The 69,098-nt window shown below is 53.8% G+C and overlaps 3 protein-coding genes across 5 annotated transcripts in view; 1 reads left to right on the forward strand and 2 right to left on the reverse strand.

Moving 5' to 3' along the window:
* The first annotated feature begins 1,865 nt into the window (after window positions 1-1,865).
* On the forward strand, window positions 1,866-9,623 carry LOC137157250 (tripartite motif-containing protein 54-like). Its single transcript, XM_067554544.1, has 8 exons — window positions 1,866-2,038; window positions 3,166-3,337; window positions 4,306-4,401; window positions 5,958-6,191; window positions 6,831-6,853; window positions 6,953-7,077; window positions 8,001-8,314; window positions 9,192-9,623. The coding sequence occupies exons 1-8, from the start codon at window positions 1,866-1,868 to the stop codon at window positions 9,621-9,623; spliced, it is 1,569 nt and encodes a 522-aa protein (XP_067410645.1).
* A 6,206-nt stretch (window positions 9,624-15,829) lies between these two features.
* LOC137157306 (corticoliberin-like) lies at window positions 15,830-29,951 on the reverse strand. The gene is made up of 4 exons (XM_067554595.1): window positions 29,892-29,951; window positions 25,040-25,237; window positions 19,855-20,012; window positions 15,830-16,558 (listed from the first exon to the last, which is right to left on the reverse strand). Exons 3-4 carry the CDS (start codon window positions 19,896-19,898, stop codon window positions 16,141-16,143), a joined length of 462 nt encoding a protein of 153 aa, XP_067410696.1. The 5' UTR covers window positions 19,899-20,012; window positions 25,040-25,237; window positions 29,892-29,951; the 3' UTR covers window positions 15,830-16,140.
* Window positions 29,952-40,227: 10,276 nt separating this feature from the next.
* The window catches only part of UCKL1 (uridine-cytidine kinase 1 like 1), a 37,398-nt gene continuing 8,527 nt past the window's right edge, over window positions 40,228-69,098 (reverse strand). For 2 of the 3 annotated variants that reach the window (XM_067554070.1, XM_067554068.1), the window contains exons 2-15: window positions 62,243-62,436; window positions 60,947-61,053; window positions 59,811-59,981; window positions 58,558-58,629; window positions 57,045-57,234; window positions 55,664-55,725; window positions 49,457-49,476; window positions 45,734-45,832; window positions 44,606-44,699; window positions 43,651-43,713; window positions 42,886-43,008; window positions 42,087-42,194; window positions 41,320-41,476; window positions 40,228-40,481 (exon numbers count right to left, since the gene is read on the reverse strand). In XM_067554070.1, coding sequence (XP_067410171.1) covers window positions 40,411-40,481; window positions 41,320-41,476; window positions 42,087-42,194; window positions 42,886-43,008; window positions 43,651-43,713; window positions 44,606-44,699; window positions 45,734-45,832; window positions 49,457-49,476; window positions 55,664-55,725; window positions 57,045-57,234; window positions 58,558-58,629; window positions 59,811-59,981; window positions 60,947-61,053; window positions 62,243-62,436 — 1,531 coding nt within the window. In that variant the 3' untranslated portion in view covers window positions 40,228-40,410. Of the gene's footprint in view, window positions 40,482-41,319; window positions 41,477-42,086; window positions 42,195-42,885; window positions 43,009-43,650; window positions 43,714-44,605; window positions 44,700-45,733; window positions 45,833-49,456; window positions 49,477-53,320; window positions 53,338-55,663; window positions 55,726-57,044; window positions 57,235-58,557; window positions 58,630-59,810; window positions 59,982-60,946; window positions 61,054-62,242; window positions 62,437-69,098 lie in introns of all 3 variants that reach the window. The other variant, XM_067554069.1, reaches the window with a different exon arrangement.

The raw sequence follows: 69,098 nt of genomic DNA on the forward strand, positions 1-69,098 counted from the left end.
TCTATCCAAATGGAATACAACTCCTACCGGAGAGATCACCCCATCGACAGCCTGGAGAGGCAGCTCATATGCCCTATTTGCTTGGAGATGTTCACCAAACCGGTGGTAATCCTGCCTTGTCAGCACAACCTATGCCGGAAATGTGCAAATGACATATTTCAGGTGAGTAATCCCAGTTTCAGCCTCATGCTCCTGGGGAGAGTTTTTATTATTTATTAAAACCAATTGGTACAGCAAGATCCCGCATCTGTGTTTCTAAGTAGGCAGGAAGAGGTCCTGCTGTTGGAGTATGGATTGATCCAACTGGGTAGGAAAGTGCCCCTAATTGTTCTCTTCAGCAACCCTTTCCAGCCTCTACTAAATTTTCACATGCATAAACATACCAGGAAAGGAAATGAACCCACTGAACTCCTTTCCTGCTGGTCCACGTGTCAGGGCCATGCTAGCTACCTCTATTAAGGGATCTGAGAGTCTCAGAGACACTGAAGATTCTAACACTCCAGTCTGCTGTGAGCTAGGCGGGACCTATCGCCAATCTCAGGTGGGGAGCACAGAGAGGTGAAATGAATTGGCCAAGGTCACACAGGGAGCCTGTGTGCAGAGCCAGGACTAGAATGTGGATCATCCGAGTTTCAGTCAAGTGCCGTGATCACAAGACCATCCTTTTGCATCTGTCCCGTGTTTTCCCCTCCCTAATCCCCCCGAGAAAGAATAACCTCTACTTATCAAGTTAATATATAGAAAGCTTGAGCAGAAAGTTGGAACCCAGCTGGCGTTACTCATGCATCTGATTCCCCTGTTGTTAAGGGACAACTGTACCAATGTCCTTTTTAAATATACAAGAAATGCTAAGTGCTCGATATCTGGGGAGGGGAACTCATGGAGAGAGCCTAAAGAGGAGATGTAGGAGGTCCAAGGGTTGTCTGCTCCAGGCGCTGTTATAACACACACCTAGCAGTGTTATGGGGAAATTTGCACTTAACTGGCCTCTAATAAAATGACAAAAGTTTCCCCAAATAGAGAAATGTCAGAACAAGGGTTAGCCTTGTTAGCCTACGTGCGGATGAGCTGTCAATAGGCAGGAGGGGCTCCTGATGCTAAATGTGTTGTGAGAAATGGTTCTCGTGTGTTCAGAAGGAATGGGCTGGCATGTTGGCATTTGCTATGGTGGCAATCTGGGCATTCCTAGTAAGACGTGGCATTTTAGTAAGAAGCATCACTATGCCTGTAACGGGTGTGTGAGTCTTCCGGTCTCCATTTTACAGATGGGGAGATGGAGACACTGATGGGTGAAGGGAAGTGCATAAGGTTATTCTGGGCGTCTGTTTCAGAATACAGATGCTCTTAATCCTGTGGTTGGCCCCATGAGATCAGGCTCTCCCTCGGCACAGTGTCCATGTTATCACAGCATGCAGGAACGTTGGACATGGTGATAACACACCCTGAAGTTTTAATAGCTTTTAACTTCATGGCTCTTTGCTGCTGATCACCTCTGACTTTGAAGGGCTAATTCCTTATCTGACTGAAGTTAACTGAGAAGAACTGAGCGCAATAACTTTACATTTCAAGAACAGGCTTGCTTTCTGGTATCAGGGCCAGAATTATCTCCTGAAGTCGTGTGCAGAGGGCTCAGCATAGCTGCGGGGTGATGCACGTTCTTATTCCAACCCTTCTGTTGTCCTGGGGGATTTTCATCACCTGCCTTTGGGCTGTTGAAGATCTTGTGTTTAAATTTAGCTGCTGCCCTGCAAGGACTCTTCTCATTTTGCTTCCTATGGGGCAAGTTTGCAGAGCCCCCTTCAGGACATGAGATTCCTATCAAATCAGTCCGTGGCCAGCGGAGCAACCCACCTGTAGAGGTCCTAATGGAGATCCTTTTTGTGTTTCAGTCTCGAGGGACAACCCTGGGGTCTGCGGGCAGATTTCGCTGCCCATCCTGTCGCCATGAAGTGGTCCTGGACAGGCATGGTGTTTATGGCCTGCAGAGGAATCTCCTAGTGGAGAACATCATTGATATTTACAAACAGGAGTCGGCAAGGTGTCCCAACAGGTTTGTTTCTCGTGTGTGTGTGTCCATCAATATAGCCATGGCTGCAGACTTCGTAATGTGGCTCCTTGCAAAATACCATTCAGCCATTAGAGGTCTCCGTGTACTGTATAGAGTTCCAGGCAGAGTCCAGTCCCTGGTAAACAAAGAAAGGAAAGCTATAAAAAGACCACCTGTGTGGAAGCCTGGTTGTGTCTGAAGTTGTGTTTTCTTCAATCAGTGTCTCCTGCATAAGAGCTTTGATTCCACAGATTGTCTACTCTGCCTCTGTGTAAAATAGATGGGAACTCCAGATCAAACGTGCCCACTTTGATCACACAGAGTCAACACAGAGTTTTTCTAACTGTTAACTCACCGTGGGATCAGGGGTCTTTCCTTCTCATGCTTCATCACCTTGTACTAAAGGTTTTACAGGCCAAACTCTGTTCTGCAGACCCCTGGCCTCCAGTGGGTTTGCACTTCTGCAAGGAGAACTCAGCAAACCATTCTGTTGATGACTCACAAGCAGGAATAGATCCCTGCTCCCCCACTCCCAGCCGTGTTGGCTCTACGGGACTAACAGAAGTAAGAAGTGGGGGAAGCTTCCTTACTAAAGTCAGCAGCTCTGGGCTGTGACCGGGATAGATGGGTGGAGTAAGAAGTGGTCATTTATGCAAATGCCCTATTGCTGTATGTACCCATCGCTGGAGACAGCCCCTGCCCCAAAGAGCTTACAGCATAACCAGACAAGACAAAGGGCAAGGGGGCACAGAGCAGAGACATGATTGGCCCTCAGTGGCAGGCTGGGAGGAGAACCCTGGTCTCCTGATGTCATTCTTCTATCCACGCTGCTGCCTCCTCTGGTTCATTTCCTGGTCCTGCTATTTTTGGTAGAAACAAGGGAATGAGGTGAGCCTCCCCCGGTCTAACAGCAGCGCAGAATGTCTAGCAGATAGCACTATTCACCTCCTAGTTTGCCAACTGGTTGGTCTCACTTGCCCTGGAGACCAGGTCTCAGTACTGATTTTGCAGCACGTAGCATCTGCCCCAGTTGGGCTTCAGGACCCTGCATTGATGGGAGGAAGAAAAAATAAAAGCCCACCTTGACTTCCCCCCCTTCCATCCCTCTCTCCATTTAGCTCCAGGCCTTTGTTCAAGACAGAACACCCCAGCTGCGAAGAGCATGAGGAAGAAAAGATCAACATCTATTGCATGACGTGTGGGGTGCCCACCTGCTCTCTCTGCAAGGTCTTCGGGGAGCACAAGGAGTGTGAAGTAGCACCCCTGTCAGACATCTACATGAAACGGAAGGTTGGCCTCTCCCTGGCATTTGCTCACATGGGTGTCTGGTCCCTGGATCGTTGCTACCAGGGTGGAGGGGAGAGAGTTGGGTATCTCCTCCTTACAGAGCACAGCCTTTTATCCACTCCAGGGCCTGCTTAGACAAAGTGAAGATTTGAAATGACGCATACCTAGCAGCAACTCTCCCATTGCATCCAGGGTAGGGCCTGTCCTCTGGAGAAGATAATTCAGAAGCTTCAGGTGCCAAGTTCAATGTTACTATTAAATCACTCCACTAGTACATAGGGACTACACAGGACATGCAACAGGATAGAGCAGAGATTCAGGGGGGTGGGGGTAGCTTGCACCTGCTTTCACCTAAGGATCTCATGCGCATTGATTAAGTCTTACAAGGCCCCTGTCAGGCAGGTATTATCTCCTCCTAATGGATGGAGAAACTGAGGCACTGAAGTTAGACAATGACTTGCTCAGGGTCACACAGGCCAGTGGCTGGGATCAGAAAGCTGCAGGTCTCCTGATGCTCAAACTTGCACTTGGGTGAGAGAAATTCAAAGCCAGACTGTATGTTTCGGGGGGGAGGGGGTCTGTGAAGCAGAGGGTGCTGTGATCAGATGGACAGAGACCTAGATGGTTCTTGGGGTGGGGTGGGAAGGCATTGATGCCGATAAAGTTTTATTTACCCCGCTTCCCCCCGGAAGAGGTGCTGGGGGGACCCTACACAAATGGGGACATAATTAAGTCATTCCCTGTTGAATCTGAAAATGTGAAGTTTACTTTCCACCACAGCAGGCACCTATGCTGGGAACAAGGGCTGAGGAAGGGCTGGGGGGGGAGTGAATGAGGTAGTGATATCTCACAGTGGCAGGATCTTTGGAGCATGGACCATCTTCATCTTCTCTGTGGTGTCTTGTGCACTTCTGGACACGTTCTCGGTGCTGGATGGTAAATGAGCTGAGCTCTCTTTCTCTCCCGCGCAGGCCGAGTTGACAGATGGGATTGGAGCCCTGGTTGCCACCAATGACAGAATCCAGGCCTTTCTCGATAACTTGCAAGGCACCTGTAGGACCATCGAGGTACAACATGCAGTCCCTCAGGATCCTTTTGGGGGAGCGGGGAGTCCCATAAAACAGCTCTGAGCTCAGAGATGGGGCAGCTCTTTGGGCCCAGATAGGTTGCTGTTGGCACAGAGGCATTTTCCTTTCGTTTGCTGCATTTGAAGAAGACCTGGAAAGCCAAACTCCATGGCTACTCTACATGGACGCTGACAATCCCATGGCAGGAGTTTGCTGTGATGTCCTAATCTGGTTTTGCGTTGCACTGATATACAGTGAGCGGTGTTTCACTGGCTAGTGGCGGGGGGGCTGCATTACAGTGGCAAAGTGCCTAAGATATCGTTCTAAGGTACCGTCCATATGAGGCCGTCAACAAAGTACTCTGCCGACAATAATGAATTAAACCTCACAAGCTCTCCCCACTTCCCTCCATGAGGTAGAGAAGTTCATTAACCCCTTGTACAGTTGGGGAAGCAGCAGGAATGTGTCTTGATCACACAATGGCAGATCTGGGATTAGAACCATGAAGTCCCGACTCCCCCATCTAAAACTGGTCAGGAATTTTCTATCAAAATGACCCGTGGTTCCAGCAAAGTCAGAGTTTTCTGCTGATGTTTGTTTTTGCTGAAATGTTTTGTTTTTTCCATCGGCAGCAACACTCTGAAATATTTCATTTTTGGTACATTCAACCCAACTTGAAATATTTTGGTTTCGTGAGCTGACCTGAAACATTTCCTTTTGAGTCAGCTCAATATTAAACTGCACTGGCCTACGGTACTGTGGAGTCTTGGGGGAGATGCAGTTTGGTTAGTGTGACCATATTTCCCAAAGGGAAAATGGGACACCGCGTGAGGCTGGCCTGAGCCTCCCTCCTCCTACGGGGCTGGTGTCATCGCTCGCCTGAGCCCTGTCTGTCACCCACCCAAGCCCTGCCTCCCCCCCATGTGGGGTTGGCATCACCACTCCCGCCACCCATTCCTCCGCACCCCACTTTTTTGACAAATGCCCACGTTTCCCCAAAAAAGTCAGAACGGTCAGGCTAGGGCTTAAAAAAGGGATTGTCCCGGTCAAAACAGGATGTCTGGTCACCCTAAATTTGGGAGTTTTGAGCTCCCATTCTCTCATAGAGGGCAGGCTCCTTGTCTGGACTACGTCTCCCATGATGCACTGTGGTCTCCTCTGACTGAGCTGCTCAATGCATTATGGGAGGGAGAACCTTGACTGTGGTACAGGAAATGAACCCCAGAGATGATGATTCCAAACTGAAATGTTTTGAAAGGTTTCATTCGGTAACGATTTTTGTTGTTTCATTTTCATCCCAGCTAAAACAAATGTCAGAAGATCAACGTTTCCCATGGGATTTTTCACTCAGCTCTTCTCAGATCTTTGCTTTAGTTACTAAACCCTGCTGCCTCCTATATAGTGTTGAGGGGCTTTGGAACCCTTTTGTTTTGAAATGCTCAGTACAAATGTCCGATGATCCAATATTATTAATGAAAACGTATATTCAGCCCCTGCCCCCCCATCCCAGGAACTGGCTCTCCAAACCTGTTGTGCTCTTTGCACCCTTTGAGCAGGACAACAGCAAGGCCCAGAAGCAGGCTTTGTGTGAGAAGTTTGACCGCATCTACGCCATCCTGGAGGAGAGGAGGAAGATCATGCTGCAGAGGATCACCTATGAGCAGGAGGAGAAGATTCAGCACCTGAAGTCCCTCACCAGGGCGTACAGTGAACACAGTGAGTCATCCTCCAAGCTGGTGGACACAGCACTGCAGTCCATGGAGGAGCCGCAGATGGCTGTCTTTGTGCAGGTAACGTGGCAGGAGGCTGGGTGGCCGTCTTCATCTTGTTCCACCTCCTGCAAGCCAAGGAGAACCAATGTGCTTTGCTTTTCAGAGCCAAGCGATGAACAGGGGAGGGGGAAGTCATGAGTAGGACAAGCTCAGCTTTAAAATACAAGCAACCCTTGCTTTTCAAGGCAGATTTGCAACTCAGTGCCATGGGAATGGAGTCATGTCTTCCTTCTCCACCAATAGCTGGGAGTCACCCACTTGCCTGAGATCCTTCAAGTCCAGGGGTGTGTGGCTCTGGAATAAGGAGTTGGCACCACTTTTAAGGCAAAGGAAACTAGGGTGTTGGGCAGACAGCTTGGGTGGGAGGGAAACCCTAAGAACAGCCAGGCTTGAGGAGAGAACTTGGACTGGAATTTGTGCTTATTTGTTGTTGTTTGGGTTCACAATAAAGCTACCACCCAAAGGTGTTATATTGGGTTTATACACAGAGTGTATCCTTTATAAGGAGCAGGGTGGGAACTCCACCTCTTCTGTCTCTCTCTCTATCTCTCTCTCGCGCACACACATGTGCACACATTCTCCACACATTTTTATCTTGCTTTTTATTCTGTTCCCATAATCTCACCTCTCTTCTCCTCTCTTTTTCTGGCTACCCAGAATGCCAAGGTTCTCATACAGAAGTAAGTAGAACTCCCTATTTTTCCATTCACATTTTGAACCCTATTTCTCTGAGGCACTGAATCCATCAGCGAGGATCGTGTCTTCCTTTCCCTTCCCAGAATTTCCGAGGCGACGCACAGCTGTGAGGTGGAAGCACTGGAGTCTGGTTATGATAACATGGAGCACTACGCGGTGGATTTCAATGCAGAGGAGCGGGTGCTCTATCAGTTGGACTTCATTAAAGGTCAGAAGAAATGGTTTGGGCTGGTCAGAAATTGGGGCCTCGGAGAGGAGGGTTTGCGGGTCTAACCACATGAATGCACCATTCACCATGGCACTGGGGAATACTTCAACTGGTATAAAAACCTCCCTCCCGTAGTCTTGGTTCTAAATTCACTTGTGTCCCAGTTCTGCTGCCTGGCCCATGTCTCTGGTCACTGCTTTCAGTGGGACAGCGTGTCTCCTCAGAGTGAGTGAGGGTGGCAGAATCCAGCCCTCATTCTGTCTTTATGGCGGGGAGGATCTGAGAGCCTTTTCCCTGGCATGGGAGGCGTGTCCTTGTTACACCTAATGGAGACCTGGGAGCCTCCTCCTGGGAGTTCTCCACTGCAGGCCCTGGGATGGCCTCGTAGGAGGTGCAGTTGTGTGATCATGGGACGGAAACAGATTGAGAGGGAAGGCGGGAGACAGCTGGTGAGCAGAGAGAAAAATGAGATACACAGTATAGGATGCCACAGAAGCGACACCGTTGTGCTGTCGGGGAACCTTTTCCTCCTAACAGAGAAGCACCCAGGGCTTGATTCAGAGTGCACTGAAGTCAATGGAGAGGTTTCCATTTGCCTCAACGGGCTTTGGATCAGGCTCCCAGTCTCTCTTCCATTTTGGATGCAGAAATCCAGCTTGGATTGAAACCGGGGATCCAGCTCAGCTTCTTCCCCCGTAGCAGATTCCCCGTTTGAGTTGTTCCCCTCCAGAGTCCATTCAAGCTGGGGAAGGACAGCTGGGTAGTTTCAATAATAGGCTGAGGGGTTCCCCTGCTCTGAGAGTTGCTTAGCTGACAGTTCTGCAGAGAGTCAGCTGCTATGAAACCTGCATGCCTGGGCCCATCTGGACTAGCAGCTGTCTGCGCCCCTTTCACACTGCAAGGACTATTTGTTAACCTTTTAGTTGACGAGTCTGATGAAGGGGCCGAGGAAGGCGAGGAAGATGCTGTGTGGGGGGATGCTGAAGGTACAGCTGCAGAATCTGTGGCAGACGGGCAAGCGGCAGGCGGTGAGGACAGAGAGGAGTCCCTGAATGTCCCCATGAATGGGAAAGAAGAGGAGGCTGAAAAAAAAGCCCTGATGCTAAAGGAGGCTGCGAGTGAGATTGCTGGAGAAGCTGACGTCACGGTTAAACTACAGGGTTCAGCTCAAGCTGCTGAATCAGATGCCCAGGCTGGCAAAGAGGGAGCTGAGAGAGATCCAGGGACTGCCCTTCAGGTAATGGCATCAGAACTATCCTGATCACTACAACCATGATGCAAAAGGACCCGCTACACACATTTGCTGTGGCAGGATAGTCCTAGAATCATAGAAGACGAGGGTTGGAAGGGATCTCAGGAGCTCATCTAGTCCAACCCGCTGCTCAAAGCAGGACCAGCCCCAGCTAAATCAAAAGCCAAAGATACACACTCATGCATTCCATAGGTGTGAGGAGTGTATGCATGGCCAAGCGTGTGTCAGTGTGCACACGTAATCCCGGTTAGGATGCTCTGTGCCATTGTTTCCATACCAGGACCCCCATTCCCATTTAGCAATAGGGTGGGGGTGACTCTCTTGAGACCTGCTTGCAACCCCTAACTTAAACCCCCTTGGCCCGTGCACTCATGACAGTGCTTCCTCGATGAGCTGTAGATCTGCGGGTGTGGAAGGATGAATTAAATCCTGCCCCCACCCACTCTTGGATCGGAGACAGATGGTGTCATTAAACAAACAGGAACACAGCGCGTGGTCCTATCAGCATTGTGCTGCTTCGCGTTTCCACAGAGGTTTGAGAAGGAGAAACCCAGTCAGGTCATTTGGCCCATCTCCAGGGGGGAGAAATGGTTCACTCTACTGGGTCCTGGAGGCCGCCCAGGCTGCCATCCCCATGGGTATGTCTGTGGGAGGGGGCCCATGTTACAAGTTTGTACTGGGCACGAAAACATTATGCTTGGGCCCTGCCTATCTCCCAGCCACTGCAGGATTCCCCAGGAAGGGCTGCATTGTGAAAAGCCTTCTCTGAGTCAGCAGGTCTGGATTCCTTTCACACCGAGCATTTCACTTCCAGCCTTTCTCACTGCCTCCCCTGCCCCTCTCCCTGATGTTTGCTTTCCAGAAGGCTGCAGCTGTTCCAGATGGGGAGCTGAATGGGGCTGCTTTAGACACGCAGGAGTCCGGGGCAGAAGCTGCGGTGTCTAATAATGCCTGGCCCATAATCGCCCCAAATCTAGGCCTCCAAAATAATTCAAAGGAAAACGCCCTGGAAACCCCAGCTGAATCGACAGCCCAGCAGGGAACCAGTGAGCCAGCAGAAGCCACTTGCTTTGTCCCAGCCGAGACATTCAGCACCTCGGAGAGCTCAGCTGGGACCAGGCCTGATGTTGACTCAAGCGAGAGTCACTGCCTCGCCAGTACCGCCCATGGCAGCAATGAGGGGGAACTGGCAGAGCATGAAATAGCCTCCGTCTCCACCCAGGTCAGTGAGATCCGGAGTTTGAGGCTGTGTGGTGTCGCTCCGAGTTTGCAGCGTGCATGCATTGACCATTAAGCGTGGGTGTGTCCTTGAGCCCTTTTACCTGATTGGAGAGGATCCAGGGAGCCTCCCAGCTGACGAGTAACTTCCAGAGTTAGCCTGGCCCAGACACAGAATGGAAATGGAGCTGGGAATACATTTTCATCCACAACCTCTTTTCCCCTCTTTGAGGGGGGAAGCCTATTGGGCAACCCCAAAACGTTTTGCAAATTTGTCAGTTTCACCTCAATTGTTTTGGTGGAAAAAAAAATTTTTTTTTCCCTAAAATAATCGTAACAGTTTGTTTTGACCTTGAAACAGTTCCATTATTTTGGTTTGAAATGACCTTTTGTTTGGAAATGTCTTTTAAGGTGGTTACAGAAACCATACACAAATGTTTTTAAATCAGCCTGAAATGGAAATGAAACCTTTCATTTTGGGTTGAATAAAAACAGGTAGTTTGACCCGACAGGATCTTTTTATGATGTAGTTTTTGAGTCAATGAAAATGTTGGAATTTTTTCTTGAGTTCAGACCAAAATAATCCCCTAATTTCTGGATAGTCAACCGGGATGGGTGGGATCTTGATTCAATGTCTTACCCAAAGGAAGGCTCTGCTACCAGTTCAGCACCACCCTGCCACCACACTGCAGCAGCTGTGGTGGGGCTAACCCCCCCGGCCGGGTGTAATTTGCGTCCTTTAGATCCAGAGGAGAGAGTGCTGCTATCTACAGCTCCCTGCAGACGGGGGAAAGGCAGAGAACGCTAGCTGGTGGATGACCATCATTCCCCATCCCTGGTCCCCCTCCATATATTAATCTTCCCTGTTTTCACACTTGGCACTTCTGCAGGCAAATTCTCCAAATGCCAGAAACTCCCCTCTGCCTGTCAGAATAATAGAATTATGGAAAAGTCGGGCTTGAAGGGACCTCAAGCAGGCATCCAGTCCAGCCCCTGCACTGAGGCAGGATCACCTCATCCCTGACAAGTGTTTGTCCAACCTGCTCTTAAAAACCTCTGGTGATGGGGATTCCACAACTTCCCTTGGAAGCCTGCTCCAAAGCTCATCGTCCCTTCTAGTTAGGTGAGATATTAGGGAAAGCTTTCGGAGTCTCCCTTGCTGAAGAGGAAGCCCGTCACTTCTTGTCCAACCTTCAGTGGGCACTGAGAACGATTGATCGCTGTCCTCTTGATTATAGCCTGTAACATGTTTGAACACGGTTATCAAATCCTCCCTTAGTCTTCTTTTCTCATGACTAAACGTGCCCAGTTTTTTTAACCTTTCCTTATAGGTCAGGTTTGCTAAACCGTTTATCATGTGTACAGCTCTTCTCTGGACTCTCTCCTATTTATCCACATCTTTCCTAAAGTGTGACGCTCAGATCTGAATACAGTACTCCAGCTGAGGCCGCATCAGTGCCAAATAGAGTGGGACAGTTACCACCTGTATCTGTCTTACAACATTCCTGTTAATACACCCAAGAAGTATATTAGCCTTTTTTTGCAACTACATCTCATGGTTGGTTCATATTCAGTTTCTGATCCACTCTGTCCCCCATTTCCTTTTCAGCAGTACTGCCACGCAGCCAGTTATTCCCCATTTTTAAATTGAGCATTTGATTTTCCCTTCCTAAGTGAATTACTTTGCACTGGTCTTTATTACATTTGATCTTGATGATTTTAAACCAATTCTCGAATTTGTCAAGATCATTTTGAATTCTAATCCTGTCCTCCAAAGTCCTTGTGACGCCTCCTAGCTAGGTGTCATCTGCGGATTTTATAAACATACTCTTCACTCCATTATCCAAATCATTCCTGAAAATATTGAATGGTAACCAGACCCAGACTGACCTCTCTGGGACCGCACTAGATATGCGTTCCCATTTTGTCAGCAACTCTTCGAGTCTGGTCTTTCAATCAGTTATGCACCCACCTTATCGTAATTTCACCCAGACCACATTTCCCTACTTTGTTTATGAGAATGTCATGTCAAAAGCCTTTCTAAAATCAAGATACATCATGTCTACTGCTTCCCCTTCACCCACTAGGCCAATAACCCTGTTAAAGAATGAAATTAAATTGCTTTGGCAAATCCATGCTAGCTCTTCCTTATAACATTATTAAAGGTTCATAGATTCCAAGGTCAGAAGGAAGCACTGTGATCATGTAGTTATAGCACAGCCCACAGAACTCCCCTAAAATAATTCCTGCAGCAGATCTTTTAGAAAAACACCCAATCTTGATTTTAAAATTGTCAGTGATGGAGAATCCACCACGACTACTGGTAAATTGTTTCAATGGTTAATTACTCTCACCATTAAAATATATATACCTTATTTTCAGTCTGAATTTGTCTCACTTCAATTTCCAGCCATTGGATCATGTTATACCTTTCTCTGCTAGATTGAAGGAACCCATTATCAAATATTTGTTCCCCCATGAAGATACTTGGACTGTAATCAAGTCACCCCTTAACTTTTTCTTTTACTGTTATCCTCTAGCTGCCTGCAAATTTATTGTTTAGTGATTTGTTCCGGTATCTTTCCAGGTATTGAGGTTAGGCTGACTGGTTTATAATTCCTTGGGTCCTCTTCGTTCTCCTTTTTTCAAATTAGGTACTAACTGTGCCCTTCTCTGAGCCTCTGGGACCTCCCCTGCACACTGAGTTCTTGACGATAATTGCGAACGGTTCCAAAATTGCTTCAGCTAGATCCTTAAGTATCCAGGATGAATTTCAATAGGCCCTGCCAACCTGAATACATCAAACTTATCCAAGTAGTCCTTAACTTGTTCTTTTCCTGTTTTGGCCTACATTGCTTCCTCCTTGTTAATATTAATTGTGTTGCGTATCTGGTTACTGATAATCTTTTTAGTGAAGACTGAAGTAAAACAGGCATTAATCACCTCAGTCTTGATGTCATCAGTTATTTAGTTTTCCATCCCTATTAAGGAGAGGGCCTATACTTTCCTTCATTTTTGTCTTGCTCCTAATGTATTTAAAGAACCTCTGTTCATCCTGCTATGGTTATTAAAATTCCAGATCTTTCAGCCGTTTCAAAGAGAACCTGTCCAGGATCAGGGGAACACCCTCTGTTTCCCTTTCAGATCCTCTCTCAACTGAGAATCTGGCCCTATCAGGTGAATCTGTAATTCACTGTAACTGTGAATCTGTAACTATTTGCCTACAGCCATTAGGTGAACCTGAGGTGCCCACCTGTGAAGGGTTAGAACCACTGGCAACTTCTTTGCCAGCACAGACTGTGCATAAATGGCCCTGTTTTAACAATGAAACTGTTCTTCCCTTCCCCAGCGGGAATTGCTGCTTTTAGGTATTTCTTGCTTTGTATTTTACAGATGGGAACAATGTGTTTTTAAAAAATATCTCCAAAGAACTCCAATACATTATCCCTGCAAAGTGAGCTTGGTGCCATGTTCATACTCTGCTGCTCCGCAGATGATCAAACTTTATTTCCCTTCTAAGTTGGGGAACCTGAACTGCTCCTGCCTGCTCCAACTAAATGTATTTTTAGACTCTCTCTTCCCTTCCTCTTCTTTCTGAAGGGTGGTTCTGATTTAACAATGCTCTGCATTTGTGCAGTGCCTTTCATCTGAAAGGCTTTTGTGGAGATGGGTGCTAGTTTTTTCTCTTCTGTAGTGGAGATAATGAGGCATCCTGAGGACAGGTTTTCAGACGGCGGTGAGCCTCAGAATGCAGAACAGTTGAGAGGTCTGGGGAATATGGGATGTTATTGATTGATTCATTGACTGTATTTCCTTAGTGTCTAGGAGCCCTAGTTATAGACCAGGTCCTCGGTGTGCTAGGCGCTGTACAAACACAGAACAAAAAGATTGTCCCAGCCCCAAGGAGCCTACAACATTGACAGGAACTTGTGGAATAGCACCTGCCCTGGTTGCGTCTGTTTCATACACAGAGGGAACCACTTGCTGTTTGTTGTACATCCCCATTCCTTTACCTTCATTTCCATCTGATCACAGCACTGCATGCATGTGTGTCTCATTCCCCACCAGGCGGCAGCTTTCTGCCTGTCAGTGCTGGCCTGGGGGATCATCCTGATGCACCTTTGGAGCGCATTGGCCGTGTGCCTTCTCCGTGGATGAGAGAGTGGTGTTTCAACCCAGGTATAAGATACTGAACCACAGATAGTTACTGACCTTAGTAATTCCCTCAAACACTGTTAGAGAGCAGGTTAGAGAGTTGCAAGGTATGAAGTGAGGAGCCAAGCATTTATGTGCTTGACCCTGCCCTCTGATGTGGCATTGAACATATGCTCCTTCCTGCTTTTCCAGGACTTCACTGTTGTGGGTGGGACGAGTGAAGACCCCATTTGGGAGTAACTTCAGTCCTGTTCTGTGATTTCAAGATTAAGAAAAGGTGGGTGCAGGGCTCCTTCTGCTTCCTGAGATGGATGATTCCCCTTTGCCCCCAATCCCCTACCCTTCTTTTTAGTTTTCATGGATAGAGCCGCCCTTCGCTGAGCGTGGGAAGTGAGACACTGAATAATTTCCCTCTCAAATATAGATCCTCCCACTGGTTTCTTACCTCAATAATAATAATAATAATAATGAATACATTAGCAACTTGATATTCAGGGGCACTGAACACCTACAAGTCCCACACAAATTGTAGGTGCTCAGCTAGCACATCTGAAAATCAGGCCTCCGGTTTCTAATTTGTATTGAAATTCTCTGACCTGTTGTGCAAGGAGCTCAGACTTGCTGATCAGAAGGGTCCCTTCTGGCCCCAAACAGCAACGAAATGTGTGCTCTCCATCCAGAGTGTTTGGGGGGAAATGGGCACAAATGTAACTCCTGTTAAAGGTATACTGGAAAAGCCACATCAAATCCTTAGATATTTAGAGTGCGTCTGCATTTGCCATGCACAATCTTCCTCCCTGTATTTCAGAATGCTGCGACAGCAGGAGTGTCTGGGAAAACTACACCTGTGGTTGTTAGACACTCAATAGTGGTGGTCACTTGTTTTTACCATGAAACAAACTCCATTTCAGTGGACTGCTCTCCGGACATTGGTGTTAGTGTATGACTGTCTTTCATTCAGACATTAGAGAAACCAGAACAGGCATCTAACATGCTTGTATTGGTTTTTTCGCCCAGGCCCACCTTCCAAACTCAACAGCTTAAAACCAACTGTTACCGGTTCTTGTTTTCCTGGTGAAATTTTCTGATCTGAAATCGTCCATCCACACAGCTGGATTTTTAGTTGGAAGAAGAAAATACCAGGAGCCCCAGGGCTGCAGATAATGTGCAAAAAAGGTACATGCAAATAAATGAAATCCAAAGCATCTGCTCACTTACATCTTGTCTGCTTGTATCTGTGCCCAGAGGTGAGAAGGGAGTGCGGCAGCTATCTGGATTCTGTACAGACAGGGCGAGGAAAGTGAAGGAGGCTAGTGGTCGCATTTGTTCCTGTGCTGGTATTCTGGACGCCCTTGCTTTGGAGAAATTAGCATGAGGAGAAGTGGAGGAGTGAAGATAACTTGCCCAAGGCGTGGTTGGCAGCCCCTGCTGCCTCAGCAAGGCGTGTTCCCGTGGCAATCCTGGCCAGGATTTGGTCTGAAAGTTCAGGGGGGTCGGACTAGATCAGGTGCTAATTGAAAAGCAAGGTGGCATTTGGAAAGCAGCCAAGACAGCCCCGAGGGAAGGTCTCTGGCGCCTGTCTCTGGCGTTTTCCAGTTCGCTTTCCGGGGGTCAGACCCTGTGTCTGGGAACACGTCTTTCAGAGCAGGACTAGACAAACACCGCCCCACCCCCAAAGACAGACGACACCTCCCTCCCCCCAGTTCGGGTTTGTGTAGGGGGAATGAGACGGTTCCAGGGACCTCGCAGCCAGGGCAGGTGTGTGTCGTGCCTGGGACCCTCCTGCAGGACCCCGGCCCCTTCGGGGACTCGCTTCACTCCGATTCGGAACAAGGGTGGTGTGGAGCCGATGGAACTCCGGGGCCGAGCCCGGTCGGAAACACTAACAAACTGGTCTCCGTGTAAATCCAGCCCCTGTGGCCGGTTGCCTGACACCACCCGCTCTCCCCCTCCCCCCCCGTGCAACGTTCAGCTCCGGATGTCCCCAGCTCACCACGCCTTGCCTGCCCAGCGCTGGCTGGTGACACCACGTGCTGGGGGACCCCCCCCCTCCTCCCTGGTCCATCTCCCTGGTCTAGCGCCCGCGGGCGGGCGAGCGGGCTGGTTAAAAGAGGCGGGGGGCCAGGCTGCAGTGCAGGGCGGCGCTTTAATCCACGGCACATACACACACACAGAGCACACACAGGTACCCGCGCGGCGGCAGAGCGCGAAGCGGAGCAGAGGCGGCCGCCCGGCCCCGTGTGAACGCACGCCTCCGGAGCGCCCTCCCGGCCCGAGGAGCGGGGCGCTGGTGCAACCCCGCCGGCCCCAGCGCTCCGGGGCTGCTTCGTGCCCCTGGACGATCCCTTCCCCGCCCTTGAGACGTGTTACAAGAATAAATTTAAATGTTCAACCTAAAAATACCCCCCCGGTCCGGTTCGGTCCGGCCCGGCCCGGCCTCACTTCCCGATGGTCTGCAGCAGCCATTTATTGCTCAGGGCTTTCTGGGCCAGCCTCTCCTCCCGGGACATCTCCAGGAACTCCCGCAGCAGGTGGAAGGTGAGGTCGAGGGAGCTGGGCCTGCCCTCTTTCCTGCGGGAGGAGGACGGAGACCGGGCCTCTCTGCGCAGCGCCGGCGGGGCCTGGGCCCCCGGGTCTCGGCCGGGCCCCGGCGCTCCGGGGCGGGAGGGGCGGCCCGCCTCCGTGCTGGCGGGAGGCGCCGGTCTCCGGGGCCAGGGCTCGCAGCTGGGATCGGGGCCCAGAGCCAAGGGCGGGGCCCGGGCCGGCGGTGAGCAGTTCTCCGCCGGCAGGACGAGCAGGAGGAAGACGGAGGCCGCTGAAATCATCCTCATCCTCGGCGTCTGGGGCCGGGGGCGCCTGCAAGAGAAGGCGCCGTCGGGGGGGTGACCCAGGCCGGCAGGCGGCAGCGAGCCAGGCCCCGTCCCGTCCCCCAGCCCCCGGGCAAGCGGCCAGAGCTCCCCGGCCCGGCGGGGAGGGGGACGGGGGGGGGGGTGATGGTCCAGGCAGCCGGTGCCCGGCGCTGCATCCTTACGGGCGGGGCAGGGGGGAACCCCGGCCGGGGACTGCCCGGCAGTGCCTTGACCTCAGAGCCGGGAGCCTGGCCCCGGCCCCGGGTCCGGCTGCACCCCGCGCTCCGGCAGGACCGGGCAGCCTGCCCCAGAGACGCTCCGCCGAAAGGAGCTCGCTGCCCGCCCCACAGCCTGCCGCCGGGGGGGTGTGGACCAAGCCACGGCCCGGCTGCCGGCTCGCTCCGCCGGAGGGAGGGTCCCACCTTTCCCGGCCAGCCTAGGGGCGTCGGGCGCAGAGGGCGGCCCCCCACCCCAGGCCGCCTTGCAAGAGGCTGGAAAGTCGCAGCCCGGCCGGAGGAAGGCGCTGTTCTTTGGGGGGTTCGAGGGGTGCAGCCTGGGGCCGGGAAATACCCCGGCAGGGACCCGGCGGGGCGGACACTCACCCTGGGCAGGTCCTCGGGAGAATTCAGCCTCGGGTCCCCAGCGCCGCAGGGGAGGGGACCGCCTGCGGCAGCGCCATCCCCGCCGGTCCTATATATACCGAGCAGCCTTCCCGGCCCCCCCCGCCGCGTGACGGGCTGCCCGTGTGTCTGTGTGTGCGTGTGTCTGTCTGTGTGTGCGTGTGTGTGTGTGTGTGTGTGTGTGCGGGGGGGGGGGGGAGCTGATGGCGCTGGAGCGCTGGAGACCAGCTGGGGCAGGGGAGCTGGGATCCCCCCCCCCCGGGTCAGGGCTGGAGCCAGGAGGGCAGGGCGGGGGGAGGCTGATTGATGTGTGGGGGGGAGGATCATGAACCGGTCCCCACCAGGGCAAGCCGCCCCCCCCCCCCCGGCTGGCGCGGGCCGAAAGGCGCCGGAGCTGCCCACGGTGCTGAAACTCCCTTTGCGCCGCTCGGGGACGGTCCCCGGGACGCCTGGCCCGGGACTTCCCAGCGCGCTGCAGCCGCCGGAGCGGGGCGAGGGGTCCGCGGGAGCTCCCCGGGCTGCGCTCCGCACCGGCCGCGGGCGCAGAGACGCCGGGCTGGCCAGTGCTTTCCCCTCCAGGGCCAGCCCGGCCGGGCCCCTCCACCGGGAATCCCCAGCAGCCGCCCTCTGCCCTCACCAACACACCGGGACCCACGTCGCTCCCCGCCGCCCCCAAGTCTGTCCAAAGCCGGGCTCCGGATTCCCCACCCGGGCAGGGGAACGGGGCCGGCTCTGCCCGGGGCTGGGCGTCTGCGAACCAGCCACGCGGTCTGCAGGGTCCGGCTAAGGATGCCGGGGCTCGGCTTTAGGCATCCCTGAAAGGAAATACACCCGTGCACCGCTCCCGGCACCCCCCGTGTGCACAGGTGTCAGTGCAGGTGTCAGTGCACGGCGGGTGTGTGTGTGTGTGTGTGTGTGTGAGCTGCGATAGGCCGAAAGACCAACGTCCCTTGCCCGTCTCTCTCCGCCCAGGAGCCGGCTCAGTGGGGGAGGCTGCCCCCTAACCCGGGGCGCACCGTGTAACAGGTGAGGCGCGGGGTGTCTCTCCCCGGGACTGGGGAAGGCAGCGCTTCACCTGGCTAACGCGCCGCCCTCCGAGTCCCCTGTTCGCCCGATTCATTCCAGGAGCTCCCGGAGATTAACACTTCCCCGAGCCACGGGAACAGCAGCGCCGGCAGCGATCTGCCTCCTCTGGCTACGTGCAGAGGTAAAGACGGAGCTTTGCCTGTCCCCCCCCCCATATACACATGCCTCTTACTGCAAATCGTGCCTTAAACCCTCCAAATGACAAAGCCACAGACTGCCCCCCCCCCCCCAGCCCCACACTTCCCTTTACTGGGGTTCTTTGGTAGCTGCACCTTCCTTCAGTGTCAGTTATTGCCCGAGGCTGTTATTTTGGGTGCTCAGCTTGAGTCTGGTTTTCAGAAAGAGCTGGACAGCCCCGCTCCCCCCCCCAGAATCAGTGCCCCGTTCAGGTGCCTCAGGCTGGGCACCCGAAATGACCAGCCACTGTCGAAAATCTTGGCCTGGTAGAACCTTGAGTCCAAAGGCAGCTCTGATGACCTGGCCTCTGGCCCACCACAGACAGCTGGGTCTAGCAGGGATTGTCACCCTTTTTTCCCCTGGTGTGGCCGACGGGTCAGAAGATGGAAGCCTCCCTTCCCGTTTGTGGCCATCTCCCCTCTCCCTGGCAACTGAATCGCATCCCTCTGACCACTACAGCAGGTGCTCACGTGACAAAGGAACATTGGGAAAGCATTTAGGGTGAGTTTTCCACTGACACACACAAGGCCCAGAGGGAGCTGGTGCAGAACTGCCCTTTGTGCCTTTGAAATATCTCCTCCTTAATGTCTTTCTAGCTTCTTTATGGCGTGTAGCAGTTAGGAACAAGGAGTGTATAACCAGCCGTCTCTCCGTGGAACACGAGCCAGATTATCAGACAGCGGCTTTCTGATCTGGGCCTGTATATGGATAGCAGCCAGTCATCGGTTCTGGAAGGGACATTAAATCTTGGGCTTCAGTGTTTAAAACAACTATCTCTAACTATCTCTAACTACTGGAGAGCAGATTGAGACCTAGTGTAGCCAGCACGTTAGCTCACGTCTGCTCCTGGGTTTTTCTTAGGTTTTCTGCTCTGAAGAATCTGGTGCTGGTCAGAGAAAGGTTCCTGGGCTAGATGGCCCTGGGGTCTGATCCAATCTCTCAATTCCTATGGTCCTATCCATTTTCCTATCAAGCAATAATTGGATCTGACATAAGTTTAGCCTAAAATTGTGAAGGCCTCCCTTTTCTGTTGGCATGTGAAGCTCAGAGCTCTAGAAATGGGGTGTGTGTTTGTGTGTATGTTGGTGTGTGGGGAAGGCAGGGGGGGAGGGCTGAGTCCCATTTGGGCTGTACTCAGGATTGTAAACGTAAGGCAAAGTTTTGGCGGGTCTCCTGAACCTGGAAAGAGTTAAGAAGAGAACACATTTCACCTGGCTATGGATCTCACCCTGCCGCACTCCGATAATAAAGGCCAATCTACAGTTATTCCACCTTTCTAAATGCAATTCCCCCTAGGTACTGTGATGACAAGGCACAGACACAGATAACAACTGTTCCTGTGTGAAGGCATCATCCATAGTAATTCATATATAATGGAACTGAGCAATCATTCCTAATGGCATCTTGCAGCTATCATTACCTGAAGAAAAGGAAGATCTGGTGATAGAAGCTTTTTATCTTCATTCTCCCTCCTGGTTCAAATGCAGGAAGCGGTTCTGAACAGCTTGCCCGTCTCTTTCATAATGTTCTACCTTTTCTTTCTGTGACATCTGATTCTGCAGCTGGTTCAGCAGAGGTCTGAAAGTTAAATAATAGGGCTCGTTATTCCTGAGGGTGAATGTGCCGGGATGGATTGATGACATTTAACAAGTTCTTAGCGTCATAACTGACTGAAGAGGCCCATAGATAAGATTCACTCGCAGCCAGACAGGGGTTGATTCTGCAATCACGCTTACCCACGTGAGTAACTTTACTCAGCTGAACAGGCCTAGTGAAATCAATGACACCACCTGCGTGTGTAACGTTATTCAGATGCGCAGACGTTTGCAGACTATTTGTCCGCTAGTTACGTTTGCCAAGGGGAGGCCCGTAGTTACACTTGAAGTTCAAGTTTATGTTCTAGGTTTTATTTTGTGTATATGCTCAAAAGCTGTGAAAAAAAAGTATTAAGCTGATTAAACCATCTATTACCCTTAGAAAAAAGTGTCAGAATATCTTCAAAATCTGCAGTTATGGATCATTGGGGTTTTGTTTCATTTTTTGACATTCAAGTTCCTTTTGGGGGGAAGAAATGGCCGTCAATATGAGACCATTTTATAACTGATTCTAAAATGAAATCACTGGATTTTTTTCTCCTTTTAAAAAGAACACACTAGCCTAAGGGCCCAGCAGTGAGCACTGGACAGGCAGACCCCTTGTACCTGCAAACAAAACTCTGGACAGCAATGGACCTGTGTGCAGGATTGGGCCCTAAATTAATTCACTAGCAGATGGTGCTGCTGAAACCATAAACGTGAGCTGGAGGGGACGAATGTTTTGGAGGATTTTCCTATTTTCTGTGATTATCTCTCCCTCCCTCCCTGCCCACGTTATATGAGCACCGCACCTGGAATTAACCCCAGCCGAGAGCTGTCAGGGGGCTCTGCGGCCTACTCTGAGTGGGACAGCAGTTCTCTGCCCTGCTCTAGCTAGCACCTGGCGCTGTTGTGTCCTTTGGCTCTTTGGGGAAATGTGATGGCAAAGAGGGGTGTGAAGCAGTCACCAAACTGCAGGCCTGTTTACAAGAAGGAATGTAGCTCCTGCGAAGTGGGGAGTGGGGAAGTTGAAGAATCTTTTTTTTTTTAAATGCTGGTTCTGGAGACGAATGAATTTCCAGGGCGTCAGGTTGTGGTATCGCTCCAGATTCAAAAGGGAGCCAGCAGGCTGGTGCTGCTCTGTGAATGGATGCAGCTAAATCAGCCTAGATTCTGCTGGAGACACGGAGTGATGGCATGTGGAGTAGTGAATCAGCTTTAAAGTAGCCCTCCGTGATGGCTAATGCATAGAGAAGGCACAGCTTCCTTTTGGACCGGGTGTGCCGGTGAGCAGGCTGTGTCGAATTGCAAAGGTTGTTGACTTAGTGTCAGACTTGCAAAGGAATCCGAGGCCAGGTCTATGCTAGAAAAGATTTGCCGGCTTAGCAATCCTGCCAAACCAACCTGGTGTAAAAACAGCTGATTCCAGGGAAAAGGGCTTTTGCTAGCACCGCTTGTGCCAGTTCAATGAAACTCTACTGGCAAAAGCACTCTCCTGCTGCTAGAAGCGCATCTGTGCTAGGGCTCTTGCCAGTACAAAAGTGTCACACCTCTGTAGAGAAGTGTCACACCCTGCACATGGACATGGCTGTACTGGCAAAAGCCCTCAGGTAAATAAAGCTTCACCAGCAGGTAATGCTTTTGCTGGAATAGTTTATGTCACGTGGGGAACCTGTTTGGGATAGCCTGTCAAACACGCTGACTGTGTAGACCTGACCTAAGAGATTTAGGGACCTGCTATTGGATTTCAATGGGATTTGGGCCCCTTGGTATATATTTTCTGGTGCCTCTGCTTTAGCTAATGAATAGCCTGCACCTTGCAGCATTACACACCTCTGTGATTCCAAGCCTCTGATTTATGGCCTTTTCCTGGGGCTGTGAGGCAGACGCTAGCCGCTCTGGAGTCCAGTGGAGTACAGGACAAGCCGTTCTGGTGGAGTAAACAGCTTCAGCACTGCAAGTGAGTGACACCCTGAGGTTGGTTGGTTGGTTTTTTCCCCTCTGAAGATCCCTGGGTCGCAAATGCCCCAGGCTGTCTCTTGTTAAAGTGTTTGAATGTGTTTGTTTGATCATCTTAACCCAGGCCACAGGGCACCGGACGATATTTACACAAAACAGCTTGTCTGCCTCCAGTCTCCCCTCTGGAAGTCACTGGTGCCTGTGCCTGTCACACCTGCGTAGCTGTGTTATGCACTCACTGTAAAGTGCTCTCCAGACTCATCTGAGTCACTAAAGCTTCCAAAGGCCGGGCGTGGAATTCTGTACTTTGGTGCTGCAGTAAGAACAGCTCTGCACTGTCAGAGAACTTTCCACTTGAGGATCCACCGCATTATACCCCTGTGTTACTGGCCCACATTTTCAGACATGTCCTTTTTCAGGGCCCGGTTTTAGAAACCCACCTTGGGACCTGATTTTCAGCGTGCGGATCACCTGCAAGTGCCCAAAGACTGTCAATGCAACTGTGGGGTATTGCATCTCTGAAAATCAGCAGCAGGTTTGTCCTCTCTATGGTAGGGAAGGGGAAACCGAGTCACAGCCTTTCCCAGACTTGTCTGAAGTCTCCCAGGCAGAAGACTGAAGTCTCTGTGGCAGAACAGAACCCAGTCTCCATCCTATGCCTTAGCTGCAAGATCAGACTCCACTAGCTCCCTCTTACACAGGGACTGACCCTTTGTCACTGGCCTGTGGAATGGTCTGAATGGGTTGGGCTGAATTTGAAAATCAGATGCTAACACAATGAGGAGAGATTGTTTTGCCGATTACATTTATCGTGTTGAGTTGTCTCAGGAGTATAAAGCTGGTTTTGTTCCCCAGTATCTCTCTCCCCCTTATGGAAAATAACATGTGAGGGTGCATTAGAACATTTTTTTTTTTTGGCCCTGGTGTTTTAGGATTAGTCATTTAATCGTATGAGAGACATTTAAAACTTTACCGACAACTGAGTCTAATAAGTGCTTATTGGTGGTGTGTGCAGTGTTTAGAGATCTCATCTCAGGGTTTTTTTTTTGTTCTATCACAACATCAATGACACATTCATAGCTGAAAAGCACATGCACCCATGCTGCCTGGGGATTAATTATTGTTTTATTTTTTTAAGTATGTCATTTTGTTTTCCACTAGTAAAAACGGAAGGCAGCTAAGTGTTAATGAAGCGTTCAGAGATGTCAAACTCATCAATCAGTTCCATTCATTGACTCAGCCAAGCGGTCCCACGGCTCTTGGAAGTCAAAGAGTCTTCCAATTAGGGATGTCTCATCATGGGAGCTTTCCCTATCTTGAAAGGCTGGATGTGGATCTGGCAGTTCTGAACTAGGGACCATGACAAGTTCCAGTCCAGCAAAGCCTGGATAACTTTCAGTTGCTTCTCCTGACAAACGGGTGCACCCTAACAGCATTGCAAACTTTTCTCCACTTGGAATTCTCTTCCTTGGTCATGACTACTACCACCTAGAGACCGGAGGCTCTGAATGCTTCGATTCTTACGGGGGCAGACCTGATCCATATGGCCAAATGAGACGCACCACTTCGTCTTGCAGAAAGGGCTTTATTAAAACTATTGGCTGTGTAATGTTCGGGGCAACGGGACTAGCCGGAAATAGAGTCTCAGGAATTCTTAGTGCCCATTGCCCAGCAAACTCACGGGGGTGTGTCATACAGGTTCGCCTCTGTCCCGGAGGCAGGCATCAGCTCACTGTGCAAGGGCATTTACTTCAGTGGGGCTGGCCGATGGGCGGCTGGCGGGGCAGTCTGTGTGCTCGCTGGGCGTGGAGCATTCCATGTGTGCGTGAGGGGAGCAGGGCAGGGCACTGGCACGCGTGTTTTGTAGTGAGTGCGGACGCTGTCGCTGAGAAGCAGCTGTGCATTCACTGGAACTGGAAGAGTTTCCTGCTCCTACACAGCACCTTCCACTGGAGCTGTTCCGACGGTACGCCTCAGAACAGCACAGGGACAGAGGTGATCTCATCCTTATTTTACTATGGGGAAACTGAGTCAGAGAGAGGTTAAATGACTTACCCAAGGTCAGATGCCAAACCAGTGGCAAAGCTGGTATGACCCCCCCCCCTCCCCCGGCTAGATGAATGTGGGCCTTTAGCCCCATCTAGTGGACGGCTGACCAAGAAGGCTTACAACTCTGTCATTGCGTAATGTTTATGGACTGGGGCCAGCAAGGGACGGCTGAGGTTGGGTGCCCCCGTTTTAAGGTGTTCAGCTTGAGGCACGTTAAAGGACTTGAACTCCTGCAGTGGCAGAGAAACACCCCTCGGAGGCCCTGGCTGTCGCCGAGGTGCCTCAGGTGGGGCCCCTGAGCAGGAAGTTCCCAAACTGAGGCGACAGGTTTGCAAATCGAGGCCTGAAGCCTGGTTCGTATTTTTTGTGCTGAATGTCCTGGGTTCAAATCCCTCTGCTGGCTGAGGTTGGGCTGGTGACACTGGGGTGAGAAATCATGCGTTCCTGGGAGCAGAGCTCCTCTCCAGGTTCCTGCACTTGAATTCCCCAGGGAACATTCCTATTTTTTATACATTTACTTTTCAATTTTTTTTTAAAACTGCCAGCTCTCGGCCCTTGCATTAGATACCCCAGCCCTCAGCGCACCCAGGGATCGCCCATCCATCGCTCCAGCTCAGCCCACACCCTCCCCAGCAGCCTGAACAAGGGGAGAGAGGGGGATCTTGCAGCATGCCTGGAAAGGTTACACACCTGGGCCAAGGTGTGTGTGTGTTGGGGGAGGGGGCAGGAAGTGCCCAACTCCAGGCCTGCTCCCAGAGAACAGCCTGTCTGAAGCTCCCTCTGCTTTATACTGAGGGACTCTGTGCTGGTCTCGCTGTGGTGTAGGTTTGCCGGCGGGGGGGTCTGCCAGGTAATCAGGTTCCCAACCATTTAGGGCTTTATAAGGCAAAACCAGCGCCTTGAATGTCCCCCATAATGCTTCCGCCGGGCACCTGAGAGGCCTCGTGGGGCCTCTTTTCTGCTCGCTGCCACGCGGAGAGAGGGACTGGATGAGGGAACACACACCACATGGAAATACCTTACCTCCGGGACGGGTCCGGCTGCCAGCCCGATGTGCAGGTTTCGCGCTGCCTCCCCAGCTCTCGAGAAGGTGTCTCATGGGCTGACGAACCTGAGATTGACCTTCATGTTTCACCATTCTCAGGTTAGACAGTCCTCGAAACACCCCTCACACAGGCAGCGGCCGCACGCCTTCTCTGCGGCACCTCCCCTGCTTGGCCCCTGCAGTGGAGAGGAGACAGAGCAGAGTTACACATCCCCTTCCCTCTTCCAGTACCGGCGACAAAGTCTACGTGCCATGTCTGCTCACCGCCCCGGACCTCTTCATGTATGTTACAGCCTTCACCCCCCACCCCAGAGCCAGCTGCAGCGACTGTGCCGCGTTAATAATCATTCAGGGGCTAGGGATGGAAATAGCAGCCAGCTGGTGGCATGATTTGATGGCAGCAAATTGTCTATCATAGTCTAAGCCAGAGGCTGTTGTAGTGAGAACTATTTAGCCATATACCTGCCCTGGAAACGTTTTCCCTTTGTATGTGCTGAAAGGGCTGCCTGACTGCCTTATCTCCACTGCACCTTGGGGGCTGCCGGGCGGTATTTTATCTTAGGCCTCCCCAGGACTCAGTGACAAATGGTTTGATGTCATGGCAGACGCTGGGTGGAATAGCACATGACAGGTCTCATGCCTTTGGGGGGGCACAGTTTTCAGAACTCAAAGGCCACATGCAAAAGAGCCCGTGCAGATGTGCACCGCTACCCTGCGAGCCCGTGCAGATTATGTGCCTGCTCATGGCTACAGAGGGGCAGCCATGGGAACTGCCCGTGTGGGAACCGAAGGTTGCAGTTGTGTGTGTGTTGTCGCACATGGAGCTTTGACCTCCGGTTTTAAAACTTGTCACCTTTTTGTATGGGGAGAGGATGCTCTTGCCTTGGTCAGTTTCAGCCCCTCTCTCTAGCCCAAAGCGTGTAGGGGGTGGAAGGGAAGACGAACCATGATGTGAATAATTCCTTTGATGCCAGTTCCCAGTTACAATCCCCCTCCGCCCAGCCAGGCATTGCAGCGTCTGCCCCTCCAAGCCAGCATGATCCTGCAGTCACGTATCACGGTCACAAAGACCTCGTGGGGCTATGCAGGGTCTGTCTCCCAGGCGTGGCTGGCTGAGCCGTTCTGGGGGGCAGGTCTAAGCTCATAGACGAGAGGGGACCATCTGGCAAAGCGAAAATATACCCTTGGGGTGCTGGGATTCCACTGCCGCTGGCCCCCTCAGACTTGTGGCTGCCCAGAGACACTGTGTTTAGCCAGCGGGGAACGTGGCGATTACACAGCCCCAGCCCACCCCAGGGAAAGGCCAGTTTTGCCTGGCGGGAACAATGGCCCTCCTCGTGTGTCCTACGGGCACATGCATCATGACCATATAAGGGCAAATATTACTTGGTGGCTGATGATCACAGTCAAAAGGGCCGGGCCAGCTACCACAGCCGACTGATGGGGCCGGGGTGGCGTTCCTGAGTCAGCTTTTCCATGTGCCGTCACTGCCGTCAGGCTGTGGCTGAGTCAGGAGCAGGGACACTCCCTCCTCCGCTGAGATGGCAACCGTTGGCTCTGTGGTGCTCCCGGCCGGGGGAACAAGGGCTCACCGGAGTCCAAGCGCTGCCCTATTGCCTAGCAGGGCGGCGCGCTCCAGGCCAACAAGCTACCAGGTGTCCCCACGATGACTATGTGCTGATGGGGAACATCTCCCAAGCAAGGTTGCACAGGTGATATTAGTCCCTGGGGCGTCAGGGACTCTTTCCACAGCTTCCTTTTCTCCCTGTCTTGATGTCGGGGGGAGGCAAAGGTTCAGCCCCTGGGCCAAGTAATGGCACATCAGCACAGCCTGCCCCCCCATGCAGCTGGGTTCATTTCAGCCCAGCCCAGAATGCAGGATGCTCTGGATCCCAGGGACTGCGGGACCTGGCGTGCAAGGCAGGGTGCTGAATAGGAGGATGGCGGGCTGGCACGTGCGCCGGCAGGGCTCGGTCCAGAAGCTGGACTGTGAGGTCAGGACTGGGTGGGGGAAACGTGGCGCCTGTTGGCGGCAGGGCTGTGTCATGGGAAGGGCCTGGAGAGGCAGCTTGGCTCCCTCCTCCCCCCCCGGTTTAAGCGATTTTTTAGTAAATAAAATTCTCACCTGGCAGCCTAGTTTTTTGCCTCCCAGGTGGCGGCCAGCAGCACGTGGCTGTGCGTGGGTGAGCGCAGCCTAGCGCCGCGTGGGCTGGTGTTGGGTACGCAGGCGGGGTGTTTGTGTGATTGCGGTTGTGGGACTGCCAGCACTTTGCCCACCTGGGGATTTTGCCGACCCTGTCGGGCTGGGGCCCTGCCTCCTAGGTGCAAGTGCAGCTTCAAACAGGGGAAAAAGGTAACTTCAAGTGCTTTTGAAGCTGATTTAGTCAGGGCAAACCCCTGTGTAGACACTCCTATTCCGGTTTAAAAGTGACTTATTCTGGTTCAACCTGTTCCCAATTGACGTAAGCTAAACCAAAGAAAGCCGCTCTTAAACCAACCTGTCATGGCAGTGTCCACCATGCGCCAGTTTAAATAAAGGGGTTTAAATTCCCAACCTGAAATTAAACCGGGTGCAACTTTCCTATCCGGGCAGTCCCTTCGGCTGTGCACCCACCTGTCACTAGGGGCTTTGCACCCGCAAGACACTTGCCCAGCATATGCACATGAGTTTGCAGCTGCAGAGTTCAGGCCCGGGTACGTGACACACGCATGGGGAAGCTGGGCAGAGGGAGGATTGGTGTCGTCCCGGTAACAGCGAGTGCGGTTGAGGTGTTAGAAGGGCAATAGTTGCTCTGTGCCGGGGTAGATACCTCCGGGCTGTAGCCATGGGTGCCAATGCACCGTTCTAAATGCTGTAAATACGCCTCGCGGCGTGCCAATGCCAGGCCCAGGGGCTGGGTTAGACGCTAGAAACGGCAGGCCGCTCAAGGCGGGAAGTCGTCTCAGGTAGTTCGGGTGCAGTGGCGCGGTTAGCGGAGGGTCCTAGGAACAAGCCATGCCACAAAGAGGGCCGCCAGCAGCACACCAGTAGGCTGGTGCTCTGTCCCCTCGCCGGGCCGGCTATTTCTAGCTGAGGTGGGCTGGGCTGGAGGGTAATCTGCTGCTAGGTAAAGTCAACGGGAGGCCTATAGTGTCAAGCTCAGTTCCCACATGTGCCTGCACCGTTGTGTGTGTGTGTCTAACTCTTTGAAATGCTAGCCCACCACGTCTCCTGTGTGGTTTTTCTACTACGTTTACTACGTGCTTTGTCATGTGTTATGGCTTACGTAAAAGGGTGTGTGTGTGTGTGTTACGGCTTACATCGAGGTGCACGCTCCCTCTGCGTGTGTGACAGTGATATACAGATAATGGTTGTCTGGCCTATAGATAAGTAGATTCTCCTGTCTCTTTCTGGGTCTCTCTATGAATGCACAGCAGAAAACCCAGGTGTTCATTTCTGCAGCGGCTAGGCGTCAGGCAGGAGTGTGTGAGAACAACTTAAAGCAGCAGCCAAAGATCCCCTTGCACAGAGATGGAGCTCTCCTGATGACAGACTCCACCTAGCTAGTGTGCTGCGTGCTCTGGCCTCTTTGAGCATGTCCCCGCTGAAGTCAGACAGGGCTATTTATACTTTCCTGCTTAAAGAGAAGCAAGGTGTTTGCTGGATCAGGGCCAGCGAGCGCGCCACCTTGCTGGATCGAGCCAGTAATTGCAAACTTTGGTAACACTTGGGCAGCACCGAGCATGGATAAAGAAGCCGAATTTGGGGTTTTCCACCTCACAAATTGAACAGCACAGCAGTGACCCAAACCGCCCCAAAGAAACACTCCTGTAACCTGTAAGGATTTGGGTTGCTACTACAGCCTATGGCAGTGTATTCTAGAAAGGGCTCCTTGGATTTTGAAATTCAGCTGCACACAAGCGCCTGCGCATTTACAAAGCGGTCACCCCTCCATTCGCCAACAAACGCTCAGAAAGTTTCCTTTTCACGCTCTCAACTATGTAGAACGCTGACTTATATGTTAGGCCAGTACATAGATTTTTTTTTACAGTCTAATTGTAGGGCGCTTTGTCATGGTGCGGGAGGAGGGGCGGGGGAAAGATGCTCAGTTAAGTTTTGCGTACTTAAAAAATGAATTATTTGGGAAACCTGCAAAGAGAGAGATTTTTTCTTTTGTATGGATGATAATACTTCGTGAAAACCCCAATAGGTCCAGAAATGCATTAGAAAAATGCATAATGGTACCTGCTGTCTATGCTCTAGTCCTTAACTTATTTTACCTCTTAGTTTTCCAGGTCCTATTAGTTTCACACTCTCTAATATACATTGAGCCAAATTCGCCGCTTAGCTACCCCAATGTGAATCCCAAATAACTCAACTGATTTCAGTGAAGTTACTCAGGATTCATACCAGCATAAATGAAAGCAAAATTTGGCTCCCTGTGGTTAGGAGAATTGCAAAGTTGTAACATGCACTTATCTTGATGGCTGTGCCTACTTTTTATTTCAAATCTGTGATCAATGATTTTTTTAAATGCATGAAGCTTTAGAGATCGATTTATATCCCGTGTACGGGGATGTTAAGGCAAAAAGGCAAGGATACATTTAAGCAATTAGAATATGCACTGTGCCTTTCTCGCCCAGATACTTTGCTGCAGCAATTTGAAGCTTTGCTATGTTTATAATGCATTGATGAAACATTTGCAAATTCCTGACCGACTTCCAGATCAGCAAAGGGCCATTGCATAAAAACAGGTTGACATTTAAATACATTGTAGGACTTTAAAGAATACTTTGAAATTACCCCTGCAAAGGGGGGGAAAGGAAGGTGCAGAGCAGTGTTTGACTTACCTGTGAAGCTGTGGCTTCTTCTGGGAGGAGAGCAGATGGTTTCTCGTCTCTCTTCTTTGGCTTCCCCAGCTCCACGCTCAGTTCCCCCCCTCTCACGTTTACTCCTCTACTGCCTCCCCCACTCCTGCTTTTATGGGCCCTCCTCGGCACTAGCCTGCATTGAGCCAGCTAGTAGCAAATTGCCACACATTCTACTGGCTTCCTGTTTGTTCATCGCGTACATCTGTGGTAAAATTTCCATTACACCACTGGACAGACGAGGCGGCAAAAGAGCTTGAAGAAGAAGAAGAAGAAAAAAAAAAGACTCACGTTTACGAGGTTCTTTACACTTGCTATAAAATAAGGAAATGAACATTTCCAAACCACTCAGCTTTTCGAATAGACTGAAAAGAGGGTTTCCTTAGAGATAAGACCAGAGGTCTGGTGCCCCCCAGGAACAGGGAACATGTGTGTTGGCTGGTTTTAATTTCAGCATGACATTGTGTCATTGGGGCATTTGGTAGAATGGAGGCTCCCACACTTGGAGGTGACTCTGTGAAAATGACACTAGGAGCTTCTCTGTGCATTCGCACTCAAGCAACCCAGATACAAATTGCTCCGCTTACAAGCAGAAATATGCATTTTTCTAAATGTCAGCTCTGCAAACTCAGCCTGAAACGCAAGGTAGTGCCTGCATCAGGAGCCTCTGACCCAAGTGAGGTGAGGATCCAGTGTCGGCTAGTGGCCGGCTCGCTATCCTTCCAGGAGCCGAGACTCTGCAAATGGGTCTTAGCTAGCAATCCTCTGGCAGTGCACAATCCAGATGAGAACGCAGCTTCCTCGCCCGGAACTGCATGGACTCTGGAGGGCGGAAAGGAGGACCACGTAGCGCAAGTTTATTTTCATTACTAAGGGCAGCCCATCTGGCTTGGAGATGCCCAAAGAGCCGGCGGCGAACAAAGGAGCGACTTTTACATCACCGCTTTCTAAGCCAAGAAGAGCATCGGCGGTTTGAAAAAAGCAGAGAAAATACATGTTCGCTGCAGAAATGTGGGCCTTTGACAAGCAAATGAGGGCAGAGGTGAAAACCTGCCAATATAGAAGGCTATCAAAGCATCTATATACTGAATGTTCATGGAGCTCTTTGCACCAGCAGATTTTGAAGCACTTTACTCTGGAGATTGACCATCATAATCACCCCCATTTAAAAGACAGGGACACTGTGCTACAGCGAAGATATGTGATGTGCCCATGGGCTGAGAGGTAGCCAGTAGCAAAGCCAGGACTAGAACCAAGCCTGTCCCATGCACATTAGATCACGTTGCTTCCTGGAGCCCATTGACGCCTGGACTAAGGACCTTGCTTGCGTGTTGTCTAACTTGTGTCTCCAGGCCCAGGCCACGTTCTGGCTGGTGGTGTGCATAGCTGTGTGTGGGCAAATTTGGAGGGGGGGGGGAAGTTACCTGCCTGTAGTCTGGCTCCTGTGAAACGTTGTGGCAATGCTGCTTTGCAAATTATCTGGGGCCGACGCTAGAAAAGGACGCAGTGTGGCCAAGGAGTTGGGATATGAGGGCCACATGATAACGGGGAAGAGAAATGGTCTTGCGGTTAAAGAACTGCTCGGCAACCTGTGTTCTATTCCCGACTCTACCCCAGCCTTCCTGGCCACGTCACCTCTCTCTGCCTCAATTTCCTCTTCTTTAGAATGGGGCTAATCCTCTCCCCGTGGAGAGAAAGGGGCTGGGAGCCTGGTCTGCTCTGGTGATATCACATCAGTGTACATGTTTCCAACTGGAGGAGGCGGCACCAGTGCAAGCCCCACGTTGCACCAGGGCCGGGGCCTCAGCACGGAGGGTTTGCAAACGTCCCCAGTATAGACGGGCCGCATTTGAAATCACTGTTTGCAAAGTGCTTTGAGCTCCTCGGATGCAAGGCACTAGAGAAGTGCAGAGTGTCAGCCATGGCGGATGCACCGGGGTCCGGGGCGGTTCTTTGCACACCGGCTATTCTTGCTACCAGCGGGGACCAGCTGTAGAAGAGAGAGTGGGAACCTCCTCAGAACGGGGCAGTGGGTGCACATTGCCACTCATTTTGTAGTGTATGTTTACAGGAAGTGATTACACCATTACCCCTTCTCCCCCCCCACTCCACATTTGCCAGAATCTGGCCCAGAATATTAAATATAGTCCCAATTTCTAATGTGCATCCTGTGAACGCTTTATCCACTTAGCACATTCTGAATAGGAGCTCTTGGGCCTGGGTGCGCAATGCGGCTTCTTCTCTTCAGGCTAAGTCCCTTGCGAGCAGTATGACAAAATCTTGAACCATGAGGATGAATCCCCGCGGGAGAGGACTACCGGTTTCACTGCCAACGTCCAGTGTCTGCGTTAGGCTGCATGCCATTTTTTCATGCCAGATCACAAATCATTTGCCACTTGCCCCAGGGCAATTTGTGTGTGGGGGGGAGGGGGGCTGCAGAAATGAATCATTAGCTATAACCAAGGGCAATTTAGTGCAGGCTGTTTGTTTTTGCAAAAGGCATTGTATGTATTTTCTAATCTGTCTGGTATTGCCTGTCTTCAAAGGACTGCTTGGTAACGTTAGGTGTTCAAAGTTTATGCCTTACACGTCACACTATATCCAACCTTGGTAGCGGTAATTACAGAGATCAAGAAAGGGCTGTGAATATGCATACATTTGGGTGCCTTTTTTCCTTCAAAGACAGAAAAATATGGTGAAATACTATTTTAGCGTTGCTCCTTCCAGCTGAACTCACCCTAGGTTGCAGCTAGTTCCTGCATCGCATACAGTATACAAGGATATGGGGCACTTTTCAGCGCACCGTTAGTCTGCTCCGATAGCCATTATGCTCTGAATCTTAGCATGATAAGATAATATTGCCCATAAGCGACAGGCCCAACACACCGTAACAATCCATACCGTCGTCACGGTCTAGCATACCTGTGCACACTAAGGGTAGATCTACACGGCAACGGGCGGTGTAATGCAGCATGGGCAGACATCTCTGAGCTAGCTTTAATCTAGTGAGCTCACATCCCAGAGTGAAGGTGCAGCAGCAGAGCCTTCAGCTAGGGCTGTCTGAGCCTGCCTGAAACCCTGGAGAATACATGGGTGGGTATAGATATAATACAATCAGTCAAATTATTTTGTATTTCCTCTGTGTGTGTGTGTGTTTGTGCAGGTGCACACACGTGTGTGTAATTCTCAAGCCAGTCTAGTGCTACCATTATGGACTAAGGCTTAGCAAAAAAAAAAAAAAAAAAATCCTAACTAGAATTTGAGAATTGTTTTTATTTGCCAGGTACCTTTCTAAAATTTTTAAATTAAATTTAGTTTTTTTAAAGAAACCAAACCCAGCCTTTGGGAGGGAAATGTGGTTAAAAAATTAATCTACATCAAAATGTTATGGGTTAGTTAGTGAGTTTTACCAACCTCTAGACAATAATGTCTAAAAGGAGCCAAGATAAGTTTGAGCTGGCTATATGGCTGTACCGCTAGCAAATATATGTATAATACTATATGTAATTGCTTTAACTAAATTCCTGCACCGCTCACAAAGTAATGAATATATATGGCTCTCTCACACACACACACATATACACACAGACACGCACACCCCGTATGGAACAGCAGTTGATTTTTTTTTAATAGAATAATTCCAGCACAAAGTGGGAACTCTGTGGTTTGATGGTAAAATGTGATCTTCACCTGCGCAAAGTATTCATTGATGTTTGGACAATGCAGGATCTTTTCACCCAGCCCAAGTATTGAGATGTTTGTCTTATGCTTTGAAAGATCCCAAAGCCACTGTTTTACATCATGGTACACCATACAGCTTGAACCACATCTTCACTGACGTCGCCCATCTCTGGGGTGACGTGTGACAATTGCAGAGGCTTTTGAGTATTTTACTGAATTCTTTCACCCTCTCTTTATTTTTCTCATTGTAAATGTCTTTTATCCAAATGAATTCCTGGTATAACACCACTGAGAGACGGAGTGGGCAAATTCTTTCAACTTTGATGTAAATGTCTGCCAGGTGAGTGGTCCCAGTCCAGAGAATATTCTAAGTGACAGACAACATGAATTTAATTTTAGGTATCAGTGAATCCGCCTCCAGGAATTCAGTATCGTGGGGCTTGTCTAACTTTGTTGTGTATGTAAACATGTCACTGAGCTCTGCAGTAATACTCTCCCCCTTAGACAACATTTTAAAAATAGCCCCACCTTTTCCACTACAATTTTATATCAACTTCTAGTTACAACCATCACGGCTAGGTGAGCGTTCTTATCACCAGTCTGTTCGGTGGCTGTTTCAGACAGGCTTCACTGAGTACAGTATGCAGGAGTGCGGCAGTCATTTTAATTGGCTAAGATTGCATCCTGTGAAATTATGGCACAGCAGATGCCAGGGACAGGATGCACGCAAGGGGAAAAAAAAAAAAAAAAACCCCAGGGCTTTGGGCTGTTGCCTCAGAATCGTGCAATTTTGGAGTGAATTGCCGAAGTTCTCAGATGAATATGATGTAGGACCTTCAGGTTTCAGGCTAAAAGCTGTGCCATTTTCTCTCTCTCTCTGTGAAGACGTAGAAAACGCATGGCTTGAAAAGTTCAAAGGAAAATGAATGTACTGTTCTGAGCTGAGATTAAAACAGCTCTGCACCCCATCAGAGCCTGTGCCAGGACCAGCGAATTGTAGATGCTCCAATTTGATACCTACGTTCTGTCAATAAGCGAACTGCACATGTGTAAGAGAAGCCTGTCTCCTGCTTCGTAGCCTGTGTAACGATCAACTGAAAGCTCTGCTCTCCAATGTGCACAGCTCGAAATGAGTGAGCGCCTTTGTCTTTCATAGGCAAGCAGATATTGTTCTCAGATTTTATTTTTACTGCTCTGGTCTATATTTAGTTGCGAGGGGCCCAGGCTTAGGTCCCTGTGCTGCTGGTCAGGCTACTTGTGGTTTGGGTGGTTCCTGGCGTTGGGCAGGAAGTCAGACTAGAAGTCCCTGGTCTTTGGCTGAGTTTGCAGCTACTGAGGTGGGAGGGTCTCATGATCAGGGACTCCCCTGGTGCCATTTGGCATAGACCAGGGAGACAGCAGGAGCAGTTAGCCTGAACCCTGCCTGGTGGTTTTTTTGATAGTAGATGTTGGGAATAAATCAAGTGCTTTGAAGATGGATTGGACTAATTTAATCAATGGGTGGAAGGAGAAAAGGGGGATGGGGGAAGCAATAAACATTTCCCCAGTGCTTAAGTAAGGTAATAGCTTCAGTTTGGTAAATGCTTTTTCTCGTTACCTGGAGTATCCCAGTTTTTGCAGGGGATTATTTTTTGCAATCCCTTTTTTAACGTAGTAGCGGCCGGGGTGATGTCTTGGCCTACAATAATCACATGGCAGGCAGCAACGGCTGGCCTGCCGGAAACGCCTGCCTTGACAGCCTTTTACCTTGTAATGCTTTTTTGTAATTTATATAATTTACTTGCAGTGTGTTGTTCAGCCACTAGATGTCTCGGTGTGCTTTTTCAGTACCAAACGGTGCGATCCCTGGCAAACAAGGAAGACAAAGGTGGAACTGGAGCCATGTGGAAGCCTGTTTGTTTGTCCCTACAACTATTTTATTGAATAAACACTTTAGGTTTAGGAGGAACTGTGATTCATGATATCCTGATGTGTCTTAGCACCATTCCAGGCATTGCCCTCTACTCCAAAAGCTGCCAGCACTCGCTTTCCAAATAGCCTTCCCTCCAGCTCAAAATGAAAACATTCATCTTGCAGTCAGAGGACTGGGCAGGCCTCCCCCCCATAGAAATAAAGACAGATTTCCCCTGGAAGGTCTTTGGGGCAGGAGCTTTGTCTTTCAGTTTGGCTGTAGTGATAATAATGATGATTATTATTGACGCACAGTGGTGCTGTGGCCAATACTGAAGAGGGAAGGATGTGGGGAAAACCTTATAGAGCTTGTTCCCTGGCAGAGGGCATCATGCATTAAACAGGGGCTCATCAGTCTCCACAGGCTGCTGTTTCCATGAGCTCAGGGAGGGTAACCTGTTGGCTTTAAACATACATCCCTCGTGTGTGTGGCTCTCTGGAGTCACCCAAAGCAGGGGCATCGAGAGTTATGTACTATCATCACCACGGCTCTCTAGGGGAGCAGTGGGAAGTGGGCAAACCTGACCTCTGTGACTAGGGTCCAGGTCAGAGAAGGGCTGGAGAAATCTTACTACGTGGGGCATTTTGGGGTTGGCAGGCAAAGGCGATTTCTAGCCAAGGGAACCCATTAAAATCCTCACAGAGGAAAAGACCAGCCTGGGACGAGCCCCAACTGTCTTGCCAGGTGTACCCCGGCTGTTCAACTAGGTTCATTCGATGCAGCTCTTTCTCTCAGGCTATTTAAGGCAGCAACTGGTCGGTGGGGCTCTGTATGATCGATATCTCAGCACGGCTGCTTTGTTGTTTGTTATTTTCACTGCCTTAGCCTTTCTGGTCACTACTGTGTGTGTGTGTGTGTGTGTGTGTCGCGCTGCCTTTTGGCCAGCAAGCAAAGAGAGAGGGTTAAAGCAGCCTCCCACGCAGTTTTTCCGATGTGGTGTTTTTGCCGCCAGAAGTTTGCTGTCAACAATAGAAAGTGGCTCTTGAAATGCTGCAAAAGGAAGGGTGGGGAAATGCACAATGACAGCGCGCCTGGCAGAAATGGTTTCAGGGCGGTATTTCCGCCCTGTCCTCACGGTGCCAGCGGGTGAACTGAACTGCCTGGCATGCCAAGACGGCAGGCGTTTTGTGTGGAGACGCTGGTGTGGCGGTGGGAGGGGTGGGGGGCACTGCACTGGGCAGCGAGAAGAAATCTTATTAAGTTTGGTATTCAGGGCAGCGTGCCCCGACGGGCTCTGCCTAGGCGAGGGCCCGGATGGCGGCCGCGTGCGTGCCTGCTGGCAGGAGGGGGGCACTCACGCCCTGGCTGGTGTGAGGAGGGAGACAGGGACGCGGTGGCGGCTGTGCCGCGGTAACACAGCCTCCTCTCGGCGCGCTGCCTTGGGGTGGGGCGCGCCGTGGGCCGAACGGGGGCTCAGTTCGCCTTTCCGCTGGGCCCGCGACAGTGCGGGGGCCTGGCTTAGCCCCTCTCCTGGCTGATGCTTTCCGTGGCTGCTTCCATGATTGACCAGAAAGCTCATCGCCATGGGAACAAGGCCTGGGAGGTGAGCGACTGAGCCACATTTTGACAAGACAGGTAAAGGCCAGGAATTTCCACGGCGCCCAAGGGCATTGGGTGCCTGTATCCAGTGGGAGTTGGGCACCTGCCCAGCATCCCTTGCACCCAAAACGTGGCCCCTGTAGCCCGAGGCCAGTGCCTGGTCCACGTCACCACCTAACTAGCGTCACCACCAGCTGCCCCGCCAGGCCCAGAGCCCCAAAGGGATTTAGGCACCGACCGTGGCCGGGAGGAGCCTAGCTATCGCTGAGCTGGCCGTGGGCATAACTACCAGGCCGTGTGGAAGTCCCTGGTGCCCCGGCGGCTGTGCTGGGAGAGCGAAATGAGCCGTATAAAACTCCCCCTGCGCCGCAGCGGGCGTCAGCCAACCCCTGGGGAGCCGCTGTCGTCTGACGGTGCCTCAGCTCTCCCCGCGGCCGCGAAAGGGCCGCACGACACAGCTTCCCCCCCCCCCCCCCCCCCCCCCCCCGGGCGCCGCGCCTGGCAGCTAACAAACGATGGCAGGCTGCAGCTAATGAGGCAGGCGACAGGCTGTTTGCTGGCTTCCTAGGCCGGAGGCGTGCGCGCAACCAGCCCCGGGCGGTGGGTGCAGACGCCCACCCGAGGGAACGGCCAAGCAGCCTCAGGCTCTCCAGCTGCCGGCAAGCGAGACCCGGCGACCCTCCACCCCCTCGCCTCTGCACAGGGGCTGGGCCGGCCAGCTGGGGGGGCACCAAGTGCTAATTGCCAGCTGTTTGGCAAACATGTCAGAGACACCCACCCCCCCCCCCCCACGTCCACCTCTGCCAAACCAGCAGCCCCTGCCTGCCTTGTGGCCTGTCGGCCACCCTCATCATCCACCGTCACTGTTTATTTCGTGGTGGGCCAGCGTGCGGTCGCTCCCGCGCCAGCCCTTTGGCCGGGCTGCAGCGTGTGCCACGGGGCAGAGACGGGGCTTGTGTGGCTTGCAAAATGGAGCCCGCTGCCGCCCTTTCCCTGGCAAGGGGGGCAGCATGGAGTTCCTCAGGACGCAGCCAGCCACGCTGCGCCCCTCCCAAAGAATGGAGCAGGGTATTGCCCCCCCCGGCCGGCAGGGCCATGCTCTGTGCTCTGCTGAGGCACCTGCTGTGTGCAGGTGGCTGAGTGACTTTTCCAGCCGGCCTGTTGCCCTCCCCCGCAGTGTGCAGTGTGGGCCCCACGAGCCCTACGCCCAGCTACGCGGCTGGCCCCCCCCCCCTTGCCGTCGTTAACCCACCTCGCCACGCGGCAGGCGCTCGGGTGATGGGCGCGTTCTGGCGCCCCAGCAGTGTCTACACCTGGGCTTATGGCCGCTGAACTACGTCTCTCCAGGGGCTGAATCCCCCCCCCCAGCAACGTTGCGAGGGTGACCTCCATTTTAGGTGTAGAACAGGGCCTTGGAGGGGACGCCCTGATCCGGGGGGGATTCTAACACGAGCATCCCACTGCTCTGGGCTGGGTTCGGGGCCCACGCGAGGGCCGGGGTGGAGGGGGGGGGGGGCACCCTTTGCTGCTCCCCTGTCGACACTGTAGCTAGTGCCGTGGGTCACAGTCACAGGCGGAAACTCACCCCCTTTCACTGCATTCGTGCTGCTAGGGCCACCTACGCTGGAAGGTATTTTTAGTGCGAGGTTATCAGGTGTCGGCACAGCCTCTCAGCCCAGCTTTAAAGTGTCAAGATCCTGGGTTCACCGAGCCCGGGGCTGTGTTTTAACTCGCTGAGGATCTGTGCGAGAAGCCACAACAGTGGGTGCAGCTAGTTTTGAGCCCACCCAAACCCCTCACTGATTTCACCTGGGGTGTTTTCTGTCTCAAACACTGATAACCTCCCCGCTTCCCCCACGCCCCCGCCCAGCCGCCTGCCCACACGGCCTTCACTAAGCCCTGGGAATAAGTAAATTCCAGCCTCAGCCTTCAGTTCCAGGCTGCCCCCCCCCCCCCCCCCCGACGGAGACCTGCGTCCCCCAACCTCCCCAGCGGGGACCTGGGCACGTCTCCTGCAGAGCAGCAAGGCAGGGCTGACTGAGTCTCTCCTGCTGCCAGCAGCTCCGGTGTTACAATGAAGCTGGCCCGGAGGAGGGGAACATACTGGCGGCTGCTCTGAAATCCTGCAGAAAACCGGCACCGGTTGTTCAGCCATTCAGGTTTTCTGCTGTAATCAATTTCTTCTGGCAGGGCCCTTGGCCCGGGAGGTTTGCGAAACAGAGCTGCTTTCTGCAGACAGTCGCGCCCCCCCCCCCCCCCCCTTACCCCCCCCCCGGGTGACAGTGCTGATTCAGCCAGGACAAGCCCGAGGAGGGACACAGAGCGCAGGCCCTGTCCAGGAGCTCTGCCGGAGAGGTCAAGACCCATGGGAGCGAGCGAGTCTGTCCACACGCGTTTGCTCTCAGCCTGGCGGTACCGAGTTCTCCTTTGTGCATTGGGCGCCGTGTTCCCACAGGGAGGTTGTGCCTTTAGCCCTCCCGCTATTGCCTGTACTGACGGGAACAGGCCGCCCCTGCAGTCAGCGCCGGCCGCACAGGCAAGAGCTGACCCCAGGCCTGAGGAGTGCATACCAAAGGAAGCTGCAGCAGCTGCCGGTGCTGCAAACATCCGTGAGTCCCCACGGGAGCGGCTGTTTGCTGTGGAGTGACATAAAGACAGCACAACTCCGAGCTCCTGCTTTCTCTCGCTGCAACAGCACAACTCGAACCCCTCCAGAGAGACCCCCGCAGGCTGTGCCAGCGACGAACTCCACCATTGCCCGCCCTTGCCTTTCCCGGTGTCCAGCAGACTGTGCTGCTGCTTTCCCGGTCAGCAGAGCGGGGCTGTTGCCTCCCAGCTGCCGTCTGTGTGCCCCAGGACAGAGTGGTGACAGTGCAGAAGGGATTGGAGCATTTCCAGCTGTTCCCGGGTTTATCTGGAATGACTGTGGGGTACACAGGGCAGAGCCCTAGCTAACTGCCCGGGAGCGGGGTCCAACTGCCAGCAGGGACACTGCGCGAAAACTGGAGAAAAATCTTTATTTTTTTCTTTATAAAAATCTCTCACATAAGTTATATAGGCAAATATTTAAATTAAAAATAAATTAACTCCTCTCTAAAGCAGGACGCGCCCACGCACGTGAAGCCCGCTAGGATTTGTCTCTCTGCCTTTTTAAAAAATATGCCCGAGATTTCAAATGCAGGATCTGAAAAAATATCCGGGCCACGGGGGGGAGGGAAAAAAAAGAAAATGGCTGTGGAAATGCACCACAGGAGAGTCAGCTGCGGTGCCATCGCTGCCCCCTCTCCAGCGCGGCGGCTCGGCTGTTGACCGCGGGTACGGGGGCGTTTGCTAACTGTCAAGGGTGTTGTCGCTCCAGTCGGGGGGAGCGTCGGTCCCAAAGTAGCGATCTCCAAAATTCCCTAGTGCACCGGGGCGAGAAAGAGAGAGACAGACACACACACACACACACACACACACACAAAAGAGGCATCAGTGTGAAGTTACACACTGAATACTAGACACCCCTAACCCAGCTGGGCGGGAGCTATAGCCACTTCCCAAAGCCCACGAGGGAGGATTGGGCTGACATCTCGTGGCTGAGCCCCCTGGGACAGCAGGCCAGAGCCAAGGGGCTGCCTGGCAGCCCACCCGCTCTCTTCTCCCACATGGGAAGAGGAAGGCCAACAAGCAACCGCAGGGCAGGGGGCCTCAGTTTGTGTCGCTTGCACAGTGAAGGAGGAGAAGAAATGCTGCACCAGGCACCAGCAGCGGGATCTAAGCAACCTTCTTTATTTCCCCTTCTTTGCTTCACACCCAGCGGTGGCTGCCCTCCGGTAATCAGCACCATCAGCCCTGCCCGTCCGCGTCAGCGTGCCTGGCTCTGCTCAGAGAAAACCGGGGAAGCACCCCAGCCACTGCCCTTCCCAGCTCTGCGTCCCAGTTCAATGGCACCCCAGAAGAGCCAGCCCTGCCAGCTACCACCGGCGCCCCCCCCTGGCCCCACGGCTACAGCCCATGGGGCTGGCACAAGCTGGCTAACCCTCCGGCTATGGCTGCCCCCGCTGTCTTTCCCTCGTAGACTCGGCCCACGCTGTACTCTGGAGGGGCTGTCTGGGGAGAGGAGAGCTTGTCCTTGGTTAAAGGGGGCAAGTGTGGGAGATGCGGGCACCTCACCTCCCCTTCCTGCTCCTTCCCAGCCACCACCCCTCCCCTCCCCACCCCAGCAGGCTCGCTAGTTCGTTCCGGATGGGGACTCACCGATGCCGGGGATGATACGGAAAAGGTTGTTCACCTTCTTGTCCACAGCCGTCGTGATGATCTTCACCTGGGGGAAGGCGTAGGCCACCGAGTGGACGCCCATCTCTGCCATCAGCAGAGACAGCAGGAAGATTTTGTCTTCTGGGACGTCGTGATCCTACGAGAGAGTCACGGTGTGAAGACGGGGGCGGCGGAAATGTCACAGCTCCGGAGACTCCGATCCTCGTTATCCACAGACCGTGGCGGCCCAAGAGGCTACAGGCTCTCCCTCCGCCCCCCGCAACACGCCTCAGCCCTGACTCGGAGCTAGCTCTGCTTTCAGGCCAGTTTAGACCCTGGGCTTCCCACCCCAAAGTGCCACAAAGAGCCGCCCCCTTCCTCCGTCCCTTCTCCGAGCCTCGGCTCCTTGCACCGCCCAGCTGGCCCCTCTCTTCGCTGGGCCCGGGACACAAGGAACCGAGTCTCGGGAGGGAGCTGGATTGCGCCGGAGGCTTGTTCTCCTGGGCTGCCCCAGGGGAGGGTGACCGCGAGTGGCCGGCTGCCGAGGTCACCGCAGCTTGCACCGCGCCTGCCGGCCTCCTCCCTCTCTTCGCAGTGGGGCCCGATTTGAACGGTACCGACGTTAGCTTACTTGAACCAGACTCGGGGACTTTGCACGGGGGAGCTGAGCCTCCCCAAATTCCCAGCCTCCCCCCCCAACCCCCCGCAGGGCTGTGCCTGGGGTCTCCCTTTCTGAATCGCGAGGCGCCGGCTCCGTCCTTCCTTACCAGCAGCACCCTCACCGCCATCATGGCTGCCGCGCCCGTGGAGACCGTGCAGTCCATCAGGATGACGTGATCTTCACTGATGTCCTTCGGCAACCTCAGATAGTGCAGCTGGGCCAGGGACGGGCCAGAGAGAGATTTGGGGAATGGAAGCACCTTCCCAACAGCTCTGCCCCCGTCTCCCTCCGCTGGGCAGGGCAACGAGCCAGCTGCAGAGCCCGCTTCCCCCTTTCCGGGCAGGATGAGCAGCCTGGGCTCACTCAGGTACAGGCTGCCGGCCTGTTACCGGACCCGTTATGTAGAGGGCAGCTGCTGCTAGCCGGGTAAGCCCAGAAGCCATGGGCTGGTGCTCGCCGGAGCGGGGATGAAAACGTAGTCAAGAGCATTCATTTCCCAAGCCCCAGCCCCCTCGGCCCCGTTGTTTTGAATGGCGAGGGCCCTGAAATGCGCACGGGGCCGGGCACAGTTACCGTCCCGCCACGCCCAGTGGTGGCTGGGGTGCGCGCAAGCGACGCCGCGTCCAGCCGCTCACCGCACACGGCAGCGTGTCTGCGTTTTCGCACAGACGATTTTGAAAGCCTTCCTGAGCACCGGACACGGCCTGTGGGTTCGCTTTAAGGCGGTCAGAATACGAAAGCCAGCCAGCCGCCAGCTGCCTCCTGCCGTGCCCAGCAGGTGTGAACGAACTGACAGTAATTCCTGGGCCCGGGGCAGCGTGAGGATTCCTGCAACAGAGCCTCTAGCTGCCAGAGCCAGACCCGGGGCACCAGGCCCCCTCTGCTCTGAGGAACAGGCGCTTTACCTCCGGCTCTCCCGTGTTGCTGTTGGTCTGGATAAGGATGGTGCCGATCCGGACGTCCTTGCACACAGCTCGGAGCGCCGGCTCCATCGTCTCTCCGGCTCTCAGGATAGACACACCTGTGATCTGCAACAGAGCGTGGGGATGAAGCAGCCCCGAGGAGAGGGGAGGTTTATGCCTCAAATGGTCCTGTCCCACTGTTCTCTGCTCCCCAGAATAAAAGCATCTGAAGCAATTTTGGAGCCAGGGCCCTCAAACCACTTCACAGCGGCGAGGAAGATCGCGAGCCGCACTTGATCCTGAGCTCAGTTGAAGAGCTGGGCGCAGAACCTGCTCCGTTGCCCAGGACAGCAATGGGCCCCAGCCACGTACGGCTGACGTCAGCCACGAAGGACTCCATGCGGCGTGCCAGCCACATCTCCTCCAGCAGGGACAGCTCGCCCCTCACAGCCTCCATCCAGACGCCAGGACGCTGGAGAGCAGACAGCTGCTTCCCCAACCGGATACATGGCGGGGAGGAGGGGAGAGATTCTTCACCTGCCATTGGGAGCGCCCACGGGCCCCCCTGAATGCATGCACGCATAGACACGCCCCTCATTAGTGCTACTTAAGGGCCTGACCTGATTAGTCCCTGCTGTTAATCACGCTGGAGGGTGCACGATCTCCCAGCAGCAAGCCAGCCACCCCCTGGAGCAGACACAGCCATACCAGGTGCTGAGGAAGCCAGGGCGGGTCTGGCATCGAATCCAGCCTTTCCCTTCCCCTTACCTGCTTCCCACTGTACGATCGCCCTTCGTAGTCCTCTCCCTGCGGGGTCTGGACAGTGCAGCTCTAGAAAGATGTAACACGGGCTCAGGCCAGACCGTCAGCACACAGGAGCCAGGGTACAAAAGCCACAGGCTTGTGCGGGGGGATCTAAGGAGGGGCTGGAGCCCTGGGCACCTGGCAGTGCAAGCTGGAGAAGGCACCTTACTCAGGGGCAGAGGTTTAGCCGCCTTAAGGAACGTGGCGCTGCCTGCATTGCGAGTTCTGCTCCCGCAGCTGAGCCTCGGACGCTCCGTTGCGCTATCGCTGCACACGGTTACCCGCCCCACAGCAGCTGCGATGGTGGAGCTGCAGCTTTCTGGGGGTGCAGCCCAAGGCCATGGAATGACTCCCCCCTAGAAATGAAGGACCTTCTGCGCCAAGTGCAAGGTGCATTTCTTTGCTCTGCCTTCTCTAAGGGAGAGTGTGGTTCTGTGCGTGCGTTAAAAAAACAATCGCACTCTGACACCACAAAACATGCCCCTGCACACCCTGCCCCCAGGAAGGCGGTGAGAACAAACACGTGACAGACGTCGGTCAGTCCGCTGGAGGGCGTGTAGCCACTACGCTGATAACAACCAGCGGAGAACAGAAGAGGGGCCCATCTCTGGCGATCGCTGTTGTCTGACCGAGGACAGTGTCCCTCATCCTTTTTGATACCAGAGACTGGCTTGGTGCCTTCCTAACTGTGTCAAGGAGATCTCGGGGACCGGCCGTCGCGAGACACGGACCTCGGGGAATCGTTTCTATTTTGACATTTTCCACTAGCGGGCAAGTCGTAGGGAAGGCTCCAGGGGGGACACACAGACCTTCTCCTGCCTTCCACACTTGGATAAGAGACACACCAACGCAGCCGAGAACCATGTGCTTCCCCCTCCATCCTTCCCGGCCCCAGCAGGCCCCGGTTTCATGTACGTACCCGGAAAGGCAGAAACGACAGCGCGTGCTCAATGAGCAGCCGCATCAGCCTCTTGGAGTAGAAAATGAACTCGTCTCGGCTGGTCTCCTTATTTCTAACGGGGAGGGGGGAGAAAGGCACACACGTCAGTGAGATCCGCTCCCTGAGACGCTGCCGCTGGGTCAGAGGCTGCCTGAAGGGTCACACAGGAAGGAGAAGGAAGGCCATGTCCATATGGCTGGTTCCACAGCCTCCTCCCAGGTAGAGGCAGCTGATACCATCACAGACCTTCCACCCCGGGGGATCCAACTCAGGACCCTGAACTCCCCCAGGCCCCTTTGTCAGGCATTGCACTGTATTGTGTCGTCCTGTCCCACCCCAGGTCGCAGTTTCCATAGCATCACAGAAGATGAGAGATGGAAGGGACCTCAGGAAGTATCTAGTCCCACCTCCTGCTCAAAGCCAACCCCAACTAAACCATCCCAGCCAGGGCTTTGTCAAGCCAGGCCTTAAAAACCTGTAAGGATGGAGATTCCACCACCTCCCTAGGTAACCCATTCCAGTGCTTCACCACCCTCCTAGGGAAAAAGCTTTTCCTAATATCCAACCTAGACCTCCCGCACTGCAACCTGAGACCATTGCTCCTTGTTCTGTCACCTGCCACCACTGAGAACAGCCTCGCTCCTTCTGTTGCAAGGACAGAGGCACTTTCGCAAAAGCTGCCCTGGGGTGTTCTGAGATGGAGCAGTCGCTCCCAGCCCAGAGCTCCTGGTTCTAATCCCAGCCCCCCCCCCCCCCTGCGATCTTGCTGCAGGGCTTTGGGCAGGTCTCTTCACCACTCTATGCCTCCACGTCTCTGCCTGTACAACAGGAACCGGCCCCGGGGGTGGTGGTAGGATTAGCTGTTCAGGGCGCCCAGCATGCAGATGTTCAGAGTTGCGGGCTGACTTTCTCCTATTTTAAACGGACAATTCTAGGAAGCGGGTGAGACCTGCCCAGCCCCAACGAGGAGCTCTGGCGGGGGGCAGGATTTCATCTCTTGGGGGGCAGGGGGGCACCCTGTGAGTGGGAAACGTCGAACTCCCAGACCAAGGTTGGATGATGCTAAAGGATCCTGAGCCCCTTCCCGCTGTGAGGTGGCGCGCTTACCGGATGATGGTGTGCATGCCCCGCACTTGTGGGGTGCTCTTCAGGACGCTGAGGGTCCGAGGAAGGGGATGGCACTGGTGGGCAGAGGCCAGCGCTGCCCTGGAGACCAACAACAACACCACAGCCAAGTGAGCGCTCGGTCACACGCTTCGCAAGCCACCCAGCCGAACCCCAGCGGCTCTTGGCAGCACCCATGTACGACAGCCCAGGGGAAGGATGACACCCCCCAAAGGGGACGAGGGGGATGCTAACGATGCTAATGAGAAACCATGTCTGAAGTCCTGGAGCCTTCCCACCCCACAAGGCAGCCGGGTGTTAAGGCTCCAGGGCTGCACACACATTTACCATCCAGGATGTGCCAGCTACTGTAACTAGGCTCAGCTGCATGATAAACGAGAGCAAACTCCCACTGCTCAGGGGTCTCACTGGCGTTCTTTGATCTGATTCACGGGAGAGGTGATGGACTCCTCCATGGAGGAGGAAGGCACAGCTATGGCCACCGCTCGGGACTGAAGGAGCTCGAGGTTGACTCCATAAAAGGTGCCTCTCTCCGAGAAAATAGGTCACCAGAAACAGGGGACCTGGTCAGGGCGTCCCGCCCCCCTGCACTGGCTGCATTACATGGCTTTAGGACCAGGACTGACCGCTCTGAGATTGTTCTAGGAAGGTTTTGGCGTGGGCAGTCTGGTCCGGGCGGGGAGTGTCACATCATTAGAACATTAGGAAGAGCCTCAAGCCGCTTTCTAGCTGGACAGGGCTGGCTGGAATGACTCATTGCTGGATGACAAAGCAATTAACGCCGTTGAGCGCAATGCCTATTCCTGGATCAAGGAAATGCCATTTATAATGGGCTCCCATTAGTCCAGCTCTCTTTGTCTGAACGTTGGGGTAGGGGGAGACGGGCACGGCGATCAAGTTCCCATATGGCTGGGGAGGATGAACCAATCAGCCTGGCGTGTGAGGAACACTGGACTCAAGGCAGCTGATCACACACACACAAATGACTGCAACCGGTTCAGGAATGTATTGGAGGAAGGAAAAGCTCAGAACAGCAGCCAGATCAAGAGTTAGTCGAGAACCACCCTGGTTAATGAACAACACACACACACGCAGGCCAGGCGGCAGAAGGCGACTAGGTAAGGATGGAGGAAGGGGTGCAAGGTAACCAGATTCCTCCATCTGCCCAGTCATCCTCTGGCCTCGGCTGAACAAATGCAAATCAAGACACAAGCGAAGCCCGTGGAGCATTTGAGGGTTTCTTGATTATTCCACTAGCTTCGGTTTTGATTGTTTAACCCCCCCCCATCCTTCGATGTTTCTTTCTGGAAATGCAAACCATGTCCCGTGGTCTGCAGCCTGCATATGTCTGCAGGCAGGGATCCCTCCCTCCTGCCTCGGCCGCTTACGCCCCAGGAAGAGGGTGCAAATTTCAGTGGCAGGAGCCACGCTGGGAAAGGTCATTTGGGAAATACTTTAAGGGGAAAGCTGAATTCATCCCCAGCAGAGGCTTCTCCATGGGGAAGGGTTGCGAGAGACCCAGCCTGCAGGGAACCTGGGCTCCCCCTTACAAAGGGGGTGCATGTACCAGTCGGGGTGCACTCAGCTCGAGAGGGAGGCTTTGCAAGCGCGTTATCCAAAGCGCCGCCCCGGCGTCCTCTGGGCTGTGAAATAAGAGGAACCCCTCAAAGCCTCGGGGGCCGGTGGTCAGCGAAACAAGCGGCACTCGGTTAGTGAGGAAGGGCCCTGGTTAGTCTCCCCTGCACTCCACTTGCATCCCACCCGTCCTCGCTGCCATGGCCAGGCTCCGCCAGCAGCGAGAGGCCGCTGCGCTCCTGCAGGTCCCCGCCTCGTGCCGCTGCTCCAGCCTGCCGCAGGGCGACTCCTGCGCCCCAGCCTCGCTCTTCGTAAGGGCCTGACCCTGCAGCCACTTTGCATGGGGATCGGGCCCCCCAAGCAGGTTTTGAGTTGGCCTGCGAGATGGAGAATTGGGGGTGTGTGTGTTTGGGGGGGGACGGGGGACGAGGGGTGTGTGTGCGTGTGGGTGTGTAGGATTAAAAAACAAATAAAAAAAGAGAAATCATCAAAGAAGCCAGCTGGAGCCACCGTCAGAACAAGAGCAAGGGGCTGGGAGGGGAGGTGTGTCTCCAGCATGCTCCTCTCCTGGGAGGGCAGGTGGCTGCCCTGCCAGCCCCACAGCGCTGCTGGGGCAGGGAGAACCGGGCCTTGCCTTTAAACAACACCTGGATCCCAAAGTGCTTCACAGCCTGACCCAAAACGCAGGGGTGTTTATGCCCCCACCGCCCGGGGGCAGGGCCCGGCAGCAGCGCAGAACAGCTCGGGGCCGGAGGGGAGGGGGGCAGGGCAGCGACAGCAGATGGAAAGTTCCCAGAGGCGGACTCTGAACAAACCAGTAGGACGAGCGACCCCAGTCCTCGTGAAGGGTGCCGCAGCACCCTCAGCCAGCTGCCTGGGGGTCAGGACTTCTGCTTCGCCTCCCTGCCACGAGACAGCGCCGGCAGCAGGGACTGGCAAAGCTGCTGGAGGAGAGAGCCGCCGGTAACGCCTCCGGGGGGAGAGCAGCCCCCATTATTTGGGGAGGCCTGGCCTGCCGTCGGCGGGACCTTCTCCTCCGACCTACCACAGCTGGGCTGCAAGCCAGGGCATTGCACGGCCGGCTGGCCTCAGCTCGGCCCCTGCAGACTCCTTAGCACTGACGCTCTGGGGCTCTTTTCCCTTTAAGGAGGTGTCACGCGGTGAGGGTGCAAAGCCAGCTCCCTTACGGCACCGTCACGAGCCACAAACTGAAAGGCCCCGTGGGCTGCGAAGCCCTGGGGTCCCGGCCCTTTCTGCTGTCCAGTGCCCCGTAGCCCATCCGCCCGAGTGCTAGTCACCGCTGCTCCCCCACGGCTCCGTGGGACTGCACTGTGCTGCGCCAGAGAGGATCAGCCCGTGCTGACTTCTCCGGCACCTACACAAAACACCGAGCCATGCTCCTCTGATGCCACCGCCAGGTACGCTGCAAGCAGGAACACCCCTCCTACACCACCACCCTGTGAACGGGGCCCGGGGGAAACACTGTTCTTTTGTCACCCACGTTTCCATTTGTGCCTGAAAGGTTTGCACTTCGCTTTCCAGGCTCTGACAGCAGAGGAACCCCTTGGTTCCTGCACCACGCTGTGGGGAGACGGGGGCACTAGGGATTCACAACTGTGGGTTGCACGGCAAACTTCATCCCCCAAAGCAATGGTGGGACTAGACACTTCACTCGTGCTCTGGGGAATTCTCCAGGGGCAGCAGAGGGGAAGGATGGTCCAGGGGTTAGGGCAGTAACATAGTACCTGGACTGGGAGGGGTCAAGTCCCTGCTCTGCCACAGACTTCCTGTGAGACCATGGGCAAGTCACTGAGCCTCTCTGGGCCTCACAGCGTATTATGAAGATAAATGCACTGAAGACGGTGAGGTGCCCAGATACTATAGTGATGGGGCCATATAGATAGCTAAGACAGATAGCGCCGTACCCTAATTCTCAGGAGGATCTGATCTGGAGAAGAGGTACTGGAGGGTCCTGTCGGTCTGGCTTCGAGAACCTCACCCACCACGTAGGAAGCTGCCTGTGCGCTCTCTCTGTGCACCCCACCTCCAACATGCAGCCACGGCTCAGCACCCTTCACCCAGCACCCGTGATTAGTATAAAGAAATCACAACACTGCAATTGCTCCTCACATATCCCAGCGCAGCTTCCTCTGTTCACCAGATGGGAGGGACGTTCAGGGAGAGACAAAGCAGAAAATACAGCAAGGGTTTAAAGGCGGGGAAGGAAAGGAGAAAGCACTTTAATTAGTCACAGGGCGCGGGTGGGCAGAGGACCCATGATCGGTAGTAACTCTAAACAGTAATGAACGAAGCCAACTGTCTTTTCTACTGAACCCGTTTGGCTCCATAGACTGTCTGAGGTGCTCTACCCTCTGCTGGACAATCTCCAACCCCACCCGGCCCTCACACCAACCTAGAGCGGGGGCGCCTCTGCATGGGAAAAACAACAGCGCTCTGGCTGTGGCTCCCTTCCCTCGTGCAGTCATTGGCGCGAGGCCACATCCCAGGCGCTGCCTCAGCAGAGTCGCGACGCCACGAACGCCGGGCTGGCAGGAGTCTATTGCGCCTTCCAGGCCTACGGGAACGTGCACGTCTGGCTCCCGCAGCCGCAAACGGGTGTTTGTGACACCATCCCCTTACCCCTCCAGCCAGAAGAGAGGCCAGACTTTGGATGCAGGGCTCGGCGCATTCGCACAATCAGAGAGAGGAGCTTTTGTTCACTCCAGGATCCCAGGAACCAGGGGCAGGACATACACTGAGGGCCAAACCTTCAGCTGGGCCTCAGACAAATGTCCTGTTTGCGCGTGCAAACAGGCACAAGATGTGCCAGCCTACCTGCCTGGCATGCACACGAGGCCCCCGTGGGGACAGGAACACACACACGTGGGTGGCAGGCGCCCCTTGAGAGAGGCCCCGATGGACAAGAACGTCTAGGGCAGAGACGGGCCTGAACTGGCTGCTCTGACTTTGGGAGAGGCCAGGCTCAGAACCCGGCTCCCCTCTCAGTGGAACGGGAGCTTAGTCAAGGCCATCGCACAAGGACAAGAGCATGTTACCTGCCTCGGAGAGGCGCTAGCGATCCGGCCTGCTGACCAGAGCTCAGCATTGACGAGACAAGGGGGTTGCAAACGGGGCAGAGAGAACAGCAGCTTGCTAGCAGGGCCAAGAGCTCCCGCTCTCCCTCGACCCTGTGCTCGAGAACGCTGGACAGGCCGGGCTTGGAAAGCCTGCAGGAGTTTGTCCCTCTTTGCTGGCTTGGCTCTCAGCCGTGCTGCGGCTGAAGCAGGTGAGCAGCGTTTCCTCTCCCCCCGTCGCTGCGGCTGGCCAGCAGTGGAACATTCAGACAGGCAGCCCTGAGCAGGTCGAGGAAATGTCTCACTCTGGAAACTTACTCCCCCCCCCCCCCCCCCCGAACAAAATCTTCAAAGTGGGGCGGGGGAGTGGGTGGGGAATGAAAGCAAAAGAAATATGGGGGTGACCGTCTCTCAGAAAGGCAGAGAGAACACCACCAGCTCTTTGTTGTACATGCAATCAGACAGGAAGCAGACAAGCGACAAGAGACAGCCAGCTACAAAGAAACTAATGTAGTCAAGGCATTTCAAACACATAGGGCAGCTGGCTTTTAACGGCTGACATTTCAAACAAGGGCTGTTCCACTGTGCCACGGGTGTGATATTTAAAGACACAATCGGCAAAGGGCACATGGAGGTGATCTAGACCCGGGGGCGGGAAGTATGGACTGGCAGCAGTAAATTCATCTTCGAGAACACCCGTTTTTAGAAGCAAGTCCAGATCTAAAACAGCGTGGTGGAAGGAAATAAAAATGTACAAAGGGATCGCTGACAGCACCACACTTCAGCGCAAGCAAGCAGCTTCTGGGGTCTGCTCTGCCAAGGAAACAGACGGGTGCGTTCCTAATAGTGTTAAAGGGAACACATCGCCTGCACATGAATGATTCAGTGCGTTGTCATTTCCAACAGGAAATGCCCTTCTGTGTGAGACACTGAAAACTCAAGTGTCCAGCGATTATTACAATTTTCTTTAAATGAGTGAGAATTTGGAAGCAATCAGCAATTAACCCTGTTAACATCCAGTTAGATGTATCAACAGTTCATCCTGATAATTTATCATGTATTACACACTAGGCTTAGAATTAGCTCATCTCTAGAATACTTACAAAGTGCTAGAGTAGGGCCAAAACCATGGAGCCTGGATCTGGATCCCCACTCAAATTTACCTACAGTTTGTGTGGAAGGTCGGTTAACCTGGGCCCAGATCCAACAGCTGGGTTTTTCTCTACCAGTTACAGATTATGCATCGTTTCACTAATACAGCATTTGAAAGGCACAGACATCAGAATGAGGGATTTTGGTATTCATTATAAGCCATTAAGAATTGAGGCTGGAGAGTTGATTTAGTTGAAAAGACCAAATTTTTCCAGGCATGTTTCACTCTTTTTGCATGGCCCCGTCTAGCCGCCCTGTTTTGCTTCCTAACACACAGCTCCCCCTGGGTGGATGGAGTGTTGGTTACAGCTGAAATAATAAAAACCTTTGGGCTTCATGAGTTTATTTTCAAACAATATTTGCAGGCATTTTCCATGTCCTGACCTTCATTTTTTTCATACTTTTACCAGAAAGGAAACCTTGATTGAAATACATGATAAGGGTTCTAAGGTTACCTACGTGTTGTGGTTGTAGTTATGTGTGCAATTAAAGTGCCATAGCACTAAATTCTCTATTACAAAATCAGCACCATTTTATTAATTGGTCGATTTTCGAGACACATGGGGGGAAAAAAAAATCGAAATCAAGACTACCAAGCAGAACAGTATCAGCTTGGGAAGAAAAATTTAAAAAAATCAGCCTGTTACAAATTTTACATTTGTAAGAGAAAAATTGTCATAGTTGTATCACTAAATGCCACCTTCAGACCCGAATCTCCAAAACACTTACGTACATGAGTACAGTTACCCGTAGGAGTAAAGTTACTCACACGTATAAATGTTTGTCACATTAGGCCCCAAGATTGTTAGAAGTGAAGAGATTTTTAAACATCCAATTGACTTGCTTGAAAATAACTAGCTGTGGAAAAAAAACAGAAGCTTTTCTTTTTATCTTAGGGTTTGTAAAAGCTTTTTTTCCGCCAAATGTAAACTTAAGTTCTATTTAGTGAAGTGTCTCTTTAGACAACACTGTAGATCTAAATGGAAATGCATTTTTAGAAATGCATCTTTTCGCCTCCCACAAAAATAGCTCAAATCTTAGCCTAATGGAAGTAAAAAAGCAGAAGTGCCCTTGACACATTGCAAGGGTAACGATATAGGTATTTAGCTACTTCGTAATCATATCGCCCACTATATTATTTGGTAAGCTAAGTCCCAAAGTAATTTCCATCTAACTTGTCCTCCTGGATGAAAGTGTGCATGTTCCTATGCAGAATCAGTGCTATATTAAGCCTGTGCTTCAGTCTCTCGCTTCCCAGGGCTGCCTGAATTCTCAACGAACTCTGCTTAAACACGGGGAGCGTTCAACTTAAATTTCCCTGGGGCCGGGGTTTACGAACACAAGGCCTCGGTTTTCCTGTGCTTTCCTGGCGGCTGTGGCTCAGACAAAGCGCTCTCCAAACCACTTTTCACATGAGTTGAAATAAAATAAAGTTCTGGTGAAAAAAATACCCAAAATCTTTCACATTCTGCAAGTCACCAGCCTCGGGAATGTCTTTGAGTCACTAAAGAACAAGTTAGGCCCAGAACCAGCTTCTAGGGGAGTTGGATTGGGTACGTAGTCAGGTCAGATGTCGGCCATATAACCTGCAGGTACCTTCCCTTACTATATACGCCCCCAGCTTAAAATATGGCCCTCCTGGCTGTACTTGAGTACAAAGGGAGCTCTGCTGGTTTGATTCGAATCATAAACTACGCAGCCCAAAGCAGTGCCTGGCATTGGAAATGCCTCAGGCCACGCAGACAGGACAGGGTTATGAGGGTCTTACCTGACACTGAGCTCACGCTGCAGCAGTGACACAAAGACACAATGCAACCGGCGTTAAGCATTGTCAACCCCGCGGGTGTTTAGAGACCAAAAAAAAAAAAAAGGGTGGGGGGAAAATAGGAATATTTTCCTGCGTTCACATTTAGTCTCTCTCCCTCCACCCTCCCTCCCAACCCAGCACCCCTGGGTTCTGTGAAGACAGCAGTCTGGGAAGGACCCGCATTTCTCACCACCCGGGAGGTTTATCTGAAAGTTTTGTTTTAATTTGATTTTCCAGAGGCCTGTGCCTGGAAGCAAAGGCCATCTCATCGCCATGGAAACCGGCCAGGTCTCCCACCTGAGCGATGACTCAGTCCAAAGGCTGCAAACCAATTTCCATCTTGCTTTAGACCCCAGTTATTCTTCTGATCGTTCACAAGGAAACACCTCCTGTGACCGAGTAGCAACATGGAACCTGGATTTCATGATCTCTGGACTCGCCAATGTTTCTATTCTATAGATCGGGCCGTTAACTAGACAGGAGAGGAGACATTTCCGGCGGGGCACACTCCACGCAAGTGCGAACACATGGGAACAGTGTCTCCTACATGGACTTGCTGGCCTGTATGGTACTGCGGGCAGTCCCATGCACCGGACTACCAGGCAGCAAGATGGCAGTAGTCTAGGAAGGCCAATTGGAGGAGAGAACTGAATTTCCAAGCACCTGGGACTTCTGTGCGCAAGAAGCGGCACGACTCGCTCATGCGCCCGGCCGGAACGCTGCCCAGAGCGGCAGGGCAGCATAGCTGTCTTGATAAGCCAACAGATTTCAAGGCCAAAATCAAAGTGCAAAGAGACCCCCCCTTCCTGCCCCAGCATGTCCAACGAGTTAGCTATATAAGAACCCAAGTGTGGTGACACTGAGATCACCCGTCTGCCTGTCCTTCATCTTCCCCAGGGACGCTACGAAATGCAGCGCACAGCGTATGCGGCTCGACCTCACACGCTGATCTGACGTCCCCTGCCACACCCAGACACAACCCACCCTCCAGAGCGGCTCCAGTTCAGCTAAGGGATTAAAGACTTGTGATAACTAGAGACGGTTGAGGACGTGGATGTCGGACTCTGGATCCGGTCTGGATTAGTGCTCAGGAGTGAGGCTGAATCGTGGTATTTGGGGTTGACACTGCTGAAAGGTCTCAGTCCCTGGAGGGCAGATCTCAGCTGTTTTTCAGGAGGCAGCGGCAGAACCGGATTTGAAAAACTGGCCTGTTCTGAGAGTTGTTCAGAGCCGGACACCCGACGGCTGCGGGTGCTTGGAGGGCAGAAACTGGTGGAAGAGAAGGGACCAGAGCCGTGCACTGGAGGGGGAAGCCAGGGCAGGGCTTCTGAGAAGTCCCTGGTGCTGCTGAGTTTGCGAGGCCTGCAGTTAGGAGCGCTGTGCCGGGGAGGACGGAAGGACAGTGGATTCCTCTCACCGGCAAACTCTCAGTTCTCAGCAAGAAGTTGCTATTACCCGAGAGCTCCCAGTACGGGACAGGCAGGTGTGCGGGGCTGCAGGCATGGAAGGAAGCACCGGGACGTGCCGAGGCCGGGCCCGGGGCCAGGGCAGGGCGCAGCCTGAAGAATGCAGGGAGAGGTGCCGTGCAGCTCGACGGGCCCCCTGCGCCCTCGTGCAAAGTCCCAGCACCCCAGCTGCAGCCTCCCCTCCCAGCCTGCGGTGCTGGGACTCCGGCAGGGGCTCGCCAGGCCGGTCCCTCCTGCGCGGGCAGTGGGTCCCCCCAGCCAGAGGCAGGTTGGCAGGGCTGCTGAGAGAACGGGCAGGTCCCGGCATTTCTTCCCTGGGTTGCAGGCCAGCAAACCCACCCGCGGACTGAACCTTTCTGCAAGTACAAGCGGCATCCCGGCTGCCAACAGCCAGATCCCATCAGCACCCCAGTCAGGGGTACACGGGTTAGATGGCTTTTGAGTGGTTCCTTCATCTCCAGCCCGCCTCTCCCCTCCAGGATCCCCCATCCTGCCCTTGCTCCCTGCCTAGCTCAGAGCACGCCCCTGTACAGAGGCAGCCCTGGCAGCAAAGGGCATGTGGGTGCACGGCTTGCCTTGCCCAGTATCTAGTCACAAGGGTGCCTGGCTGAAGAGAGGGAGGCGGAAGAGGAGGTCACGAATCTTGTATCGTCTCCCTGCTGCTCTCCCAGGCGGAGTGGGGAATCCCTAACAATATGCTGGCTAGGTGCAGGACGACGTCACCGAGCTCTGGGACTGGCCACGCCAGCCACCTGGCTCTAACACAGGTGGGAAGCGCCCGTATCGCCAGCTCCCTGCAGCGAGGCTTCGAACGGGAGCGTCCCAGCACGGCCCTTACCTCCTCCAGCTGGCTGTGGACATGCTGGACGATCAGGTCGATGGCCACGGTATTCCCACTACCTGCAGCGCGTCGAGAACAGGAGAGAGGCAGGGTGAGCTGCTGGGACAGCGGCTGCTACGTCGGCGGCGGCGCGTCAGGACCACGCCCTCCACTGCCCGCAATTCTGAAAGGGGGAACGCCGGGTCCCGGCCTTCCTAGATCCAAACTGTAACCCACAACACAGTCCCTTTGCTGCCTGCCGGTTAATTGAGGGGCAGGGCCAGAGACGGTTGGGGCGACCCACGGACGTAACCAAAAACCAACCGCCACACCGCAGCCTGCGTTAGCTTCCTTCGCAAGGCTTTGGCACAGTCAAACGGGTGTCAGCAGAAGCCTACCGGGCAGGGCCAGGCCAATTCAATTTGATTTGGAGCCATTGTGACGAAGTGGAGATATTCTGGGGGTTTTCTCGGAGTGCTGTGTGCGCGCGCCTCAGTTTCCCCCCTATGTCACTCCTGTATGTCGGTGATGGGACCCGGGTGTGTGATCATTGCAGAGGCCACTAGAGGGTGGATGATGGGCCTTCCCAAGCCAGACGTATGCAGACCTAGCTAGGACCCCCCTGCCCTGGCCCAACCAGTTGCCACAGGTTGTGGCAGGGGGAGACCGAGAGGAGTGGCCACCTTGCCTGGCAAGGAGACAAAGGACTGGGGAGGGTTAAGGGGACGGCTCTGGGGGAGGTGATGACGGGCTGGAAGAGCTAATCCCCCGTGAGGGTTTGGGGGGCCGGAGGGCCCGAGAGTGGGGCTCTGAAACGCTACAGGTGGTCACTGCTGTGACTCCTAATGAAGTTCCTAGCAAAGTCTTTCTACGCTGCAATCCTGAGATCTAATACAGCCACTGGATTTCCACGCTGGCTGTGAAGCGCATCTGGCTGCAAGGTGGGGTGCATGGCCTCTTTGGGGATGTGGAGGAACTCACCCGGGGCCCCATTCGGGGGGGGCTCACAGGGGGGGTTCTGGTGGAGCAGGGGGGGGCCGAACCTTTCGAGGCCCGAGTCAGGAGTCGGCTGCATGGGTGTGTGGAGACCCAGGAGGGGGCAGACTCCAAGCACCAGAGTCCTGACTGGCTGGGTCTCGACTGGTTCCAGAGCCCGGTCCTGGGGGGACTCCGTCCCAGCCATAAAGACCAGGGAGATGTAGGGCTGGGCAAAGGGCAGCAGGGAAAAACGGGGCCCTAGTTGTCTGCCAGCTGGAGGGCAGAAGGGAATAGCCAGAGGCCAGAGAAGGGGAGAGCAGAGGGAGGCGATACTGGAACTGGGATTCGTAAGAGACACCAAGAAGCCCGGTGATTTCTCGGCGAGGAGAGAGGCTGGTAGACAGCGAGCCATGCTGGGTACCTCGGGGCACGACGACGTCGGCCAGCCGCACGGTGGGCTGGATGTACTGGTCGAAGGCAGGCTTGACGAACTTGTTGTACTGCTTGATGGCGCCCTCGATGTCCCGGCCGCGCTCGCGGATGTCCCGGCGCAGGCGGCGCACCAGCCGGATGTCCGAGTCGGTGTCGACAAAGATTTTGATGTCGAGAAGCTGGAACGAGACAGAACACGCACGCGGTGGGCTTGGAGCTTCGCGCACGTCGCGCCCCCGCCGCCGTGCTGCCCGGATGGAAGCGGGGCAGGGGGACGGTGCTCCCACCAGACCAGCTATCGCGGAGGGAAAGCCACAGGTGGAGTCTTGCTCAGCCAAGCCAGGAGATCCGTGAGCAGATCCCTGATCCCTCTGTTGTCGTCGCAGAGCAGACGGCCAGGTTCAAGCCCCTGGAAATCACCCATTTGGACGTCACCGGGGTTCAACAGCCTTGGGAACGGCAGCAGGGGAACTAAGATATACCAGGGCAACATGCCTGGAGTCCTGTGCAAAAAGCCTGTCTCAGCATGACAGAGGAACAGACCCCCCCAGCACCAACCTCACCCGGCAGAAGGGAATCCATCGTGCTATCATTCTGTTCTAGCTGGCATGCTAAAAACAGTAGCGTAATTGCACTAGTGCCTGGCGGCCTGGACCAGCCATGCTGAGCAAAAACCCTCCTGACCCCCGGGGAGGCTAGCCCGTCCCGCCACCCTCTGCTGCCCGCTCCGCCCCAGCTGCGCTATCTGTACCATGCTAGCTCGACGAGCGCTAAGCAAGTGAGCTGGGAATCACATCCCCAGCTCCAAGTGACATGCACCCAGCTGACCACTGGATGTCGTCATTGCTCCAGACGAGCAGAACACCAGCCTGCATTCAACAATAAAGGAAAGCTTTCAGAGTCAGTCCGGCCAAACTGCTCAGGCTTGTCCACAGCCTGGCCTCGCACGTTACGTTTTTCATTGATTGCGTTAGTGCTCGGAAAAAAACCAAGACACTCGCAGCACTGGCAAGGACCAGATAAGCTTGCACTTGCTGGACAAGCTCATCCCAGCAAAGGAACCGCATGTAGGTACAGCACCCTTTGCTCTTCTAGTCAGGCAGAGGCCAGCAGCATGGAATTGTGCCAAATTGGGTGGTATTTGCATGTGAAGGACAATTGCCACCAGGAACTAGATTGCAGCCACTAAACTCATTGCACTTGGTACCAAATCACCCACCTCCACATCTCTACGGCTGGGGCATTAGCCTGTGATTCTTCCAACGTCCCTCAAGTTGGCTGTGTAACCGTTAGCAGCTCAGACCCTACAGTAAACTCCCACAGCAATACCCCCGGTGAAAGATTCATCTCCCTGGCCCCAGACATCAGAGCCCATTAGGGGAAAAATTCCATCTTCCCTTTGTAACTGCATTGTGTGTGTGGATGGAGGGCAGGAGGTGGGAACGTGTATGGCCAGGAACGTTCCCCTGCAGCCCATCATCCTTCTGAAGGACCTTCCTCACCTTCAGAAGCTCCTTATCCGCAAAAGCCATGATGCCTTCAAAGATAATCACGTTGGCACCGTACAGAGTTTTCTGGGAAGAAGAGAAAGAAAACCCGGTCAAAGCAAATGCAGTTAGACAGAGACCGAGAGGAGGAAAATGCTCCACAGGAGGAAGAGATGATAAAGGAATGTGACGTTCAGCATAACAGGAAGGACTTGAATGCCTGGGACTCCCATTGCTGGGTCCCAAAGAGTGGGCACTGGAAAAGTGCTGCTGGGATACTGGGCACGACAAGGGCAACCCCCTTACAGGAGAAGCTGCAACGGAAAAGGCCAGGCTCCGAACTATATGGCAGGGTCCAGCCCTTGAAGAGACACCATCCCCAGAGAGAAGATGCAGCAGATAGAGAGCGGCGCTGATCTTCCGCACATTTCTAGGGAAGGGACGAGGCTGCCGTGTTCCTTGGAAATTGATCTCCAAGCCAAGGAGGAAGGGAAGTCCTCAGCCTGGCTGGGGATTGAACAAGCCCGTTACGGAGGAGGGCTCTTCTAAAGACCAGTCCCGAGACAACGCACTTGGACTGCTCCCACTGAAGAGACGGACTTTTCATTTCTCGCTCCCTGCGCGGGGAAATCTCACACACACTCAGAGCCTTTCCACGTAACACCTCTGCCCCCGCCCGCCCTCCTCAGGACTGTATGCTACAGAAACTGGATCGAATCCCCTTCAGACCTTCTCCGCGCTATTCCTTACATCGATGGCAGGGGTCAGGGTTGCATGGTCTACCGCTCTCCCTGCTGTAATGAATGGAGAGACAAGTACTCACACACGCCTGGGCGGCTGGGACTAGAGGCCTGCTCTGTCCACTCCAAAACCACTGGCTCCTACCACTTCAGCTAACGGGGCACTCCCTCTGCTGCTAGTAGCAGTAGGTCCTTTATCCTTTGTCTGCCAGCCACTAGATGACAGCTTCCCTCCCTCAGACGCACCAAGCCAGCCCATTACACTGCCACTGCTGGGTTCCTACCAGGCCACAATCGGCAGCAGAAACAGACACCAGCCTTTCCACTGGCAACGCGACACCCCCCCCCCCGGCTGGGATTTGGGTTTTCCGTCTATGGGGTTTGAAAGGCATGGGACTTTCTGTCTAGAGATGCAGGTGCATTACCCCCTTCCCATCTCAGCACAGCCCCTCCCCCTCCCGAGCCGCTCCCCTCCCCCCTCATCCTGATATGCCCACGGGTCCCGCCAGCCCCTGGGCGCCCCCTTACCCATTCCTTCTTCCGGCTGTGGGTGGTGAAGTCGTAGATGGGGATCTTCACGCTCTTGCCTTGCTTGAGTTTCTTCAGGGTGTAGATGATCAAGTCGAAGTCGAAGGCGTCGGGGTGGTCGAAGTTGAAGTCGTTGCTGGCGGCCTGCTCCTGCTGCTGCTTGGTGAGCACCTGCCAGGGACAGACGGGTCATTGCAACACAGTCCAAGCAGCCAGGAGCCACCCTCGCTGGGATACGGGCAGTGCCGCAGCTGTGCGAATGCATAGCCCTGATGCACACGGCAGAATTTCCCTAGAGGCAGGGACTCCCTGGGTCTCTTGCCCTGATAGACGGAAGTAGCTTTGCTCGCAGGCCTGGACTGTGGTGTACGGGTAAGCTGCAGCGGACGAGACAGTGGCCCTTTTATTTCTAGGGAGGAGGAAGGATGGCCTAGTGGTTAGGGTGCCAGCCCGTGGAGAGCTGGGTTCTAATCCGTGCTCCACCACAGCCCTTCCTGAGGGAGGACAGAGGCACAGACGCACCGAGTGCCTTAGTCGCCCATCAGCCACGGTCAAGTGTCTCCGTGCCTCAGTTTCCCCCATGTAAAATGGGGATGACAGTACCCCCTTACCTCCTGGGGCCGTACGAATCTTTAATACATGAAAGACTGAGCGAGGCTCGGGTCCCACAGGAGCGGGGGTTCGAGCGAAACAACGCATTTCATTGACGCCAGCGGATGGGTATAGTTCAGCTAATACAGCTCGGTCCTGACCACGGCTGCTCGCAGGCGGCTGTCCCAAGTTCTGGCCCTGACCAGTGCCACAGGCATCAAGCTGCCATTCAGGGTAAGCGTCTCGAGCAGACACAGAGGCCTGGGGCTCAAGACCCTGGTCCTCTGGTAACCGGGACAGAGGGCTAACACAGGCAGGATTAGCACAAGTTCCAGTGGCACATCACTCCTGACGCAGCCAGGCCACGGACACACTCTCCAAAGACAGACATCTGCCTCCCCCCGGCAAAGGGGCTACTGCAGTTCTGCCGAGCGCTCCGGCACGCCCCGCTCAGCAGGACGGGGAGAGGAGACCGGAGGGCAAAGCCTGGAGGGGGGACAAGCACACCAGAGCCATCCGTGGGGCCCGGCCTGGCAGCTGCTCACCTTGTAGAAAGAGTCCATGGAGAGCAGGACCACCCAGGGGACGTCTAAAGCTTCGATGATCATTCTGGCCACAGTGGTCTTCCCGGAGGCACTGCCCCCTCCCAGGCCTGATGGAAGGACAGAGAGAGAGAGTAGTGGGAAGCCAACGTAGCTGCAGCCCAGCCTCTCTCAGCGAAAGTGGGGCCGGCAGATCTCATAGAATCATAGAGTTGGCAGGGACCTCAGGAGGTATCTAGTCCTACCCCCTGCTCAGAGCAGGGCCAACCTCAGCGCCTGGCTGTGCTCGATGAGTCAGGAGGGAACCTTTGAAAAATCTAACCAACGTTCCTGGCCGTTCACCTAATTAAAAGCGCGACTGCTCCAAATGAACGATCCTGTCATTGCAAGGAGCAGGGGAGGGCGAAGGCTCTGAAGCCCTTCGCAGGAGAATGATCTGGTTCGGAGGAGAACCAGCCTGGAGAAAGTCCTGGTAATGGACACGCAGGACAGCAACAAAGAAAGGCGGCCCACAAGGACGAACGCTCTTTGGTGCGAACAGAGGGGGCATTGCCGACGCTGGACTGGACTGTAGCCCCACCCCTCATCTGTTCTGGCTAGTTGGATGGTCAGCTCTTTGGGGCAGGAAGCATGGCTCACTCCAGGGACACCCAGCAGCCAGTGGCACGGGACCCTGTTCTCCATGGATCCCCGTGTCACACAGATACAAGACCAACAGATGTGTCCAGTGTACCAGTGTCTGTCACTCCGTGACGTACTGGGGCGGGGGGGGGGGGGAGAAAGTGTCCCAAGCTCTAGGGTGCATATGTAGGGGGTCCCTCTGTGACCATGGCCACTGGTGGGTCTGCAGATTCCTCCCCGCCTCCCTTGTGCTCTTGTATTTACACATTCCAAAGCCGGAAGGGATCCTCGTGATCATCTGGCCTGACCTCCTGGAAATCACGGCCAGGGGACCATTCTAGTGCATGGGAGCTTTCAGCTGCTCACGGAGAACAAGGAGGAACCTAAGGGAGCAGCCGCTCAAGTTAGACAAACCAGAGGCACTGATCTGAGAAGCCTGGAAGCCCAAACTTGGGAAACAATCTGGAGTCTCTGGCAGGGCCGCGAGGCAGGAGCCATCTCAGATCTAGGCATGGCTGCAAAAGGGTCCCATGATCGCAGCTACGGCAGCTGCGAGCGATTGCCCGGGCTGCGGGGACACGCCCCGCGCTAGCACGCAGCAAGGAGGCTCTGAAGCCACCCTCCAGATGGTAACGCCCGAGAGGCCCACCCTAGGAAAGCTCCCAGCCGATGCCTTACCGATGACAAAGGCCTCTTTGGACTGCGTCCCGTGCTCGTTGTACCATGGCGGCCGCCCGGCTGTGTAGATCGTCCTTTTGCTCGTCCGCAGCAGGGGCGGCTCGGATTTGCACTGGCTGGTGGTCCGCTTCCGTGGCGGCCTGGCGGCGCCCACCGCAGGGTACAGTCCGTCTAAGGAGTCTGCGCCGCTGGTGCTAGGAGACGGGAAGAGGAAACCTGGTCACCCGGGGCAACGTTCACGACAGGAGCTGAGAGGGCATCGCCTCGAGAGCCGTAGGGGGAGGCCGAAAACAGACGCATTGATCGGGAGAGAGGCCAGAGGGATGAACGATAGACTGTGTTCTCCTGAACCGATCCAGGGGAACGAACACAGCTGGGTTAATGACAAACCCTCCACTCCCAGCCACCGTGTGCCTCAGTTTACCCACGTGTCAAAGAACTTGTCTGCTAGTACCTCGCCCAGGGTGCAGGAAGGGGGAAATTTGCTGGTGACTTCAGCTTCCGAGATGCTGCCCGGTGACAGGGGCCATGCGAGCACCCAGCACGGCGAAGTGCAGCGATGGAGACATTCTCCTCCAGAAAGCGCTCCCAGAAGACGGCAACTTCTGCGTTACCGCTGTGCTAGGGGAAGGACGTCTTTGTTCTTTAGAATCCTGGCCTGAAGCATCCCAGACATTTTTTTTACACGACGGTTGAGTGCAAGCGTGTTTATTAGGCCACATGCTCGCCCTCTCCTTAACACACACCTCTTCAAGCAATCTCTCCTTCCTTCCCCCAACCCCCTTAGGGGCTCCCAGTCTGCCCCCGGCCCTGAACTGCCCCCCGAGTGTCAGCTCATTGACATTCCCTCTCTTCAGGGCAGGGAATGCGTCTCCAGGGTTATAAATTGCTGTGGAAATTCAGTGTTTCAATACGTATTTCATCATCATCATCATCTGCCTTGCAGTAGAACCTAGAGGCCCCACAAGCAGGGACCAGGCCCCTCCCCCCCCCAGTGCCAGGCGCTGTACACACATTGAACAAAAGACAGTCCCCTGCCCCGAAGAGCTTACAGTCCATGTAATAGCAACAAGTGGTGACGCCCTGGGTTAGCAGACACCAGAGCCAGGCCCCTGGGGGAGAAGGAAGTGGGGTCCATGGGGACACACAGAAAAATCACCCATATGAAGGGATCAAAAATAGCCAGACACAGCCAGGAGGACCCCCCCTCTTCTCTCCTCCCCCCGGACAGCAGTCTCCTGTGCGGTGGGTTGTGTTTTTAACCCCTCCATCTGCCCTGCAGCCAGCACGTTTCCAGCCCTTCTGGCATCAGGAGGGAGGTGCAGGCGGCTGCATTACAAGCACACGAGCAGCTGGGGGAGACAGGGCGAGAGGTGGGCGCGTGAGCGTGCCAGGGCTGCGCTGCTAAGCGCCTCCACCTCGTCACCACAGCTGCTGCAGCACACGGCGGGAACCGACCTCCTTTCCCAGCCCTTTCAGCCCGGGCAGCCACGCGGCAGAGGCTCCGAGCGGCGCTGGTGGCGCCCGGCCAGGAGATAAGCTGCAGCCGGTGCTGCCAGGCCAACGTGCCAGGGACCAGATTATTTATATCAGATCCTGCTAACGCTGGCCTCCCTGCTCCTCTCCGCTTCTGAGGCTCGGGGAACAAGCTTTCCCCTGTCTTAAGCAGACGTAAGGGGATAATGACAGCACCAGGCGCTGCTGGGGACTGGGAAGCGGATTTAGCCGCCCCCCCCCCCCCCCCCGTCTCCTGGGTCCCAGTGGAGCAAGACCAGAGCAGGCACGGGAACAGGAGAAGGCGGGGGGCATTGGCTAATTTCAGGAGCCAGCTATTACTCTTTGTTCTCACACCTAGGATCCAAACTATCCCTGAGACACCTGACCCGACAAAAGGGGCAGGGTTCCTCGCAGCCTTCCCCCTGCAGAACCCCCTCCTGCAGGCCATGCCACCTGACACTGCTCTCCGGCACCCCTTGGGAAACCCATCCTCGAGGACAGCTGTGGAGCCGACCTCAGAGCGAACTGGCAGGCTTCCCGGGCCTTTTGCAGATCAAGATGGGGGCTGCTTTGGTTTTTCAAAAAGCTCCGTTCTAGCTCAAAGAGGAATTATTCGGGGGAAGTCCTACGGCCCGAGTTAAACAGGAGGTAAGCTCAGCTGATCACAACGGTCCCTTCTGGCCTAGGAAAAAAGGGACATGTGGGGAACCCGCAGATCAGAGGAGCATTGAAAGTTGGGTGTTAGTTGGTTTGACTCCCGCTTCCCTTTTGTCTTGGAACACCATTCTGCTGCAAGACAAACCTGCCGTGGAGCCGCCCAGGTCGGTTAGTGGGACACAGAAGGAACTGGAGACAAAGGCGCTTTGGACATACAGCATCTCACCCCCACCCCGCTTCTGACCCCAAAAGATTTGCTAACGGGGCTGAAGGCTTCGGTGACAACACATGCCATTGCGGGGAAACTTCCAAGGCACAAAAGGCATGCAGAGGAACTCAACATGAGGGAAATCTGGGGGTCCCCCTCCCCTCGCTACGTTCACTGTGTTGGGGGACCCCCCCACTGATCTCCCTGCAGCAGGATTTCAATAACATCATATTTCTATGTCACTCTCTCTTTAAGAAGCACCACAGCAAAGATGGAGAGCAGGGGTGAGGGAAAAGGTGTGTGTTTGCAGACAGGATGATCTTTAAGAGTCAAGTCTGAAATTCCAAGCGAGTTCAGAGAGGCAGCAGAGAGTCACACGGGCTCCTGGAAGTTTGGTGCTGGGCCTGGGACAGCCCCCAAACAGCTCCAAACCCTTTTGGAAAGGGAGACCTGGTCTCTGACCAGCTCCGGCTGTAACCTTTCAAGCCCTCCTCGAGAGACTCAGCTGCAGCAACGACAGGCAGCCTGCCAAGCGATTAGAGAGATCATCCACCCGGCCAGGCCTTTAGCAACACACCGGCCTCCATCGCCCAGCGAAGCACCCACTCACATGGTCGCAGAGGAGATCGGTACGCGCAGTCACTTGGCGTTCACCGAGCCCACAGTACGTACGCGTCCGCAGCCTGCACGGCACTGTCTGGCATTGCTTGTGACCGTCGGGATAATTTTTTTCTTTCCTGTTGACTTGACGGCCTTTCTCCAAATTACCTTTGGGTTTTTTTCCCCACCGAGCAAACACCGATTCCCCTCCACCTCCCGCTCCCCTAAGTCTGAACTGAGCACAAACTGAACCACCTTGCCTTTAACAACTTCGACTTCATCCTGACCGGAACAGCGCGGCCCCAGCAGCACCGAGTGTGACAGTCGGGTTCTGGTGGACAGGGCCATGATAACCGCTGCAGAGCCAACAGGAGCAGCACGGTCCTTTGAGTCCAACACCAAGGGACTGGCCTGGGTTTCTTTATTTTTCTTGGTTACCCAATGCTAAGTTTTGATAGGGGTTTTTTTTAAAAGCTTTTTCTCCCAACCTGCTCATAACAATTTGAAATTGGGTCAAAGTTTGGTCTGAAAACCACTCAGCAAAAGTACAAATGCAAGTTTAAATGTTTGCACCAGCTACACAGGACAAACAGTGAAGAGGCGTACATCTTGGTGCCTTAGCTAGAAGGAGACTGGGCTGGTGGGTAAGGCAAAGGACTGGGAATCAAGCAACCCAGGTTCCAAACCCAGTTCTGGCACAGACTCCCTGCAGGACCTTGAGCAACTCACCCGACCTTTCTGGGCCTCACATGAGAGTTGCCCGTCTGTTTAGGCCACCTCCCCACAGAGTGAATGATGTGGGCAGCCCCTGCCTCTCTTTTACTTCAGTGGCATTTCATCCAGACGCAGGGGTCTGCCCACACGGATCGCGGCCTTAGACTGTAAATGCTTTGGCACAGGAACCGTCTTTTCCAGCGCACACATACAGCGCCTAGCACAACAGAGCCGCCATCGTGCCCGGGGCCTCCAGAAACGTCCGTCACAGATAACTGAACACTGTGATCACAAAACAGGTGAGGCCGACAGGGAAAGTCCTCTGGCCTATATCAACTAACCGAGATCAAAAGGGCTCCTTCCAGCCCCCAGCGTGTGGGAAAAGCAGACAGACAGACAGACCGACCCTCAGGGGCTCTGTGGCAGCAGTTCACTGACGCCCGCTATTCCCAGAGCACTGCTGACCCCAGGAGGATGCCGGTGTGTAAACAAAGACGTTCCAGCTCGAGGAAAGCAAAGATGACAAAGACGCAATTGTTATTTACCGGGGGGAAGGAGGGGGATGTTGTTTCATCTCCCTTCCAGACTCAGCTCTCCAGCAGGTGGGCACTGACTGCTCAACAGCGGCTCCGTGAATTTTACCAGCGGAGAACACGGGAGCTGTGTCTAACAGAGCCCTTCTCGCGCTGGTTTTCCAAGCTGCATCAGAGCCACGGTTGTGAGCCGGAGTCCGAGTGGGCGACTTCCAGCTGGGCTGCTCGCCTTGCTGGGCAGGCTGGGGTTGTAGGTAGTAGTAAGTTCAGCAGGGCAGGGACTGTCTCATACTCAGGGGTGGTGTTTTTCCTGGGGGGGGGCCCTCCAGCAAAGCTCAGTTCCGGGGGCCCCTGCCAGGGACCTCGCACGTCCAGCATGGGTGAGATCATGCTGTGAGGAGAACGCTGGATCTGGTTTTCAGGGGGCCCTTCGCTGCCTTGGGAGCCCTGCAATTGCACGGGTCGCAGGTGCCTAATGCCACAACTGCTCCAATTTTCCCAGGTCATTAGGAGCCCAGTACAGTGGATCCCATCCTGACGGGACCCTCTACGTGCCACTGTACTACAAACAGGAGCCAGGGTCGCTCAAGCTCTGCTTGGCCTCTGCCTTTGGATCGGGCAGCTACAGCAGACCCAGATTTTCAGTCGTGGCCTCTAATTTGGAATGTCCAACATGAGACTCCAACAGGCTGATTTTCCCCAAGGGGCTGAGTTCTCGCAGCTCCCACTAACTTCAACTGGTGGTGCATGGACTCAGCGCCTCTGAAAATCTCACCCCAGGAGGCTCAAGTTTTGCCCAGAATTAGAAACTACACTTGAAAGTCTAAACCTCCGTTTTCTTGTGCCTCCATTTCCCCATCTAACACACACACACACACACACACACACACACACACACACACACACACACTCCGCCATGCAGCCATCTCCCAGGGTGCTGTGCTGATTAACATTTGTACAGCACTTGTGAAGTACCATGTGCCTACAGCAATCCCCACTAGTTACACAGCGGTTCCACCAATGATGTCCGTTCATGGACCCCCCCGGGACCTTTTCTAATGTCCGTTGCCATGGAATGCATAAAAACGAGCAAGGGAAAAGATGACTTAGAAATTTCCATTCATGAGAAGCAGAAGCCTCATCTTGAAGGGTCCCCGTGGGAGAACGCTTCTTGGCTCCAGCAGAGCAGTTTCATCCTATTCCAAGGGTTCATTTGTAATTTGCTATATATTTTTGCCTCCAAGTACTCTTGTAGTTTAACACAAGTCCATAATCCATGTATTAAATGAACATATGTTGTTTATTTGTTTCAGCTGTTTTGGAGTCCAATAAAGATCATGAAACAGAAAAACTAACGTTGCGCTTCAGTATTTTTTACTGCTGTGTTTTATTGCTATATTTTCTGAGAGTGCACCAGAATTCTCCCTTTCTTCCAATGCAAGGGCAGTTCCCAGATATATTTCGTAGACAGTTTTGTTTTTTGGTTGGTTCCAATTTCTTTTTTAGTTCACAACATCAATGATCAATTGCTTATAATGCAACCTTTCCTACTTAGACAGTAAGGGTTTTTCAGGAGGGACGGTGTTCCTATGTGTGTACAGCATTTAAACAGAATCATAATTATTTGTCTTGTCCTCATGCCTAGAAACCCTAGTCAAAGAACAAGAGTCCACTGTGCTAGGTGCTGTACGAACACGGAATAAAAGATGGTTCCCTGCCTCAAAGAGCCAATAATCTAAGTGGGGCCCTGATCTCAGTTGGCACCAAGCCTGGGCATTTAGCACACACAACCCCGCCCCCTTAGCCAAAGGGGCTACAGCCAGTTCTGTGTTAACGGCCCAAGGCCATAGTGATCGGTATTTATAAAAAGAAAATTTGTATTTTGCACTAGGAAGAAGAAATTGGGCCTTGAGGTTTCCGGAGAGATTTAAAGATCGCTTGTGACAGCTATGTTGCTGGATTTCTAGTGCCTGAAGTTGGAATTACAAGGAGGAGGCCATACCAAAGGACTGTCCGATCAAGGGGGCACGCTAGCATTGCTCTGGATGCTTTGTGGGGTTGGGCAGGTTGTCACGAAGCATTTCAACCCCTCTGGGGCACTAGAGCATCGTTCGGTTCTAAAAGACGTCGACTGTGGTCTCTGTGGGTCCCACACCTGGCACAACAGGGTCCTGCTCCGTGACTGGGGCTCTGGCGCAATGCACTTAACAAAGAACGAACACCACAATGCGATCTGCCCCAGAACTGCTTGCCACGCTGTAGATTTTGAAATAGGCACGAAGAGACGCCAGTTGGCTCAGTAATGACTATGAAAAGCCCAGCGTTAATGCCACCTACTCCACGGTAGGTAGTATCGGGTGGGACAGGGAGACTGAATTTCCAGTCAAAAGACACAGCGTCATTTCAGCACAAAAATGCTACAAGAGTCCAGTAGGAGAGGGCTTTGTGCCTCCCGAACATATTTTGGTATGGCGTAGTGGGGCCGAGTGGCTCACGCACTGGCTTGGGACTCGGGAGATCTGGGATCTCTTCCTGGCTTGGCCACTGGCCTGCTGGGAGACCTTGGACAAGTCATTTCCTCTCTCCATGCTTCACGTTCCCCATCTGTAAAATGGGGATATTGACACTGACCCGCTTTGTCAAGCGC

The sequence above is a fragment of the Emydura macquarii genome, unplaced genomic scaffold, assembly GCF_026122565.2.
Source record: "Emydura macquarii macquarii isolate MOO-44397 ecotype Brisbane River unplaced genomic scaffold, CSIRO-AGI_Emac_v2 contig_1483, whole genome shotgun sequence".
Classification (NCBI taxonomy): domain Eukaryota; kingdom Metazoa; phylum Chordata; order Testudines; family Chelidae; genus Emydura; species Emydura macquarii.

Excerpts from the sequence above, each read along its gene's own strand:
- LOC137157306 (XM_067554595.1), bottom strand. The coding sequence starts at position 19,898 with ATGAAGATAAAAAGCTTCTATCACCAGATCTTCCTTTTCTTCAG. Across the intron at positions 16,559-19,854 it reads CAGATCTTCCTTTTCTTCAG|GCGCCCCCGGCCCCAGACGC; the intron begins GTAATGATAGCT and ends CTTCTCTTGCAG.
- LOC137157250 (XM_067554544.1), top strand. The coding sequence starts at position 1,866 with ATGGAGATCCTTTTTGTGTTTCAGTCTCGAGGGACAACCCTGGGGTCT. Across the intron at positions 2,039-3,165 it reads TACAAACAGGAGTCGGCAAG|CTCCAGGCCTTTGTTCAAGA; the intron begins GTGTCCCAACAG and ends CTCTCCATTTAG. Across the intron at positions 7,078-8,000 it reads TCAGTTGGACTTCATTAAAG|TTGACGAGTCTGATGAAGGG; the intron begins GTCAGAAGAAAT and ends TTAACCTTTTAG.